Source organism: Acipenser ruthenus, chromosome 6, assembly GCF_902713425.1.
Source record: "Acipenser ruthenus chromosome 6, fAciRut3.2 maternal haplotype, whole genome shotgun sequence".
NCBI lineage: Eukaryota > Metazoa > Chordata > Actinopteri > Acipenseriformes > Acipenseridae > Acipenser > Acipenser ruthenus.
In genome coordinates this window covers 4,725,450-4,797,538 of record NC_081194.1, presented here as the reverse complement: position 1 = coordinate 4,797,538, position 72,089 = coordinate 4,725,450, and the positions used below count along the sequence as shown (strand labels likewise).

Genomic DNA, 72,089 nt, shown 5'->3' with positions numbered 1-72,089 from the left:
AAGTCTATTGAAATAAGATCAAAGTGTGAATTTCAAATTGTAGAAAAATTCCAGCTTTTATAGTGTTATAGTCCCTGTTGTTCATTTTAAGCATGTGGACTTGTGGCCAAATGATGGAGATATTTATGAGAAAAGGAACTTTGTGTTCCTAGAAAGATATTTTAATTTTAGAAAATTTTTACAAGACTTTCCAGGCATATGAACAAGCCCATTAGGGGGAGGAATAACAAACTAGGATCCCCAGAGGTTTCCTCCCTCCCACCAGAGACAGACATAGATCCAAGGAGTCTATTCCATTGAGCCAAATGATGCCATCTCTACCCTGGTGTTTTAACCATTCATTTTAACCTTTGCAGTCCTAAAAAAGGGCAGATCTGAGAAATACACATATTCCCAGCGCCACAGAGATAACAGGGACATAAACAAACAAGATAGAAGCTTATGCATCCAGCGCTCAAATAATATCACTGACATTTGCAGAGCTTTTTGAGATGTTATAGTAATAAAATAATGACTTGGATCACATTATTGAGGAGTTTGGTGATAAAACGAGTGATCAGGAGATGATTTATCGGTATGCACGACTATGAAGAGGTATGTGAAAAATACAGCGAAAAGGGGGTGGCACAGGGCTGGAGATGCAGTACTGAGTGTCCTGTTGATATGCAGTACCTTTTACACCTGTTTTACTGTGAAAAATACTTTAAAACAGCACGTCTAAAATAAACTGCAAGTGTGAAAATAAATTGGACCTGACGTGCCTGAGACGCACTGAATAAATGGACCGCAAAGGGTTAATGTAACAAGTTTCTTCAATATTATCCGCATGTTTGGGTATGCATTAGACAGGGTAGCAGAATGTCCAAAATCTTCGGGGCACAGACTACAAACACTGGGGGGTGGGCTGTGTGAACATTATTGTGGGTTGTAATGAGGATTTCTTAGACACAGCATTGTTTTAAAACAAAAAAATATATTTCTATAACATTTAAAATATGCCTCAACTTTTGAGTAATTATTTTTTTGCTTCAGTAAATTTGCTTTACTAATTTAGGGAAAAGTGCTTTTTCTTCTGCTTTTTTAAATCTTTTTTTCTTATAAATTTGGAATCTGTAATTATTTTTCTTATTTTCTCCCCAATTTGAAATGTCCAATTATTTTTATTTCATCCCGGCTCACAGCTGACACCCCCGTGCTGACTGGGGAGGGACGTAGACGGACACACGCGTCCTCCGAAAAGTGTGCCATCAGCTGTCCGCTTCTTTTCACTCTGTGTACCTGCCATGCAACCACCTCGGAGATACAGCTTGGGAAGACCACGCAACTCCGGGTAGCTTACAGGTAGGCCCACACATGCCCGGCAAGTCTACAGGAGTCGCTGGTGCGCGGTGAGCCGAGGACACCCTGGCTGACCTAGAACCTCCCCACGCTCCCCACCAATTGTGCGTTTGAGCTGAAAATATATTTTTCTGTAGTAATTTTTACACACTCCAAATGGAAATGTTTGATCATAAAATGGGACGTGATATATATATATATATATATATATATATATATATATATATATATATATATATATATATATATATATAAGCATGGTTACTTAACATATTATATAACATATTTTTGTAGATGATAGAATGTAAGCTTTACATTTTTTTGATTACAATCTATACAGGGTGATTCATAAATCGCACAACATTGTAGAAGCATTGCGAAATGTGGAGGACGACATGTAAAGAAAAAATGCCAGAGACTCTTTTGTGTAACTTCTCACTAACAGGGGTTTGTTCAATACAATCAACATTTTCTTAAAACTGAAATCTACGCTTCATAAAATGCTTAAAACTGAAGATGTCACTCCAGGTCATTTTGACCTCACACATGTTGTAGCATTAGATTACAAGGTATAGCAATTGTAACAGTAGTGAATGCAGGATTTGTTTTTTAAATATAAATGTAACCTCTTTTTACACTTATTATATTTGCCTTATTCTTCATACACACAAATCGCATTATAAATTCAAGGCTCATTTTTGAGTTTTATCTTTTGTTCTTCCAGGTAAGGAATTGTGCTGTATATTAAATGGAAAAAAAGAAAAAAAAGCAGGCTGATTTGCAGTTTTCCAAGAGTTTCACTCTTCACCAATTGGTGGATTTCAGGCATTAATAAAACTAAAAATGGAATTACCAGCAGATTTTTTTGTCCATCAATGACTGTTGATATTTAAAAATGGGTAATTATATATGTTTAATTCAATACAAATGTATATATAGTTCATCAATACATATAAACATTGACTTATATGACAATTTCACCTTTTATTTTAGATAAAACAGTGTGACCGCTGTCAGAAGGAACAACCAGCTCTACAGGTGGCATCCCCCATAAAGTGTATAAAGGGTCTTATTAAGATGTGGTATAAGAATGTTCACTGCATTTTTGTTGAGTTTTTTAATGACATGTGCAACTTCTGTTCTGTTCTTTTTCAGGTTTACTCCTAGGAATTAGTTGGAGTTGATCTAGTTGGGCCTTTGCCTAAAACACCAAATGGAAATGCTTACATTTGCACTGCCACTGGCTATTTTTCCAAGTGGATGGAAGCTTTTCCACTGCAGTCTATACGTGCTGAAGAAGTGTCCTCTAAAATCCTGCTACTCATCTATAGATTTGGGTGCCCAAAACAGATACTTAGTGATCAGGGAAGAGAGCCTGTAAGGTATGCAAACAATTTTAAATAACCAAATAATTGAAATACCCCTGCTGCTTATATGTGGGTAATGCGTAAACATTCCAGGATTAACCACCTCCCCTGGTTTACAAGTACACTGACTTTACAGTGAATAGTCTATGCTTAGCAGACATTCAACACTGGAATTAGTAACTTTATACTCACAACTGTGTATATCACAGTACCTATGATACCATAGAGATATAATACAAAAATAACATATTATTTCTGTATTCCCTTTTGTGTTATGGTTTATATTGATTTGGGTTTGTAGATTAATAAAGAGTTATGCAGGGTTTTGCAAATTGGAAGGTCTGTGACTGAATTCTATCACCCCCAGACTAATGGCTTTGATGAGAGAACAAACACCACCATTAAAAGGTAGTATACACTGTACAGCACATAGTATGTGGTGCTCGCTCAGCCAAAAAAAAAAAAAAACTGTACATATGTTATCAAGGGGATGTGAATTAGCAGGTTTCCAAAATAGAAATGCTCTTTCAGTACTACTGCTGTGTCTTTTCAGGGGTAATTTCTATATATATATATTTTATGTTTTTATATTAATGCCTCACGTCACCTCAATTCACCATCCGCTACTGAAGAAGAGATGGAAGTCTGTCAATGCAACCCCAAACAGAATGTTATTAAATGCAAGAATACACTGCACTTTAGAAATGTATTGATGTTGATCTGTTGCATATATCATTTTTGATGTGCTTTACCAAACAAGTAGATTGAAGGTAATTTTGTTTTAAAGATAACTGGTGCTTCTAATTGTATATCTTTTCTTCAGGCCATTGATTTTTCTTTGTGTTGTGCAAATAGTTCTTCAAAGCTAAGATAATATCTGAAGATTTTAAAATTACTTTTTTGCACAACATGAAAATTATAAATTTCAATCCTTGTTGTATCCCATAACATAGTATACAAATAAACAGCTACAGCCATAATTGATTCTTTTTATAGAGCTTTCTTACAACTGCTAAATGCATTATGCTTGTTTTACAGAACAGCACAACATTTATCTCTGCTTGCGTCAGTGCCAGCATTTTCAAAGGAATGTACAGATTGTCAAAAATAAAGTTTTGGAATTCAAATGCAATTTGTTAATGGGAAAATGACCAATGCACTTTTAAAATAATACTACAACTGTAATGACATATCTGTTTATGCAGCCTCCCATAGATGCCTTTGACTGTGTGTTGAAAAATTGCTGTAAAGAATTTTCAAAATATGTTTTTGCAATGGAGACTATGAAATCCCTGTTCTTAGCTGTTAATCATTTCAGTTTCAGTTTGAAACATCATTAACGCTAGCCCGGGCAAGTCTAGTTTTGTCCAACCCTTCAAAATCGATATTGGCCAATCTAGCTTTGCCTATGCTAATTATTTGGGTGAGTCTGGTTTTGCATTTCTACACTCTCCCCGGCCAGCTTCCAAGTGTGTACAGGTGTAGTACGCTCAAAACACTCACGCAAAAAAACACTCTGAGGAGTGTTTTCAACGGACATTCAAAACTACACACACTACGTACTTTCAAAACACTTTCACGCTCAAAACACTCTACAGTACATTAAGTTCAGGGGAGGGGAGTGTTTTCGGCATACGCAGTTATAGTGTTTTGGCACTTCCTGTAGCAGTGACCCGGCACTCTCAGCACTTCCTGTAGCAGTGACCCGGCACTTTCAGCACTTTGCACTTCCTGTAGCAGTGACCCAGCACTCTCAGCACTTCCTGTAGCAGTGACCCAGCACTCTCAGCACTTCCTGTAGCAGTGACCTGACACTCCCAGCACTCGGCACTTCCTGTAGCAGTGACCCAGCACTCTCAGCACTTCCTGTAGCAGTGACCCAGCACTCTCAGCACTTCCTGTAGCAGTGACCTGGCCCTCTCAGCACTCTCAGCACTTCCTGTAGCACTGACCCGGCACTCCCAGCTCTCGGCACTTCCGGTAGCAGTGACCCAGCACTCTCAGCACTTCCTGTAACAGTGACCTGGCCCTCTCAGCACTCGGCACTTCCTGTAGCAGTGACCCAGCACTCTCAGCACTTCCTGTAGCAGTGACCCGGCACTCCCAGCAGTCGGCACTTCCTGTAGCAGTGACCCAGCACTCTCAGCACTTCCTGTAGCAATGACCTGGCCCTCTCAGCACTCTCAGCACTTCCTGTAGCAGTGACCCGGCACTCTCAGCACTCTCAGCACTTCCTGTAGCAGTGACCCGGCACAAAATCAATTTGCTGCTTTAAGGAGCTGAACCGTTTTAAATTCACAGGGGTCAATTTTCAAGCAAATGAAAAGGCAATTTTGTTAAAAATAAATACATAAATAAAACAATTGTAACAGTATACAACTATAAAGGAACAGCATTGTTCAGATTAGTTTTATACTGGAAACTTTAGATAATATTTTACTTATCTAAAAAATGCCTTTGCCACTCTCAGAGTGGAGGCTGCCCTTCAGAGAGTGTGAGTGCAAACCAGTTCTCAATTTCGTATACATTTTTTCAACATAATGTCTTGATAGCTAATTTACATAAACCTGTTAATTGTCTAATCAGCTCCAGAACCACAGGTCATTGACTTTAACAGATGTAACTATCCTCACCGTCCAGCATACACAGGTACACAATGAAACGAGGAAACTATAAGATTGGGAACCTTTGTACATTTCAGAGGACATATTTAAAAGAGGAAAAGACTTAAACTTTGCATGCTTAACCTTCCACCGAGGAAACTTTGAAAAGAGGTAGCATGACTGATTTTTTTTTTCATAGTTCAAAGACACACAGTTTAAATAACAAGGGCTCTGGCACTCTCTTTGGAAATCTGTAGCAGGTTTTCCAGAGTTCTCTATAATAGGCTACACAAATGTTCGTATCTTTTGAAACCACTGCCATAACGATATATAATTCCATTACAACACAGTGTTACATTACTGCAAAATCCATCAGGAGGTAAAGGGATATGCTATGATCATATATTTCCATTGGCACCACACAGGAACATATAGTACTGTAGTTACACTTATAACAAAGGTCCCAGGAACTAGAATGCTTTTAATTTGATCACAACGCACTATATCATAAAATGAAATACGCCGCAATAAACAGTCAGGTAGATCTTAGCGAGACATATATCACAGTCATTCACTACCAAATTATTCCTAACATAAATCACCATTAAAACACACACCATGAAGTTAACCCACAACTTTATTGTAACAATTTTAATACTAGATTGTTCAAGATGCATAAATAGCCTTTTTACAAGGACCAAACATGTGGGCCCTAGTCTGAAACAATTTGTGAGATTAAACTGAAATATAAGATTAATACATATATCTCTAAAGGTTTCTTACCTAGTTATTAATGTTTTAGCGCACTAGACACTACATTTGGTACCCCCATCTACCCAGTTGCTTTAATTCCAAACAATAGTAGAAACAGCTTTTCTTTTGTTATAAATCCTTCCAAAGGTACGCAGCCTTTGATTTTTACAAGCTGTGATCTAACGCCTACACAGTAGGGAGTAAAGATGCTTGAGGTTTTCAGAGTTCATTACTTGCAAGTGTTACACAAGTATTCTAGTAACCGCTACAAACTGACAGGAAATACTGTGCATCAGATATCATTTTCTTGTTAATCCTTTAGTCACAGTAAAACAGACAGAAGAGTCTCCTGCACTCCATGTAGCTGAAGTTCAATACGATCCTTCCTTGACATCTCTGGAACTAGGTAACACTTTACATAAAGTGTCTCTCAATACTGTGTATTTATGTGGCACATAGGAAGTAAATGGTTAAGAAAAATGGGTCAGTGTAATAATCACTATGTTTTGAATATGCCAGTAGACTGATATAGAGTCTTGTATACCTTTCTGTCAGTAGGTGGCAGTGTAGGAGCTTGCAATCAGCAGTGGCAGTGACTTCACGGACCTCGGTAACCTTAGAGGTCTGAGTGCATGGAGTTAATGAAGGCGACTGATGTGTGTTCTGAAAGTTCAAGATAACTTTTTTTATGTTTTTACAGGCAGCTGTGAATAATAAAAACAACTCAATGTACTGCCCCTGAATGATGTCTACACCCCTCATTCTATATCTGTAACATTTACATAGTGATTACTTAATAAATGCATGTGTACTTACACATAATTACAATGTTATTATGCACAGTTACAGTGTAATCAATATGTAAATCATTTTGCACGCTATATGTAAGTACACAATTGTATCAGAAAATGGGTTAGGGTTAGAGTTATATCGTGCAAAATGATTGACACATTAAGTACTGTGTAACTGTGCATAATAACATTGTAATTATGTGTAATTAAACAGTAATTAGAGACACTTAATATAAAGTGTTACCTGATAGTTTTGCTCAGCTTGATTGAACATCTATTATATATGGATCCAATCACAATACAAAGAGGTGAAAAGAGGTGAGCGTCAGTCATATTAGTGCTTACATTAAGGAGACTGGAGGGGGAAGGTGTTGAAATAGATGCGGTGGCAATGTGTAATACAAAACAAAAATGAAACTCTTGTCAAGTTGAAACACTGGAAGGCTTATCAGAACGATGAGGCTTTTTTAATTTTCTTGATAACCTGTTTGTTGAGGAGGCTATTCTGAGACGTTACTGTATCTCTCCCTTGCTGGATTTTATAAACTAAATTGTCCACAGAATCTTTTGCTCTATAAACTCTGCAAGGAGAATGGGAGTGAGATAGTGTAGTAATAGTACATTGAGGCACATTTCGTTTTTTTTATTATTATTATTATTTTCACCCCAATTTGGAAATGGCCAATTATTTTTAGGCTCAGCTCACCGCTACCACCCCTGCGCAGACTCGGGAGGGCGAAGACGAACACACGCTGTCCTCCGAAGCATGTGCCGTCAGCCGACCGCATTTTTTCACACTGCGGACTCACCATGCAGCCACCCAAGAGCTACGGCGTCGGAGGACAACGCAGTTCTCGGGCAGCTTACAGGCAAGCCCGCAGGCTCCCGGCCAGACTACAGGGGTCGCTGGTGCGCGGTGAGTCGAGGGCACCCTGGCCGACCTAACCCTCCCTCCTCCGAGGCGGTGCTCCGCCATTTGAGCGCCGCCCCCTGGAAGCTCCCGTCCTCGGTCGGCAAAGGAATGGCCTGGACTCGAACTCGCGACGTCCAGACTATAGAGCGCATCCTGCACTCCACGTGGAGCGCCTTTACTGGATGCGCTACTCGGGAGCCCCCACATTTCGTTTTTTAATCGAGAAGCATTGGGTTATGGATTTCTAACCAAACAAATGACTTGTAAATTTGAAGTTATGAATCATGTAGTACCATAAAAATTGATCGATTACATTAATATGGTTTGACTTTTAAATATATTATTTTTACTCAGGGCAGCTATAATCATTTAACACGTGCTGGTATTGTAAGACAACTTTGGTCTTCAGATACCTTTAAGCAAAACCTCAGACTCTGAAAACTATTTGCTGAGAAGTTATTTATAACTTTCCTGAAAACAATGCTGACAAATCGATGTAAAAGTCATTCCAATTAACTTAAATGCTTCTATGCTTCAATAAAACTCCACTTGAACTGCAGTGTAGCTTTAATTTTGTTTATGGTATTTTTACAAAAAGGGAAGCTGTCCATATCCCATGCTGGCAGTAATAGGGCAAACATTGAATTGATAAGGTTAAGAATATTATATAATTTAATAATAATAATAAAAAAGTAATAATCATCATTATCATCATTTATAACAAGTTTATGGAGCGCCATAAAAAAAAGCTTCAGATTACCATAAATGCCATGCAATTAAAGCTGTTTTATAACTCGTCTTACAAAACATTTTCAAAAAAATGCATAACAACTCAATTTTCTAATGAAATACATATGCACGGCTTTGAATCTGAGTCACCCGAAATCGTTTGCACAACTATTTCAAAGTCCAGAAAACACCCGTAAGCAAGATTTTAAGTTTATGGGCTCCTGAGTGGCACATCTGTTAAAGCCACTCTGCGTGGAGTGCAGGATACGCCCTATAACCTGGAGGTCGTTGGTTCAAGTCCAGGCCATTCCACTGTCGATCGTGGATGAGAGTTCCCAAGAGATGGCACACAATTGGCTCAGCGTTGCCTGGGTGGGGAGGGCTTAGGTCAGCCAGGGTCAGAGCCGTACCAATCATTGATGGCGCCCTGTATGAGATATAAATCCAGCGCCCCCCATGCCACCCCTGGAAGATGCAGTCAGCAAATAAAAAATTAAATAAATAAAGGGTTCAAAATCTTTGTAAATGTCCAGTGGAATGCACCAATAGAAACGAAACCTAGAGCCTACAAATGTACTTTTCTTGCCTTCAGCGATGCAAAGTCATTGATGCCATGGTCATAGTTCAGAGAGTTGGCTAATGTAAATTCAATGGATATAACAGCTAGATTAGACAAGTGTTCAATTTCTACTTTCTGAAACTATGTTGGATTGTTGGTGAATTTGCAAATAAATGACCTACCTGCTTGAAAAATCATACTGTTAGTTGGATGGGAAAATGTTTATTTGCATGTAAAGAATTATATTATGTGAAGATTGGAACTAAGTTTTAGGCTACCAATAATCAGTATAATTGGCTCTTGTAATGCTGAAATTTGCATATCCTGATTACCTATAATTCTATAGTTGCTGCTTTCTCCCACCTTAACTCGAAAGCTATGTGTCTTTTTTTTTGTGGAATCAGTATAACATAATTACAATATAGAATTAAGAAGAATACCAAATGTGTCTTTCTCCAGTTTATTAGGCTTCTGATTTCATTAAGTCTTGCATAAAACAAAATTGTATACATCAAAAATCTCTTAAGCAACAAGCATTACGGTTTCTCAAATCTCAGGAGTTCCTAGGCAACTGGAGCTGCACATATTTTCCATGCAATTAATCATTTGGAACATACTTTCTTAATCCCAAAAAGAAACATTTCCAGTTTGGCAAACCCCAGTTTTAACCAAAAAAAGGGAGTCAATATTGATTTGAAGAGGGGTGACAGGCATTTGTATTGAAGCACGCAGTGCAATCCCTGCTGTCTTGTGGGATTCTTTATGAGGTGCAGGAAATCGTATTTTTTGTAACAGTTAAAAAGAGGACATCGCAGAGTCCGGCCAGGTTTTACTGCTGACAGGCATATGTTATCAGTTTCTTCATATCTACAGCATTTCACAAGTTTGGAAAGACTTGCCAAGCCAACAAGCTATGACCAATACTTTCTGTCACAATTTCATATTTTATTGCATTTTTGTTGGGCTGGTTTCATGGAGCTTGATTAGCACTAACCTTGTATTTTCCTTATGTAGTCAAATATAAGTGCTAATTAGACACGTAAGTCCAACTTAGTTTTTTTTTTTAATTAAATGTTAAATGTTATCCAACAAGGTCTGGTTTCTAACGAAGAAGAATTCCATTGTTGAATTAATTCTGATATTTTTAAAAAAGAGAGAGTTTTTTGTTACGAAATGAGAACCAAACATTCTGAGGGCTCTTAAGAGGCCTTGTATTATATTACGCTGTTGTTTGGGTCCAGTTTTGTAAAATGTGTTTTTTACTTTCAGTTAATTAAAGAGGTAAACCATTTGAAAAATGCTCCACTGTAACAAAAAAAATATATAAAATAAAGCATTGTAGTATGCCATAAAAAAAGCTAAGTATTCTGTTAGTGGGGGATAGTATTTATTATCCGAATATCAGTGTGGCAGGGTAGAAGCCCTGCCTGGATAAAGTGTGTGTAGGAAGGTAAGGTTGGCAGGTATGGGGTTAAATCTGTCCCTGCCAGCAATTTGTTTGTTGGAGGAGTTTTGTGGGTGAGTGAGTGAGTGAGATAGCGAGCAAGCTGTAATATTTGTATTGAAGTAGTATTTGTATTAGTAGTGAAGGCTAATGCCCAGCCTACAAGTGTGTTATTCTTTTGTTTGAACCTTTATTTTGACCCTTGTGTCGTGTTTTGTTTGTTCCTGTGTTTTGCGTCATTTTGTTTAATAAAGTGTGCAACAGGGCTTTAAAACTGCAGCTTTCTGTCTAACATTGCCTGCCGGTAGCCAGCCTGGGCTGTGATGCCACCCTGTCACAATCAGATGTTAGTTTAATTCTTAAAGGCATTGACATTTTGAGAATGAAGTGAAAACCCTGGAATTTGTATACATACAATTTAGTCTTCAATTTGCAAACTAGTGTATATGTAGATTTTGGAGTCAAAGAGTGATCCAAAAAAGTAGTCCAAATTTTCAAATAAAAAAAATGATCAAATCAAACCCAAATGTTTCAAAATATGAAATGATAGTATTGAGGAGGATTATTTTGTGTGGAACAAGTGTTGATGGTCCTAAGGAATTTATAAGACATATAATAGCATGTTTTCCAGGTCCTATACTGAAATATGACAGCTGGTTAGGGACCAAAGGTAAATTATTAGTGTGCTCCATGGATCTTTTGTCCATTACTGATACACAACCTGGCTGAATTTAAAATGAAGAAAATTCCACAAATTACAGAATTACAGCATCTGAGTAAAATGTACAATGTTGCATAACCTCTCAATTGAGGTTATATAATACAGCCCAACAGAACAGAACGTGCAGAATTACAAAGTATCTATCTCATAACAACAGTATAATCAGGGCTTCTGATTTTCAGTTTTAACAGATACAAACCAATAAAATGCCCCTGATACAAAACAAAAAATGAAAACACTGGAAATGGTTACTCAATTCACATTGACTTGACCCCTGTGAAAAAAAAAACATGTACATTGTTAAATTGGAATTATAAGAAGATGTAAACAAAGAACCTGAGTGTAGTTATGGAATCATAAAAATAACACCTGCTAGGAGTGGGGTCTCATGCCATTACATCATAACCTCTCCTGATTCTAAGCAGTCCTACATCACATAGCACTTTGGTGCATTAGACACCTCTCTGCTCTAATTATTTCCAGTGTCTCACCACAGACCCTAGGAAACAAAACCTTTAAATATGAAATTAAGGGCTCCCTTGCTATTTTGACTTGAGGGACTTCACTTTTGCAACATAACACTTCTTACTGGAGACCTGAATGTCATCAAGACTCATTAATCAGCAAGTGATCTGAAGTATAACTATAAGAAACTCACAGATGAAGGTATAAGCCCTAACTACTTGTCTGGTTGACTTGGTTTCTCATAGTTTTAATCATATGTATGATTGAGTATTGAAGTTATGGCTGAATCAGCAAAAGACTGATCTCTAAGAAATTAAACCAGTACACCAGTATTTTGTTACTACAGGGGGAAAATACACTAAAAAAAAACAGCAACTAATTAAATATCTGGAATTTTAAATCAGTTTGAGACTAAAATGAATAGGTTTTATATTACACTGTCTCAGGAATGAGTAAATGCAATATTTCTGCTTTTGAAAACAAAAAACAGACTGTTCCCATCGGTCCCTTAGGATATGGTTGGACAGATGGATTTGCATGTGTACAGTATAATCCTGAACAACGGCAACAGAGAACCAAGGCTAGTTTTATTTATGTGCTATGTTGTACAGTAGTTCTTTGAATAGTCTGTCGTTTGTCTTCAGACAACTTTAATTTAGTGCTGATGAGCTGGAAGATGAAACAGACGAGGCTGCTAGTATTGGAGAACAAGGACTGTCCCTGAGAGTCTGAGCTGTGGGTGGAGTGGTGTTACAAGCTTGGAAAAGGAGGAACATTTGCTGCATTTCACATAGGCTACACAGCACATGCCAGAGCACTGTCCATTTTACTTGCTGGTGTTGGAATAGGAGAAACTCTTCAGTCAATCAACACTACCAGTCCGGTGTTTGTTTGGAGAGTAACCCAAACTTTAGCATCCAAATTTTGATCTTCAGCTATGACATCACCTGTTTTCTTTTAACACATCCAGAGCTAAATGTGTAGTCATTTTTGATTTTTCATCCCCAAAGCCAATTTACTTGGAAATGATCAAGCATTACCTAAAAGATTTCCACAAATAATATTCTCAATAATAGTAGAGTGCAGACGTTGATGATAAATTCAAGGTGGAATTTTCTTGCTTATTCCGAACTTTGCTGAATTTTGATTGTAGCCAGCCCAACTTAAACTTCAACTCCAGTTGCCTGTAAATTTCAGTGGCAAGAGATACAAATATATAAAAGCAGGCTGTGGCGGAGTGTCCCGCCCCTTTGTTTATTATTTATTTATATTATGATTTTTATATGTTTTATATTACGGCGAAGCGCAGTGTATTTGTTATTGTTTTTGATTATTAAACCTCGTGAGGATGCGTGACTGATCAGCTACTGATTTAACTAGCTGACAGTCACGCATCCTTACTAAACTCGTGCAGACTGTGGCCGACGGGTAATAAGATAATTAACAGCTTGGCCAGAATATAAAAACCTGCAGGTATACGCGCTCAGGAGGAGCGTGTCAGAGGCGAGACGTGTTTTAGAGAGAGAGAGAGAGAGAGAGAGAGAGAGAGAGAGAGAGAGAGAGAGAGAGAGAGAGAGAGAGAGAGAGAGAGAGAGTTGTTTCTGTTATTGTTTGTTTATTTGTTTGGTGTTTGGGTGTTTGTTTTGTTTAAACCTTTTGTTTTGTTTATTTAATAAAATAGCTGAGCGCTGTAGCGCTGCAGTTTTACCACCGCCATTCCTTGTTTTGGTTTCTGTTCCTGGTCCGTGACGTCACCACCCACACGCCACTCAACAGCTCGGTCACACAGGCTCATTTTGTTTTTTTCCATAAAGATCCTAATTTAATTACTCATGGTGTGGATAAATCATTTGTAAACAGTCACATGTTTTTTTTTTGTTTGTTTGTTGGAGTGTGGAGTCAGCAGTGTGGAGTAGTGGTTAGGGCCCTGGACTCTTGCCTGGAGGGTTATGGGTTCAATCCCCGGTGGGGGACACTGCTGCTGTACCCTTGAGCAAGGTACTTTACCTTGATTGTTCCAGTAAAAAACCAACTGTATAAATGGGTAGTTATATGTAAAAAAAATAATGTAATTGTATGTAAAAATAATGTGATATCTTGTAACAATTGTAAGTCGCCCTGGATAAGGGCATCTGCTAAGAAATAAATAATAATGTTTGTTTGTTTAGACATGCTCATTTTACATATTTGGAAGAGAAGGGATCAGAAAGTTATGGAAACATATGACATTTTAATGTTCTAAAACAGAATGTTAAAATGTCTTTCCGAAGGGGCTGAGAATGTATTAAAAAACGTAGCAGCTTGTGCTGTATTTTTGGTGGAATTTGGGGGTAAAGAACACAGGATTAGCTGTGAATGTTTTACAAAAGATTTGATGTCAAGAGATCCTAAACAACCGAAAGAGTGGCAGAGATACATCAATCATGTGACATCTCCCTTTTTGATAAATGATGCTTACTGAATTTCTTGGAACAGTACAGTCCTTCTTAAAGACTTGATTTTTATGGATGGAACAAAACCTGTATATAAGACATATAAAGAAATTTGGAAGTGTTCCTGCTTCCAGCATTTATTTAATTTGACAGGTGTCTGTAAATGTCAGCAATTTTGACCTATTAGTTGTGAATAATTTAATATTGACTTATTTTTTCATGCATGTGTCTGGTACGTGTGTGTCCAGGCACAGATGTCTGGTACAGGTAGAAGCACATTTAGTTTGCTTGTCCAATGCGTCAGTCTATAGTCTAGTTCCACACCCTCATTCTATGACATGTACAGTACTTGACCCTCTAAGTAAACACACTTTGGAGTCTCACACACTTGATCCCACATAGTTAGTTTATTTCAGTATTATGTAAAAGAGTTTTAACATGGTTATGGATACATATGTATTACTCATTAGCTAAATAATCAACTGGGGCTTCATCCAGATTTCTCTCAGCACATTAATCTACCTTTCTTGACGCATACAATTTTGTTGGGCAATTCACACAGGATTTAACATCAATTACCAGCCAAACCACATCTTTAACAAAACTATTTAAAAAATCAGTATGGCCCTTCAGCTACGGCCCATCTGTCTCAGTGTAACCAAATGTAGGTTTCCAGCAATGCCACATCTGCCACAAGACATGTAGTCTGGGCCTCCCGCCATACTTTAACTGCCTCCTGACAACCGGCCTAGGCCTCTAGCCACGTGTCCCCTCTACCACTGCACAACCTGCCAGTGCCTGCAGCCAAGCCACATTTCCAACAACACAACTGCTACGGGCCTCCATCAATGCCACATCTACAGCCTCACAACCCATGTGGACCTCAACCCATAGACCAGTGGCTGCAGAACAACTGTCTAGTGGTGTACAGCACTGGTTTCAATGGGAGAAAGCGGCAGCCTCTGGCCAAATCCACTTGTTTGAAATCACTGGGTAGCTTGGGCTGAGGAGGCTCAATATTTATGAATATTGTGTGGGAGTTTCTGAACCATCTTTTTTATCTATTGTGTCAATACAACAACATCTACTTTGAGATGTATATCCACTGTGCATTGTTGCATTATGTCCATTCCAGCAATCGGGACTGCTACAATAAAAATGTATCAATACTGTAATGTCCCATGCCCTTGAATATGAAGATGAATATGGAGACGTTGCCAGGTACAATTAATAATCAATGTATTAACTGAAATCACTGATTTTGGTAATTCTTAGAGGGTACAGTACCAGTCAAATTATTATTATCAAGATCATATCATAAACTTATACAAATGTAATGATGCCAGCTGAGAAGAACAAAAATTTGGTTTGAGCCGTGTGATAACTTGCTAAATTGGTTCAATATTATCTAGCATACACACCAACAGCTATCTTGTGTTTCCAAAATTACAGCATGCTAGAAAGAAAAACCCACTTTTTTCCACTAGTGATTTAAAATGTCACCTAAAACAGCATTCTGAATATAAATCAGTGCTAGCTGTGCCTTCAGGTCAGAAGTTCTAGAACTATGTATGTCTTAACTATTGCATTGCAGCATCTGCACATTGAATGAATTATGTCCTTCTTAACTGCATTATAGTGTGACTAAAGGTATTTTCCCCACTGCTATTATAGGTTCTATCTCTGGTTAAGTGATCTGCAGTCACCATTGTGTTAATGGAAGTTTATTCATTGTGTCAATGATGCTTTTTTTGGTATTTGAAATTATGTAAAATGGCGTGTAGATTTCTTTGTTGCAGTAGTGGAAGGGAAATGGACTGTCACATGTTCCTTTGCTAAAGTGTATAAATCAATTTTATCAAGGTTATTTATTTTTATTTTTTTGGGGGGGCGGCACATTATGGAAAAGGTAACCCAAATAAAATAACTCATGTTCACCACTATTAAATGTTACATTTCACTATGACCACAAATAAATAAGTACATACTTTTACCGTGTGATACTGTGAATACATTTGTAAAACATCTACCACAATCATACTATTAAAATAACATATTCAAACAGTATCATATATATATATATATATATATATATATATATATATATATATATATATATATATATATATATATATATATATGCATACATAATAATAATAGTAATAATAATGCAGCAATTTAAAGATACATTAAAACCCACTAAGACAAGAAAGCCATGTTATAAAAGTAAGTTTTCAGTCTTGATTTAAAACTGTAACTGTCCCAGCTTCCCTGACAGACTGAATGCAGAGCATTCCACAACTTAGGAGCTTTACAATAGCTTTATTAACAACCTTTACTACTGAACTAGTAGTCGAAGTTGAAATAAATACAGTGTTAATGCCCAAAGGAAGTGCAATAAATAAACATTGACACAGTAAATAAATAAACAAACAACCTGTAGGGGAAATTACACTAAACAATTTGCGCTGCAATATGATTCTGCCCTTGAAATGCGCAGATTGGAAGACGTCACATACTGTGAGAAAGGGGGTTGCTAATGGGGGGTAATACGCATATTATAGTTTGATTTTTGTGTTTAACTGTACTTTTGTTGTAGATGTTTTATCTCAGTGTGGGATCTGAACTGGGAAGAACACTGTCCCCTAAGGCCCATCCACCTTGGCGCCGGCCCTGATCCAATTACATGTCCTCCTCAGTATTTCTGCTGATTTGAACTTACGTATCAGTCTTTCATGTGGGACTTTGTCAAAGGCTTTTTGAAAATCAAGATAAATTGTATCATAAACGTTGCCAACTTCTACATTAGCTGTAACATCCTCAAAAAAGTCAAGTAGGTTAATTAAGCATGACCTCCCTCTTCTGAACTTGTGCTGGCATTTGTTAATCATTAATACGTTCCTTAAAAACCAAGCACTAAAGAGAAAAATACCCAGTCATGAGAAGGCTTAATTCTACTCGTTGAATCTTGGAAAAATAAATCTAATTTAAATCAAATATGTTTTCTTTATAAAAATAATATACAAAAACATTTGACAATGAAGCACAATGCTAATCAGAACTGAAGACCATTATAGTCTTTTAGCGTTGCCAGTCATTCTGTGTGGTTCATGGCAGACAGCATGATTTGCTGGGGGTGGTCTACATGTGGTTGCCTTGACTGTAGCACTTTTATATAACACCAAAAACAAATAAACAAATCAAACGGATAAACAAAACACTATAAACACAATACAGCATCCAAATAATGGCTGTCACGGTGCTTCTTTTTAATTATTATTTATCTTTCTTTCTCTCACTCTCCACACTCCTGCACAATCTCACCACAAACATTCCTTTGTCTTTTACAGTATGTGGCTAGGGGTTGATTGACAATTCCAATCACCACCTGAGCACATGCCACACTTTTCCAATTAGGAAATCAAACATTCAACACTTTCCACTGAAACAATCAAACAATGAGGCTGACTCCCGGCTGCTCCTTCACTCCTGAGCCAAGATGGCCTCCAGCCACAGCACACACACACAGACACACATGTGTGTGCAGAGCCTACCAAACAGTTTTTGTGTAAGTGTATACAGGGAGCTTAGCAAGCCAGTAGGTCTGACTGATAGAGGGTGTGACTAAGAGTCATTATAGAGACTTTGCTACAGATCTCTGGATTCAAATGTGTTATGCAATCCCTGTACCGGTATAGTTGGCATGGCTTTATACAGTGTTGTCTCACACACCCACTCCCAAAACAACTAATGCAACAGAATAAGGGCAGGCATTACATTAAAGAGACGTAGACTCCAGATTGCGAGCATCTGTGCAGCTTGCATTAGGGCTACTCTCACACATCACTATCACCCTTCATGTAAATGTGCTTTATTTTGCTCTTATCTGCCCCCTATTTTACTGCATTTAATCCTGTACTTCAGAATACTGTAATCTGCCAAGTGTTTAACCTGTAGTACTTTGTATTTAATCATATCCTGATGTAACTATCACTATTTAATCATATCCTGATGTCACTATCACTATTATCTGCTGTATTATTGAATTGTGGTTTGTCACACTTGTACTTTGCTTGAACAAAAGTTATTGTATTTCTTGCTCTTATTGTATTACTTGTATTGTAACACTTGAAATGTATTTGCTTACGATTGTAAGTCGCCCTGGATAAGGGCGTCTGCTAAGAAATAAATAATAATAAAATAATAATAATCCAACCCATGCCACATTGAGTGGGAAGTCGTCTACTATTACCGTATTTATTATTGATAATGGAAACCATATGGCAAGGTCGTTTAAATGTGAAATTTCTACTAATTTCTACAAAGAAATAAAATGTTTAATTAATCAAAACAAAATAGCTTGCAGATACTAGAATAAAACATATGTTTTAAATAAAAATCTAAAAGTGAGACAAGACCAGTTTTTTTGATGTGGCAAGTTAGTGTAAGACTTAATGTATGAAATCCTATAATACTGATATATTGTGCCGTATTGTCGTCATTACACTTGTTATGACAGCGTCAGAAAACATGCAATTCACGAAAGTCTTTGACTTCGCATGTCTGTCAATACAACAAAACAGTCAACATCAGCCTTTAGAAAGACCATAAAAATGTAATAAGAAACAAAAGTCAAGTAACAAAAGTACCCTGAAAAAGGCACTAGAGGAAACATTTGTCCATTTGGAGGTCAAAGATCACGTTTTGCCCCAGTCCTTGTGAGTCACAGTTTATCTGTGTGACAACAACATGAACATGACAGTCAGAGAGTCAGCAGAGCTTGTGATGGGTGAAAACAGGAGCACACTATGTTTAAAGTATGTATAGATTGTAATTATAATTAGCATAGCCCCCGCTTCAGTATGGATAATCATCACAGCTTCCTTTGGTAAGTGCCGTTTGTTCTTTAGTTCCGTTATGCACTTAGTCCTCAACAACTCAACACGAAGTAAGCAAAGTTTGAAATATCGTTTTATCAAACAAGATGATCTGTTTTATTGGTGAATTGAAAATAACGTTTTAAAAAAATCTTTAAAGGTGAATACATGAACATGTACATTTTGTGTATCACATACTGTATGTATCTAACAGGAAAATAAAAAGAATGTGCCACCTAATTAGCATATTCTAAAACATACTAGGTTATACTGAAGAGAGAAGTCTCTCTCTTATAAGATCTACAAAGTGTATGTGAATGCTGTGATCTGTCCAGATACCTTATTGTTGGTACATCTGGCCATTGATTAGCAGGATTATTTTTTATGGATTAATAATAGATTACCAGGGCTATAAACCAATTTGAAATTTCATATTGCAACTATTTATTTATTTATTTTCTGCAAAAAGACATACAGAGGTCTATTCAATGTATGTAATAACCAGTGGCTTATCTTACCACTGTTTAAATATTAAACAAGAACACACCTGGCATGCTACTTACTTTAAAAGGCAAAAATAGTCTAAAGTGACTCACACATGCTGCTAGAGAGGTTGGTTTTCGTGAAATACCTTTCTTTTAATGATATAACCACCATTAAGCTGGTTGAATATACCCTATTATATATAGTTAGGGTTATTAAGTTATTTATTCCTCCACATTACACCGTGTAACAAAATTATTTATTTATTTTGTTCCTGGGTAGTAAGTGTTATTTCCTAATTGCTTATGCCTCAAAAGTATAGAAAATGGCTATTATTCCCCACAAACTTTGCTTTTGTGACCAGGACAGTGATATTTTGAAATTTACCTGTTTTCCAGAACATTCCAGATAGATTCAGTGCTGAGAAAACTTGGAGTAACTTCTAGAACTTTCTAGAACTTTCCAGTAATATAAATAGTAGTATAAATACAGGGGCCTTAAGCCCACCAGTTCAGTTTAGTTGCAGCTGCCTAAGTGGATACATATCTGCATTTTTCTGAGATGGCATCAAGGTCATAGGAGACTTAAAAATGGTGGCATTCCTGATGGGTCTCCAAGGCAGTTTTACCAAGTTTCCCTGCTATCTTTGCCTTTGGGACAGCAGGGACACCAAGGCGCACTACCACAGGCGGGACTGGCCACAGCGGACCGAGTTCTCTGTGGGGAGGAACAACGTCAAGTGGGAGCCACTGGTGGACCCCCGGAAAGTGCTGATGCCACCACTGCACATCAAATTGGGCCTTATGAAACAATTTGTCAGAGCTCTAGCTAAGGAGTCGGCAGCCTTCAAGTACCTTCAAGACTTCTTCCCTAAGCTGTCTGAGGCAAAGGTCAAAGCCGGTGTCTTCGTCGGACCACAGATAAAGAAGATCCTGGAGTGCAATGAATTCCCCAAGTAGCTCACTAGTAAGGAGAAAGCGGCTTGGAACAGCTTTGTCGCAGTGGTTCGGGCTTCCTGGGCAATCACAAGGCCGAAAACTATGTGGAGCTGGTTGAGACTCTGGTGAAGAACTACGGCACAATGGGCTGTAGGATGTCCCTCAAAGTCTATATCCTTGATGCTCATCTTGATAAATTCAAAGAGAACATGGGAGCGTACTCGGAGGAGCAAGGCGAGCACTTCCACCAGGATATACTGGACTTTGAACGCCGCTACCAAGGACAGTATAACGAGAACATGATGGGAGACTACATTTGGGGGCTGATTCGTGAAAGTGATTTACAGAATAATCGTAAATCTCGAAAAACTACTCACTTCTAAATCTTTTGTAGTCATTTTTGCATTACTTTAGTATAAATACATGTTAATTTGGATTCATATGTTGTTTTTTTCTGACTTTATGTGAACGAAAAGACACAAATTCGCCAGTTTTCTCATTGGAAATAGGTAAATTTCAAAATATCAATGTCCTCACAAAAGCAAAGTTTGTGGGGAATAATAGCCATTTTCTATACTTTTGAGGCATAAGCAATTAGGAAATAACTTACTAACCAGGAACAAAAATTGTGTTACATAGTGTTATTGAATACTGATATGTTTAATATAATATCTTTTGTTAATTGTAATGAAATTAATGAATTCATTATGATGAAGCAGTTTCTAAGGAGGAGAGTGTTATAATTGCATGATAAATAACTGCCAAAAGTTCTCACAAGACAAGATATAGCAAATTACATCTTCTGAATAACAATCCCTGTTTGAACTGTTCCTTTGCATTGTACATTTATCATCCCCACCCTGCAACCATCAAGATGCCTTTCCCTTCAATAGCTTCTTCACAGCAGACCGCAGTCAGAGCACTGCGTGGGATAACTGGTTGGACTGCAGTTGTAGCATTGTTCTGAGATCTCTGCATTTTCTTTTGCCAATTATGACCAGTTATTTATTTTGTCTCATTTACAGATGATTGTCAGCCTGTAAAGAATCCTTAGCTGTTAAGATAAGTTTGTGTATCGGGTGTCTCTTATGTAATCTCCAGGTGTCCGGCAAGAAGACTGCAAGACACAAAGCATCCTGTTATAAGAGACACAACGTATTCACTTCTTATAAAATCAACGGAAATAAATATTGTACTCAGGAACACCTATTAAACATTAAAAAGTGTTCTCGTTTTTTCTAATCAAGTCTTATATTCTAAGACAAATCCTAAACAATGATGGGTTGGTATCGCATACGTGATGTATAATAATAATTAGTTAATTAATAATAATAATAATAAAAGGACTGTTTAAAAAATCTTCGACATATTTAACATGTTCATAACCAATACAAGCAGTGACGTAAAGAAACAGCCCCTTGCTAATTATTTTGTTGTTTTTTTCTTTCACGCCTTTAACAGTTGTTGCAGTTGTTGCCAGAAAGTTAGCAGTCAGACCAGAAAATAAAACAAAGTGACGTAATTGATAGTTTATTATCCTATTGTTGTAGCCCAACTTATAGAAAAAAAACGAGGGTCTTGTACTAAAGTGTTTTTTTTTTTTTTTTTCTTCAATTGTAAAATTTCGTCAGTGTAAACAAATAAATAATTATTTACAATCTTTGGCAACAAAAAAAAAACTTCACTGCTTCCCACAAAACAAAAAAGGAAAGAAAACATACATCATTTACATAGAAAAACAATATTATACAGTCTAAATATTAACATCTTCATCCCCCATACTTATTTTTTACCTTGAAAAAAACTTCACTTCCATTATAACTGGTACATTTAATGAAATCCATCCCTGTTGATTTAGGGGTACAAAAAAAATCAGGTTTACAAGACAAGATTCAAGATGGCAGGAGAGAAAAAAAAACTGCTGGTAACAATGAAAAGCTATATAATGTGCAATAAAGCTGGAGCAATGTGATGTGGTTATGGAATACAATAGATTCTATTAAAATGAGCCAAAGTCCCTCGCTTTACCAGACAGCAAATCAGAGGTCCTTTAGCAGATGAAGTCAGATGCAAAACCCTCTAACTGCATGTGTATCCTCACAACACATACATAAATCTCAATAACATAATCATACTAGCTGTGGTATCTGAGTTTAACAGATGCTAGTACCCCTTTAGAAATCAGGCTTATATACAGCCCTTAAAGGCAAAAACTCAATAAAATAACATAAAAAAGAAAGATAAAAAGTGGTTGTAGCACTCTTGAACAATCCCTTTTACAATGACAGCTGTCTCTTCTTAAATAAAGGATAAGTACATTTAGTTTTAAGGTGTGGTGTTTAGTACAATATGACAATTGGAATAATGCTAGTGTATCTACAGAAGAGAAACCTTCTACAAATCAGTCCACTCCTTTGGGTTGAAGCTCAAGCTCAGGGCCAGTTGCCCCACATTGGAAGACGCAGTTTCTGAGCATGGAATTCACCGTGGAGACTCTTCAGCCAAGAGAAAGAGGAAAGTCTGTCTCGAGGGCAGAGCAGGAGGAAGGCAGGAGATAGAAGGGCTTGAACAGGATCTTACTGAGGTGACTAGGTTGCACAGCCTGTACAGTACTTCACCACTTCTGCAGCAAGCAAAGCTCATTTATCTAGAGGAACAAAGTTGAAAGTTCAGTGATATTTACTGTAGGCACAATCTTGGTGTGAAGCCTGTGGGTGAATGATTTACAGCCAAACAGCAAAAAAACATAAGCTTGCTGTGGCAATACAATACACCCTGTGCTACTATCTGTGTGGAATTATCAGTGAAACTGGCAATTATTATTATTATTATTATTAATTTCTTAGCAGACGCCCTTATCCAGGGCGACTTACAATTGTTACAAGATATCACATTATACAGATATCACATTATTTTACATACAATTACCCATTTATACAGTTGGGTTTTTACTGGAGCAATCTAGGTAAAGTATCTTGCTCAAGGGTACAACAGCAGTGTCCCCCACTGGGGATTGAACCCACAACCCTCCGGTCAAGAGTCCAGAGCCCTAACCACTACTCCACACTGCTGCCCAGAGAACTTGTACTAATCTGGTACACAGTTAGGCCCTGTTCACACACCTTTATGAGAGACTCTTTAAGGGTGTTTGTAAAGATTCTTTAATAGGCAAATAAGTTCCAAACCATCTTTAAATGAGCCAAAGAAGAATTCAGATCATACTCATAACAAACAGGTGTTAAAACAGTCTTTACATGAGGAGCATGTTAAAGTGTTGTGAATAGAGCACATAACATTGCATCTGTAGATTTTTATGGCCCTGTGCCTGTACAGCTATGACCAAAAGTTTTGTATCACGTAAAATTTTAGGATTGAGATATAATGAAAAGCAAAACTACAATAACATAATTTAGGTAATCAAAATAACTACACAATTATATCACAAAAAAGTCTACCGGAAGCCATAACAGTAGTACAGTATTTCATGTTAGATTTCGAAATGTCTCAATTTTAAAATGTGTGTCAGTTTTTCGTTAAGTTATATGGAAAACTACAAAGCAGTGTGTAATTCAGTATGTTCACGTAACATTATTCAGCAGGTTTCATTCTACTTTATTAAGCAAAATGAGTTAATTCTATAAGGTGATGCAAAACTTTTGGCCATAGCTGTAGGTGTTCATCAAAAGCCTTGCCTTTAAAGACTTTTGATGAGATTATAAAAACTGGTTATAATCGAAAAGACAAATAAGCGTACAAGCAGATAAAGCGTGGCCTCATAATTGCATTGTTTGTTCGCTGTACAATGAAAAGTCCCTATAGTGACAGACACCGATTTACAGCCAAAACAAATTGTGAAAATCCTTCGTTTTATTTTACCTGATGAATACTGTGGGAAACTCTGGCATATCTAGATATTGAAACAAAGTGGAAATGGTATTCAAAATTCATAATTTCATTTTACACATTTCAGGCTATACAGTCATGTACATGTCAAATTAGAATTAGCTGTTTGAAATTGAAAGTTTTAGTTTTTTGATCCAACATATAAATTGACTTTTGAGTTATAACTTTATACAAAATAGATCTGCAAGAGCAGTGTAACAACAATTCAAGTTGAATAGTACAAATACCCATCATCAAAATTCAATGAATTTAAACATGATCAGCTTTCTTTTAGAATGACACCTAGTACTGCCCTTGCTTGTTGTAATGTGCACAATATATGTGCCTGGTATATTCATTAAAAAAAATAATAATAAATAAAAAATATAAGTAAATAACTCATCTTGGGAACTTACCTCTGCACTCGTATTTGAGGTCTGAGAAGAATACCAGCTCTTGAGAGAAGACAAACAGCCCTAACCTTCCACCTGCAAACGTCTTGTCATAGATGGGGCCTGAGTCAGCCATGATCTGCTTGCCTTCGTACACCACCACCCTGGGAAGGTGGAATATTAATATTATTCAAATAGCTAAAGCTAAAGTCAATTGAAAGATGAAGCCACTATGATATTTATTGATGCACCACAAGCACCTGTCTGGCTCCCCTGAAGAGTACAACATCACGAAGAGCGGCTAGGTACTGCATATTATGTATAAGAAAGAACCATACAGCAAATGTGTTCTTCAAAGCAACAAAGGTGTGTGAGATCATTTACGCTTTGGTTTGCCAATGACTGAAATTTCTAACTGTGTCTAATGGCCTTAGAGTGTGTGGATGAAGTATATAACGAGCACCCTTTTACAAATATTGAGATCATTTGTGTGTGTTATATATGGGGCTGCACTTTATATATTCAGTGCGCAGTATACTTAGATAATAGTATTCTATAACGTTTACCACGATATTCTTTCCAGGATAGTATACAAGGGATGTTACCCAAGGCTGCTCAGTAATGTGTATTATACAGGAGGATGTGTTGTATATGACAAATTACTGTATCAAATGATCTAACTTTAGATGCAACATGTTCCGTATATTCCTAGAACTATATTCTTATCTTGGATTTACACATCATTGTAAAGTAATCCCAATCGTTCTTACCTGATGAAGCCAGTCTTAGGTCTGTGGATCAGGTGCCACCTGTAAGCAGTATAATCCTTCCAACCAATATTCTTGGGGTCGTGCCACAGGGTGCGAACCTGGAAGCAATTAAAACAGTCGCCATTTCATTTCAGAATTAAAAGAAATGCCGAATTTGTTTTATAAATAGAATGGTTTATAGCAGGATAAAAGCCATAGCTTTAGGAATCAGTGTTATTTCACTTGTACAGGGGAATCTATTATGACCACCAAAGGGATTGTGTAAAATTGTTTTAATAGAGAGCTTGTGTTAATAGAGGGAGAGTAGATCTTCCAATGGCACACTGTGGCTTCCACTGATGGGCTGTTTTTTTATATGGAGATGGGCACAGCAGGTAGGTTTAGTGTATGTTTAAATTTCCCAAACAAAGTTTGCTGTCTTTAGGAATATGCAACTCTTAGTGTAAACACTGTATTAAGAGAAAAGAATATATAATAATACTGGAATATAACAACAGATGGCGCTGTTTTCTGAAATCAGCACACATTAGAATCAGGTGTCGTTTTAACACGTATTGCAAATTGACGATGTTGGGATCTGTTAGGAATGTGAAAGTTCAAAAAAAAAATCTCAGAAATGTTAAATGGCCTGAGGCAATCATTTTTGCCCTGACTTAAAATAGGTCAAGCTGAAAAAGTTTGGTCTATTAGCTTGCTAGGGCAGGAGGGTATTGGAAAATTATCTTTTCCACAGGCAAAATTTCTCAGAGCCAGCTGTTAATTATAACTTGGTATTCCAAATGTTACAAGTAATACATTTTGTAATAATACAATTTGTAATATTGTCATTTAAATACTCATATCAATAAAAAGTGCATTAAATGCATTATCCATATGTGCATAACTTTGTATTAATAAATATCATCACCATCATAGTCAGCATAATAACATCTGTAACTTTACAGAATATAAATACATTAGAAGTTGTCCTTCAGAAACAAGATGCACATATTGAACTAATTAAAACCATCAGGATAGTTTGCAGTTATTCTAAACCTCATGTTGTATACAGCATACTGGTTATTTAACTAGGTGGCCTTTCAACACGTAAGCAATCAATTTTCTATCCAGTATATTGGGCAGTATATTGGGCAAAGATGATTCTGTTGAACTTTCATTCATATATACAGACGTGCTCAAATTTGTTGGTACCCTTACAGCTCATTGAAATAATGCTTCATTCCTCCTGAAAAGTGATGAAATTAAAAGCTATTTTATCATGTATACTTGCATGCCTTTGGTACTGTATGTCATAGAATAAAGCAAAGAAGCTGTGAAAAGAGATGAATTACACCATGTAAAAAAATTTTTTTTTTTTTTTGGTTCCTGGGTAGTAAGTGTTATTTCCTAATTGCTTATGCCTCAAAAGTATAGAAAATGGCTATTATTCCCCACAAACTTTGCTTTTGTGAACAGGACAGTGATATTTTGAAATTTACCTGTTTTCCAGAACATTCCAGATAGATTCAGTGCTGTGTGAAATAAATGTATTTTTGTAGGATGGTACAGAGGGCAAAAGAGAGCCATGCTGTTCGCTATCCCAAGAATTTGGCGGGAACCCACTGACCACTCAAGCAACTGCTACTTCTGCATGGTGGACCCTTCCAAACGTCGGACTGGCAAGAATGCACCTGCTATCACATATCCGGACCTTCCTTCATCCATCGCCCCGGTGCCACACTGCTATGAGCTCCCCGTACCCACTCCTCCGGAGAGAGAGCAGCCGTCTTTAGAAGAGAGCAGCAAGTCAGAGAGCGAGGAAGACGTTGTAGATCCAGATGACAATTTCAGAGGTGGAGCTGAGGAGAGAAACCCATACTACCCCAACCAAAAAGACCTCAACGACTTGATTAGAAATCTTGGTCTCACCAAGTCCAATGCCGAGCTTTTGACGTCTAGGCTCAAGCAGTGGAACTTGTTGGATGAAAGTGTGCAAGTCGCAGATCAGAGGAAGCGTCACCAACCTTTTTCCAGCTTCTTCACCCGTCAAGATGGGCTCTGCTTCTGCCACAATGTGACCAGTCTGTTCGAGGCAATCGGAATCGCCTGTAACCAGAATGAGTCGCGCCTCTTCATTGACAGCTCATCCAGGAGCCTCAAAGCCGTGCTGCTCCATAATGGTAACATGTACCCGTCTCTTCCCCTGGCTCACTCGGTGCACCTCAAAGAGGATTACAACAACATCAAGACCTTGCTGGACGCCTTGAAGTATGATGAGTACAGCTGGGAGGTCATAGGAGACTTCAAAATGGTGGCATTCCCGATGGGTCTCCAAGGCGGTTTCACCAAGTTTCTCTGCTATCTTTGCCTTTGGGACAGCAGGGACACCAAGGCGCACTACCACAGGCGGGACTGGCCACAGTGGACCGAGTTCTCTGTGGGGAGGAATAACGTCAAGTGGGAGCCACTGGTGGACCCCCGGAAGGTGCTGATGCCACCACTGCACATCAAATTGGGCCTTATGAAACAATTTGTCAGAGCTCTAGATAAGGAGTCGGCAGCCATCAAGTACCTTCAAGACTTCTTCCCTAAGCTGTCTAAGGCAAAGGTCAAAGCCGATGTCTTCGTCGGACCACAGATAAAGAAGATGCTGGAGTGCAATGAATTCCCCAAGAAGCTCACTAGTAAGGACAAAGCGGCTTGGAACAGCTTTGTCGCAGTGGTTCGGGGCTCCCTGGGCAATCACAAGGCTGAAAACTATGTGGAGTTGGTTGAGACTCTGGTGAAGAACTACGGCACAATGGGCTGTAGGATGTCCCTCAAAGTCCATATCCTTGATTCTCATCTTGATAAATTCAAGGAGAACATGGGAGCGTACTCGGAGGAGCAAGGCGAGCGCTTCCACCAGGATATACTGGACTTTGAAAGCCGCTACCAAGGACAGTATAACGAGAAGATGAAGGGAGACTACATTTGGGGGCTGATTCGTGAAAGTGATTTACAGTATAATCGTAAATCTCGAAAAACTACTCACTTCTAAATCTTTTGTAGTCATTTTTATGTTACTTTAGTATAAATACATGTTAATTTGGATTCATATGTTGTTTTTTCCTGACTATGTGAACGAAAAGACACAAATTCGCCCGTTTTCTCATTGGAAATAGGTAAATATCAAAATATCACTGTCCTGGTCACAAAAGCAAAGTTTGTGAGGAATAATAGCCATTTTCTATACTTTTGAGGCATAAGCAATTAGGAAATAACACTTACTACCCAGGAACAAAAATTGTGTTACATTATTGCTTATTCTACAAAGATATTCTAAAATGGCCTGGACACATTTGTTGGTACCCCTTAGAAAAGATAATAAATAATTGGATTATAGAGATATTTCAAACTAATTAGTTTATTTAATTAGTATCATACATGTCTCCAATCTTGTAATCAGTCATTCAGCCTATTTAAATGGAGAAAAGTAGTCACTGTGCTGTTTGGTATCATTGTGTGCACCACACTGAACATGGACCAGAGAAAGCAAAGGAGAGAGTTGTCTGAGGAGATCAGAAAGAAAATAATAGACAAGCATGGTTAAGGTAAAGGCCTCAAGACCATCTCCAAGCAGCTTGATGTTCCTATTATTAAGAAGTTTAAGGTCCATGGAACTGTAGCCAACCTCCCTGGGCGCGGCCGCAAGAGGAAAATCGACCCCAGAGTTAACAGAAGGATACTGTGAATGGTAGAAAAAGAACCAAGGATAACTGCCAAAGAGATACAAGCTGAACTCCAAGGTGAAGGTACGTCAGTTTCTGATCGCACCATCCGTTGCTTTTTGAGCGAAAGTGGGCTCCATGGAAGAAGACCCAGGAGGACTCCACTTTTGACAGAAAAACATAAAAAATCCAGACTGGAATTTGCTAAAATGCATATTGACAGGCCACAATCCTTCTGGGAGAATGTCCTTTCGACAGATGAGTCGAAACTGGAGCTTTTTGGCAAGTCACATCAGCTCTATGTTCACAGACGAAAAAATGAAGCTTTCAAAGAAAAGAACATCATACCTACAGTGAAACATGGAGGAGGCTCGGTTATGTTTTGGGGCTGCTTTGCTACGCCTGGCACAGGGTGCCTTGAATCTGTGCAGGGCACAATGTAATCTCAAAACTATCAAGGCATTCTGGAGTGAAACGTACTGCCCAGTGTCAGAAAGCTCTGTCTCAGTCACAGGTCATGGGTCCTCCAACAGGATAATGACCCAAAACACACAGCTAAAAGCACCCAAGAATGGATAAGAACAAAACATTGGACTTTTCTGAAGTGGCCTTCTATGAGTCCTGATCTGAATCCTATCGAACATCTATGGAAAGAGCTGAAACTTGCAGTCTGGAGAAGGCACCCATCAAACCTGAGACAGCTGGAGCAGTTTTCTCAGGAAGAGTGGGCCAAACTACCTGTTAACAGATGCAGAAGTCTCATTGAGAGCTACAGAAAATGTTTGATTGCAGTGATTGCCTCTAAAGGTTGTGCAACAAAATATTAGGTTAGCGGTCCCATCATTTTTGTCCATGCCATTTTCATTTGTTTTCTTATTTACAATATTATGTTGAATAAAAAAATCAAAAGCAAAGTCTGATTTCTATTAAATATGGAATAAACAATGGTGGATGCCAATTACTTTTGTCAGTTTCAAGTTATTTCAGAGAAAATTGTGCATTCTTCGTTTTTTGTGGAGGGGTACCAACAGATTTGAGCATGTCTGTATATATTAGGTCAAATGGAGGAAGGAGGGTGACAACACTAAAATATTTACAATGGCATTTCTTAGTATGCATAATTGAAAAGAAGGTTGCACGTTTTTGCATGAAAGGGACAATTACTTTTTTAAAAAAACAAAAAACCTACATGATTGACATGATGAATTTGCATGATACATTTATGTTACTCTTACACCAACATGAACATGTTCCTGCCTGCAAGCCACACACCTTGAAGGAGACTCACCTGTCCAGGGGTATTTCCTGTGTGCCACAGAGCGTTTCTCAAGTTCTCTCCGGTGCCGGTGGTAGAGTTCACCACTTTAAGGGAGACTCCTGAGTAGCCGTAGGCCCGGGATGGTTTATCTTCCCAGTAGGTCTGTGTGATCTGCTTCCACATGACCACATAAAAGCGGCCACTGGACTGGTAGCCAAACACAAAACCTGCGTAGTCGTCATCACGGTCTGTGTTCACATAGAATGTGCCACTGAAGTCTACGGCATTGAACTCATCAAAACCTGGGAGGGTTAAAGCACAAAACATGAGCCATAAGCTTTAGCTTGATACTGTACATTGCACAGACTTGCCAGGTCTCCTTAACTTCCAGAAAAAAAAGAAAGAAAGAAAAGCAAACTTGATTTCAGCACTGAGAATCCGCAATGAATGAATGGCAATGAATGAATGATGATTACATTTGCAGATGATTTATGAACTGTGAAGGGCGCTCAGGGACGGATGACTGTGGTGGACACTCAGGGTGCCCGACGGCTACCTGCGTGAGGCCGGCTGGAAAAACATGAACAGTTACATGCATCCCAGTGCCGCAGATAGGAAGTCACTATGAGCCACCTCCCCCTGAAAAGATGAGGCCGCCAAAACATGAATGAATAATAATAAAAAATTAACACGCTCCACAGTGGCGCCCTGCCACCTATCCCCCAAATATCGAATTTAATGAAAATCAGCAGCTGAGACACGGTCCCCAGAGCATGACTGCGCTGGAGGAGAGAGCCCAGCCTCTCCAACCCGACCACACATCCCGCAGAACTAAATACAAACCGCTCAGCACTCATGTAAGGAAAAACCCCCTACTCACATATTTTTTATTTTTTAGGGGGAAACCTCAGGGAATCCGTTGCTGAGGGTAGCCCTTCCTCCAGGCTCTATAAGCGGTCAACTCCCGTTTCGGATTACCAGCGCTTGACTGAGCAGCCGAAACAAAAAGAAGCGACATGGAAGAATAACACACTGAGCTTTTATACGATTGCTGATGACGTATTGGTTAGGGGTGGATTCTCCTTTGCAGAAAAGCAACCAAGTTTACAAAAATTAAACCAAATTATTTTCAAAAAAGCTAATGGAAAACTAGTAATTTCTTCTTTAAGGGCTATAAAAACCTACATATCTGCATAGACTCAAATTGATCAGGTTTGTTTGGATTTGTCAATGCAATGAGCCTTGGAACACTTGGTCATTGAACTTGTGCCTTCTGAAACCAAGATGTACTGAATATTCTCCTGTATATATATCTTGTTTTTCATAGTTTTCTAACACTTACCAACGGCAATGCCAGGGTCGGAGTTGGCTGTCTGGACCAATTCTTTGCCCTGGTGGCGAACCACCCAGTTAGGATCGATCTGTGTGGTGCCCTTTGGATCAAGGTGCACCATCTGGAACTTCCTGAAGTCAGTTACACTGATTGCATCGTTCTCAGGGCAAATGTCAAAGATATCAGGAATGCTGTCGTTGTCAAAGTCATCCTTGCAGGCATCCCCTCGGCCATCCCCTGGAGTAGAAAAATCAATCAGTTTAAATAGAATGATAGTACTCTCATTGCAAGTTTGCATCAAGTCATAGTATTAATGTAACATCACATGAAAAGTGCTTGCTGTAATACAGGCCATTCCAGATCAAGGTCTTCTATTCAATTGATTGTTGGCAGATCTAAATACTGCCACCATTTAAATAATTAAAAAGTGTTGGGTTTCCATATCCCTGAGACACAGAATCTTATCTTAATGATAGAAATGTCTGTAACAGACCCGATAAACTTATGTTAGCCAATTATATATCAAATGCCATTGGCTTCACATTTAACCACAATTATGCTTCAAAACTCTGGTTGGTTACCACTTGTAAATGTGTCATTATGTAACCTACAGCAATGTTACATTCAACTTGTGTTCCAGTCTGACCAAATTAGTGATATGGGAAAGAAGATCCAAATAAGAAAAAAACAATTGCTCCCAGACTAAATTTCCTTTGTGGATAACAGGTTCACTCACACGTTAACAATTTGGCGCTGAGCCTAGTAATTCAATTATTAAATTTAAAAGAAAAGCTGTGGTGTCTCAACTTCCAGATGTAGTAACTGTGAAGCGCAGAGCAGAGTGAAACTTGAGAAATATTTCCACATTTCTAATTTTTGGATAAATCATCTTTTACTTTTCCAACTCTTAGGTTGCCAAGAGCCCAAAGGAACATGTCATAATTTGGTTTCCAGTATTTACCGCTCTCCTGCTGTATCAGTTCGATAGGAATACCACACCAGTCACAAATCATTCCAATAGCTACTCATTCCTAGCTGACAGATAAATATAGTCTGAACATGGTTGTGTTTTTTGTAATCCTTGCGGAGAAAGGAAAGGACATAGAAAATGGAATGTCTTAAATTATTAGAACGCCTTCCAAAAAAAAAATACAGAAAGACTTATTGCACCAAAGTAAAATGCATGCCAAGTTCAACACATGAAAAATCAGTGACTCACAAGATGATCAATGTGTCTTCAGAATATTACTAATTTTATTACTGACAGACTTCATGCTACAGTACTTCTGAATAACAGTGGACATGAATTGTTGGACACGGTACAGTGGCAAATAATCTACTGCACAGGGAGAAATATTACAAGCAATAACCTTCCCCATAAAGACACGGTACTGTATAGTCATGATAATACTACTAAGCATTAGAAACCTTATAACTTTCATCCACCAATCAGTAAGCTCCATTAAAAGACACTACCAGTAACACTACAAGTTTCTAATCCCAATAGCACACTCCAAAAACTGCACTTCTCTCCACCACTAACTCTCTTCTCTCAGCCCGTGCCACCTCCCTCTCCTCTGTCCTAATTCTCCTCGACATCTCTCTGCAGCCTTTGACACAGTCTACCACTCTATTCTCCTGTCCTCCCTCGCTAACCTGGGACTCTTGCCTGGTTCTCCTCCTACCTTGCTGATTGCATGTACCAGGTGTCCTGGCGTGGCTCACCCTCTGCCTCTTGCTCTCTTTCGACAGGTGTCCCCCAAGGCTAAGTCCTAAAACCCCTCCTGTTTTCTTTCTACACCCGCTCCCTGGATCCCCTCATCTCCTCCCATGGCTTCTCTTATCATTTCTATGATGATGATGCCCAGATCTTCCTCTCATTTCCACCCTCTGACTCCAACATTTCCTCCCGTATCTCTACCTGCCTCTCGGCCATCTCCTCCAGGATGCACTCGCATCATCTTAAACAACCTCTCCAAATCAGACCTCCTTTTCTTACCCCCTTCCTCCCCCACTGCTGATCTCTCTATTCCTCTTGAATCCACCAAACTGTCTCCCACCTCATCCACCAAGAACCTCAGGGTCACCCTTCCTCACAGACTGCTCCACACAGTTCCTAATTCAGGCTCTGGTACTATCCTGCCTTGACTACTGCAACTCCCTCCTGGCCGGCCTCCCTGCCTCTGCTGCCCGTCCACTCCAGCTCATCTAAGACTCTGCTGTTCGCCTTGTCTTCCCCCTTCCCCGTTTCTCCCATGTTGCACCACTGCTCCGCTCTCTGCACTGGCTCCCTATCGCTGCTCGTATCCAATTCAAAACTATTGTACGCCTATCGCTGTCTTGATCTTTCTGCCCCCTCCTATCTCCAGACTATAATTTCTCCCTACACCCCATCTCGCCCACTCCTCTCCTCCACCACCAGAAGATTAGCTGTACCTCCCTGCTGCTCCCCCGCTTCCAGAGCCCGCACCTTCTTCACCCTTCCCCCAGTGATGGAACGACCTACCCACGGATATCAGGACTGCTCAGTCCCTGACCACCTTCCAGCGCCTCCTCAAGACACACCTGTTCAGACAGCATCTGTAAACCTCACAACTCTCGACTATACTGGACTATATGGCATCCAGTTGTACCAGGACTTGCATCAGCTTGCACTTGCACTTAACTGACCTTGCTGTACTCTACTACTGCTCTTAATTATAACTACTTCCTGTATCTTATACTTGATTTTACTCTTATAGGTGTCTGTATTGAGGTTTTTTTTTTTTTTTGCAATTGCTTATTTGAAATCATTCTCATTCATTTATTCTACTTACTACGTGCTTTTACTGGACTTTACTCAAATGTAATTATTTACTGCATTCTTTATTTTGCTCTTATTTGATTTATCTGCTACTGACTATTGTACTTTATAACTGCTCTTAATCTGTAATGTGATATTCTCTAATGTGATATTTTATAATATGATACTTTGTAATGTGATACTTTGTACTGTGATATTTTGTAAGTACTGTAAGTCACCCTGGATAAGGGTGTCCGCTAATAAATAAATAAATAAATAAATAAATAAATAAATAAATAAATAAATAAAACCCTGTGTATCAGGCATTACTTTGGAAGTTGACCAAAGTAATGCCTGGTAGCGCGGTTCTTACCTTCCCATGGCAGTAAACTAGCAGATGTTAATGCCCTCTCAGCAGTTTCTATTGCTTAATTGTAATAAACTATCAAACAAACATTAAAATGCATTGGAATCCATGAGGAATGCTCTCATTCTCAAGGTATAGGTATGGGTCAAGAGTCTCACCATCAGTGTCCACCTGCTCAGCGTTAGGCACGAGTCGACAGTTATCTCTGTCGTCGGGGATCCCGTCATTGTCATCATCGTGATCACAGGCATCACCTTTGCCGTCTTTGTCGTGGTCGGCCTGGTTGGCGTTAGGAATGTAGGGACAGTTGTCCAGGTTGTTCTGATGACCGTCTTCATCTATGTCCTGGTTGTTGTCACACTTGTCGCCCACAAGGTCATTGTCTACATCCATCTGAAGAGAAAAGAGGTGCTTTATTCTACCGGTGCTTTATTATACTGGTAGACAGAAATGGATATTATATTCTTGAGAACTGTCTCAAACTGACAAACTCTATAAAAACTTACAAAACATTGTAACGACACTACAATAAAAAGTATAATAAGTACTACAATATTGTACTGTTCTTTCATTTAAATACATTTAAATACATGTGTTAATATCTTCAATTTTTAAACAAGCACAAGAATACAAGTAGTGGATAACTTGAAACTGATGCAGGGTGTACAGAAATATCTCCTGTTAAGCTATTGTGTTGTGCATGGACCATGAATGAATGAGCAGGTTGTAAGAAACTACAGTGCATTCAAATGTAAGTCAATGTAAGTCAGTCAAAGAATCTCGTAGTGTACTGTATCTGTTCTGTTTTTCCAAAACATTATTGATAATTAATGTATAGAGAGAGACACCAGAAGCTTTCTGCTTTGTTAACTTAAGTGGATGTGTATTGAACTGGATTTTTTCCCAATTCAGTTGTGCAACAAAGCCAGCATTGGCCAGCGTGATTTTTATCAGTGTTTCACTAATTTCAAGCTGCCCTGCTGGTTTTACTGTACCTGATCAGGGTTGTGCAACAGTGGGCAGTTGTCACACTGGTCACCAACTCCATCCAGGTCAGTGTCCTTCTGGTCGGTGTTGTACACATAAGGACAGTTATCCTGTTCGTTCAGAATCTCTGGAAAGAAACATAAAACAATTAACACATACCGGAAACTAGACAGAGAAAGGGATCTGGAAGCGTTAATGGAACCGAGTAAGTAAGGTACATTTGTTCCAGATCTGATTGGATCGTTGTTAACCCTTTCATTCCTGGAGGCTCCCTGTGTGAGGTAGTGTAGAAATAAATGTACAAAAAAATAAATGTTGTCCTGGAAATAATTCCGGACTGAAAAGATAAAAAAAAAACTACTCTATGTAAAGCTGCTCCCTCTGTCCCAGTTAGTTAATTTTGGACTCCATGGCTGGCTTTTTAAAAAAAAAAAAAAAAAAAACAGGCCATATTTATGAATATTGCATCCTAAGTAATCATTTCATTTTTTTTGTTTGTTTACCTATTCGCAGATGAGACAATGTATAGAGAACGAGTAGCCTAATAATATTAAACAACTGCCCAGCTCTACCTGAACATTATGGTAATTATTAATATTCATCGTTTAGGTACTTACATATCTATCCCTTATACAGTTGTCTTGCAGTTGTATCCCTTATTGAAATTACAGTTTGATCTCAATGTAACAAGAACATTCTACGTACCATCTCCATCAATATCGACGGCACAGGCATCGCCCTCTCCATTATTGTCTGTGTCAATCTGGGCAGGGTTATGCTCGTAAGGACAGTTATCACAACGGTCACCAACATCGTCCTTATCGTAATCAAACTGACGAGGGTTGTACAGGAGGGGGCAGTTGTCCTAGAAAAGACACAGCACAGGTTATACATATCGGATCACCTAGGTATTGTGTATGTTGATGGGTGACCGATTTTTGTGAAATCAAAAGTAAATGAAGGAGTAAACTCACTCTCTCATCATCAATGTTGTCATTGTCATCGTCTTTGTCACAAGCATCACCCTGGCCATCATTATCAAAGTCTTCTTGGCCAGAATTGGGCAGGTTGGGGCAGTTATCCTGTGCAGAGCAAAAGGTGGTTTGTTTAACTTGCCATTCATATTGCTTAACATGCTTCATTTGGCTTCTTCAATTTCTAAAAACATAATTTTCTCCTAATGTACTGTAGCCTGGAAATCCTTAAGTGAGTAAAATGTTACTGCATCAGTTTATCCATTATGTAACGAAGTAGTCCAGATTTCACAATAAGTCGATGTTGTTTCACATGCCCCCCTTTATAAATACATTCAAATACTTCACTGACTGCAATAGTGCCATTGTATAAAATTCAGATTGATACAGCAACTCACAGCACAGCCCAGCAAACAACTGAATTATGTACCTGTGGGATTAGAACCCAACATGAAAACCCTGATAGCTTTCCCTGGCCAACTCTACTGGCCTTAGAAACACAAAAACAGTGTAGCAGCTACAAAAGCTGTTATTCTTAACAAATCAGATGGAACCTTCACTTCCTGACTCTTCTGAAATATTAAATATCTCCTTCTTAGCCATTAGCTAATCTCTAAAACGAGCGCTCTGCTTCTAAAGAACAATGGGAATTTGGGTAGGTTACTTCTGAACTCTATCCCACTGATAACTGTATTTCCTTTCTTCCATGCACTGGGTGAGGCTGGTTGGAGAGTTTAAAAATGAAACTGATACCATTGGGAAGGGTTCCATTCTGAAGTCTTCAATGACATATTTTCCCTTTGAATAACTAGCACATGGTTCCCTGTCTTTTTAATCACCTGCATAGGGCTGACCCTGCAGTTCTTCGTAGGCGAGTAATCTTGGAGATGGGCTTGACCTTGGACTCATTAGCACTGGTCAATGTGTCTGTTTTCTGTCAATTTTTATTTGCTTGCTGTGTGTTTTTTGCAGACACTTTTTACAGAGTTTTTCCTAGTAATAAACAACTCATAGAGCCATTTAGTGAAGCAAGTGCAAAGGGAACATTTCTGAAAGGTAAAACCATTTAAAAAGAAAAAGTATAAAACTAGCAAGAAATTGCTCAGAACAATTATTTACAGCTCCTACCCATAACTAAGTTGCTTTGTACTAGTATTAATCTGCTGCAATTGCGTTATTCCTCTCTGAAAATGTAGCCTTTGCACTTGCATACATTTTTCAAAAATAAATCCACATGCAATTTGCAGGATATGTGCTACTAGATTTCAAATGATGTTCCTCCTGTTAAAGATGTCAGAGTTTGTTTTCTCACATCTGTACTCTCCTATATCTAATCATGTATTATTCCTGCTGACCTCATTGTTCCACATTTACTCTGAAGACAGTGGTGTCAGGCCCCAGGTGCAAAAGGATCCACTCAACAACATTCCTTTTACTAAAACCACCTGCATAAACAATCCACAATCAGGACTGGTGACAGGTATCATCTCTCAGGTCACATGAACCCACAATTTTAAAGAATGGTGTCACCCAATCACTAACAGCGTCTCTCTCATATTATAATTCACTTAGAATTATGTTTGCCATTTGAATGTTGGAGTTTGTCATCCTTTTACTGTGCATTTACCGAGTTTATAATACTTGTTTACCATGCTTTTTCATGCTTAGCACACACCTTGCTTTGTGGATAGAATACTTTTTTTTTTTTTTTTTAATGGGGTGGCACATCTGCTTCTTACCTTTTTACAGTGGTAGGTGGCATTAGCACCACAAACCAGGTTCTGATTGGGCCAGCCATCCAAGTCAGAGTCCTCTCCACAGATGATTCCATCTCCTGCATACCCAATCTTACAGTCACACTTGTACATGGGTTCGCCAAAGTGGCCAAGGTAGATGCACTCTGCAGACTTGTGGCAGCTGTGAGTCTTGTCCTTGCAGGGGTTCTCTGGTTCACATACCTGCAGAGACAAAGAGCTTTGTTTGAGTTTCAACAATAATTGTACCTCTTACCTATTACTCATTATCTGCAGAAAGGGTGCTTTTCAAATGAGATCTGAGCCCTAGACCCTACAGCAATGTCGTTAGCCAACTTCATCTTCGGGTAATTAATGATCGTCAGAAGACCAAGCAATACTTTGTCATAAAACAACAGGTCCTCTATGGTGTATGCCCAACATTTTTAATTATATAGGGTTTAGAAATATAAGATTATAAAATACTTTTTTTATGTCTCAAAAGAAATGTGAAACTCCTATGTGTACATATATTGTTTCTGCCTAGACTGTTTTATAATTTACTGCTGTCTTTGAATACCAATGTAATAGTATAGGATAGTTTGATTCCAGACATCAAAATCATTTATTATACCACTGAATATATAAAGAACAAACGACTTTGCACCAGATTGCACAGATAACGTGAGAAATAAATCAAGTGTACTTTTAAGTGTTCAACGGAAAACAAAAAAAAGTGTATAACTCAAAGTAACTGGACTAAGAACTTGTCCAAAAAGATGCATATAAAAGCAATTATGTTGCGGTTGAAACTATACAGGAGTCACAGAGTTTGCTGGAGTTCCAAACTGCATAGTGCACTCTGAATTATATATGCTCAAGCTTTCTTTAAGGATCACCCAATAAATTAGTCAACTAATGTTTCCTCGGTTGTAACTGAAGTTCTCCAGAGATTTTATTAAACACAGGATACTTGATATTATCTCAGTCTCAAACGTAGAGGCTAAATTGGTATTAGTGCTCATCCAAATAAGCAAAGCCAATGAACCTGATCTGCCCTGAACCTTGACAACAGGATTAAATGGGGATCTGCAGCAACCTTTTTGCCTTTAGAAATACTGTTCCTGTAAACATCACATGGCTATTTCAAAGTATTTCATTATGCATTGATGTGGCAATAGCTGCTTCCCACAAATCAGCAGGAAAGGGAGGCTGCAAGGCTAGATGCATTAGACACAGCACGAGCTTGGACTTGATGATGCCTGGGTCCTGCTCCTTGAGTTACGCCCAGGTCACTTCCGGCTACAGCTTCGTCTAGAAATTACGTTTTGAAAAAAAATGTGAACTACTGCCATCGCTTACAAGTAAAACACAATGTAACACTGTCAACTGTGCAGTAATCAGATGACCTACAGCTTTGTTTTAGGTTTAATAAGAACACAAAACCTTCCTGGCAGTAGGGGTACATAAAACTATGCACTTTTTCTGCTTTATCAACCTTTTTCATTAGATGGTTTCAATTATGTCACGGTGATGTTATCTCCCAAGAATAAAGACTGTCAGTACCAAATGGGGGATGGGGTTGGGTAAGAATGTAGATGTTATCATTTTTAATTAAATAAACAGTCGCTTAATGGTCCAAGTGGAGTCAGCTTGAGGTCTGATGGCTGATCAATGGGTTTCTCAAACTTGCAAGATGTTAAGGTCATATTTACATGTCTGCTGGACATGTAATAACAGCTACATCAATGGGGGAGTCTAAACCTACTGCTTACGGCTGATGAGCAGGAGGTCATTCAGGGGAACATCAATCTGACAGGACACAAGGGTTCCTTTGTCTCAAAGTTGACTTAAGTGAGTTTGCAGGGTGTGCTTTTAAAATGAAACAGTCTATGTTTCCTTATAACTGCCATTCTGTTTTCGTTTGCAGAGTGAATTTCATTAAGCCTTACTTACTTGCTTGCTTTTCTTGGCTGCCTCCACTCCCATGCCAAACGGCTGGGTTCCTTTGTATCGTGGAGGGCAAGGCAAGCAGTGGAATCCCGGATTGGTGTTTATACAGCGTTGAGCCCCGTGCACCTTGTAGCACACATCAGACACCAGATCACACTGTAGGGTTGGGAAAAGGAAAAGTATAGTTAGCTGTGCTCAATTATCTTGGCATGAGTTACATGTTTTATGAATGATGCTGCTAAATGTTTCAATTGCTCCTCCTACCTCATTGAGATCTTCGCAGAATGTTCCGTTGCCGCGGAAACCGAGAGGGCAGGGTCCACACTCCCAGGAGCCATCAGGAGAGCTGTTGCACTCTGTACCGGCAAAGCAAGGGTTGGAGAGGCACCCGTCTGTGGAAGTGTCAATTAAAAACCCATTCAGAACTTTATGAACATCCCATCTTCACAAATGTTTCAGTACTCCATCAGTGTCATTGTAACTGTATACACACGTACAGCATTAGATATATTCACTTACAGTTAAGTCGTTAACTCAAGGCTCTCAGATCTCTGTTACCCTAAAGCCTGAAACCCATATGAAAAGCCTTTTTTATTTATTATAAGAGCAATTCTGCTCTTTCTGGAGGCTTTTAAATGACCCCTTCTGTACAGGAAGACTAGAGACAGTGGCCAAAAACATGTCAACTAGGAAAGATTACAGTAAAACTAGAGTTAAAACAGATGTGTAGTCTGCTGACATTCTAGCCTGAAGTTCAAGCAGTTCTCAATACTCAAATACTGTACCAAAGTGGCCACAAATAGATTTTGCACGTTTTTCACGTTGTATCTTTTACATTATTGTTCTGCCCAACCTTGTAAACTGGACAGCTATTAATGGCTACAGATGTACTGTATTTGCTGCACCACAACACAATGCAACCCGCACAGACTAGAAAAATTATATTGTACTGGAAATATGATATATTGATGTGAAAGCATGGCTACAGATGCTGTTATTTAGTAGTGAGATACGTGTCTGTACATACCAACTGGGCAGTCATGTTTATTACAGAGTTCATTCTCTTTGGACTCTCCCAAACACTTCTTGCCCCCATACTGAGGCATGGGGCTGTTGCAGATTCGGGACCTTCCTTGCAGGCCTCCTCCACAAGTATTAGAGCAGGTGGCCCATGGGGACCAGGGACCCCAGCCACCATCAACTGCAAAGCGACAGAAAAAAAACAACTATATGAATAAATGTGTATTGAAATGCCTTGGGCATCACCTGCTAGATCATTGAACACAGCAACAGTTCGGTGTCCCAGGCCAAAGGGGAGGGCAGTTAACGAGAGACAAGGTCAATTATCTTCAGGTAATGACTTTTGCAGAAGATATTAATGCTATTATAAATCTGTTTTTTTGTGTATGAATGTGAATGTGCTTTTAGGTTACATTTTGGTCTGGAGAACTTAGGCTGCTTGAAATGTACAGTATATTTTAAGAAACAATAGTAACACAATGCAATGGGTCTAATGCACAATGGTAGAACAGAGACAGCAACAATGTTATTAGCCAATAATGTTATATTTTAATATAATATACAGTTATGGAAATGGTTTGTCCCAACTCATCGTTCCTAGGTCCAAATCCATTTTATAAAAAAATATATTTTATTTGCTTTCTTATGATTTCTCTGCACCACAATTAATATGGGTTAAACTTATCCAGAAAATAATAAAACAAGTTAAAGGATTGCTACGAAGCTAAAAAAAAAAGGGGGGGGGGGGCTATTTGACATATGTATTTAAAAAGGCTATGAATGATTAAAATAAATATGTTTGTTTGGTGAAATAACATGGCTTTCTGCATATTATTTATACAGCAGAAAGAATGTTTAGAAAAAGGAAACATATCACATATCTCAAAATAATTACATTTTCTTTAGATCAAAATGCTAGAAACAAATGATATCACGGTCTAACATTAACAAAGCAATTGGTGTCTAGCCACTGTTATTAAGCAAAAGAAAATAAACCCACATTCTACAACAATGCCAGGATTGTATTAAATACAAATGGAAAATTGTATAAAGAAAGCAAATGTTTGAAAAAAGCCTGGAACAGTTTGTTTATTTATTTTTGAATTGTTAACAGTTTCATAAGTCATATATATTTTTATGTAATACAAATGCCAGATGGATCAGGTAAGTAGAACATTAACAATAATAATACCAAAAGCAGGTTATAAATAAGGTGTGCCCTGGAACAACTTGATAAACCGCAGTCGAATCCTCTTTAGATATCCATGTGTTGTGTTCTTTTACCAATCGAATACACTTCTCTGAAAATGGAAATGCTCTTGATTTTAATAACAGGTTTTTTATAGATACTTGAGGGGCAAAATGAAAACCGAATACAATTAAGAAAGTGCTGTGCTTTCTGGCTGTTGTGTGTCTCATGCTGAAGGAGTGAAAACGCTCCATGTGATCCTCATGAACTCTCCTATCACTCTATTGCAATGGGTCTGCATAAACCGAAGAAACATTGAGTGTCAATTTCTGACATGTATAGTAAACGCTCCTACAGTCCTATCTTCAAATTGGCCATTCTGTAAAATGTGGCAACGTGGCTCTGGGAATAAGATGTAAAATAACAATTCCAGTGACTTCTTGCTCTTCCCTCCCTCTTGATTTTGAGAAGCACTTACTAGGACAAGGGTCAGCATCACAGCGTTGGGTCTCCCGCCCACTGCCTTTGCAGTCCTTGCCACCAAGCTGTGGTACCGGAGAGTTGCAGAGACGGATGCGGGTGATGATGCCATCTCCACAGGTGGCAGAGCATGGGGACCAAGGGGACCAATGGCTCCAACCGCCATCCTGACGAACTGAATATCAATACAAAACACTGTTAAAGGAGCAAGGGCATAGACAGCATATTCTCTCTCTCTCTATCTATATATCTGTCTATCTATGCAAAATGTATGAAAAAGTTATAACCTGGAATAACAAACACTTACAAATGCTTTATAAATACTTACAAGGACATAGCCTTCTGGTATCTAAGAACTATTTAAAGAAGTGTGTGGCTGTAAAGAACACATTTGAGTGATGGAAGGTCTATTCCATCAGTTCTGGGACTTTTTTTATTATAGAGAGGCACAGTTGTCCATTTGAAATATAAACCATGAGTGTGGAAAGTAGAAAGGAACTCTGTTATGAAACATATTTTGCATTAAACTTCACCAGCTTTTTTATCCTATTGTAAACACTTATGCTGCAGAATCCCCAGGAGTTAAGAAAATATGCCTCAAGAAGGCATATGGTGTAAACTGTGTAATATTACCCTTACTAAGACTACTGGGGATTTTTCTGTGCCAATCTGTAATGAGAAGCCATATGCGAGGCACAGCAGAAACTACTGGTAATGTATTGTTATTTTAATCATTATTCTCAGTAGGATCTTCACTAAAAAGAAACAAACAAGAACTGGCAACTCAGCAGTTTGCTTGCAATGTTTTTTGTACGCTGTTAATATAGCCCAAAAATACCCATAAAACTTTGGGTTTGCTACCAGCAGTCACTATGGAACATTGTTACTTTTAACAAAACCTTTTTGTTCTCAGTCCAACTGGCTGGGTTGAATGTTTATTTTCCCTATAGGTTTAGTTGCATTAAACATGGTTAAGGATTGGGGTATCATTCCAAACTTTCCTTCTGAAAAAGTACTGAACGGTCCCACTGTATCACATTGCATTTAAACAGGAATTGCTTCTAATTGAACTCTTATGCTGCTAAGACTTTATGTAATGATTTAGCCCCTGGGCATCTGGTTCAGGATATTTTTTTTATTTTAAGCCGTTTTCTTTCTGCTTTGATTGCTATAAACTAAAAAAATCAATATTTATCAAGCCATTTGGCACATAGCACAAATGCATTGCTCATGTTAAAGGTTGAAAAACACAGATCAGATCAAGTACTTTCCTTTAGACTTTTAGCAAAACTCAGACTCTTTACTTCACATCTCATTACAAGCAAAGAATGCACAGTCTCCCAAATAATGGAGTCTGATATGGGCAGCAGTCCAGGAACAACCGTGTCTCTGTAATCAGCACTGAAGATGTTAATGATTTTCATTGCAGCAATGTCACTATAATGGTAATGCAATGTTTTTTGTACAAAGGGGCAACAGAAGCACAAGTGAAGCTAGAATGTTTGGTTTACCACAGAGGTAAAATTTGCATTTTGACATTACAAAATGTATTGCCATTGCTGATAATGCTGTGGTCTGATAATGGTTCTTCTGGAGCAGGTGGTGTCCAATCAGAGTCCTGGAGGGCCATTCCACTCCAGGTTTAACAGGTAAAATGTGATAATTACTTACTTCAGGGTCTGGACGGAGGTTTAATTCGTTCAGTTAAACAATTTAGAACAAAGACCAGGAGTGTAAGGGTCAACTTTGGCCGCCCCTGTTCTCAAGTTTCATTAGGGTAATACACTGATATTAAGATGGTATCACAATGGTGCTCCTGTTGTACTTACTACGGCTGTCGCACTTCCCAAGGCTGCATTTCCTTGTTTGGATAGATGGTCCTCCACAGGGATTGCTCGTGGCATCACAAGACCTTCCTCTCTGTTGAGTTCCAGTGCCACAGGTCACAGTACATTCAGTCCATTCAGACCATGGTGACCAGCCATCTTCGCTGTCCTTGGCTGTTAAAAAAAAATGAAATATATAATAAAATCTTTATATGCAAAATGTTTTTTTTTTTCATTATTTTAAGCTGAGGAATATAATTTTCCACAAGGGAGTAATAAACTTTAAAAACAGTATGTGGTATTCAACAAAATAAAAAAAGGCTGAAAGTTTGACATCAGCGCTCAAAAACCATAAACCACATCAAACTCTAGGAGCTGTGGTTCATCTTCAAATGGTGAATCATAAAAGTATGGCTTATCCTTGAAGGAGAAAATACTTTAACCACCCTATGTTATTCAAACTCCTAATATGAAGCTGGGTTGTATTTCGATTTTGATGGAGTTGAGTCTGCATATGGGTTGTATACAATTAGGGCTACTCAAATTTAAAACATGGTAGACTGTTTTAAAACTGTGAAATCTGCATTTCATCTTCAGTTTCTTGACATCACTGTCGCACCATATTTTCTCATGCTCACAACCATATTAACCAATCAATATTACCAGCAGGGACTGGTACGGTTATTAATATGCTAGATCTGTTTTCAAACATCTTCGTATGAGACTCCTGGTTATGCCTTCCATGTATACCATATTGTAATGGATTGAATGTACCGTGTCCTCTGACACTACAATACGGTGAGATCAGGTCTGATCATATCATTTCAAGCCTCTGATATTTCTCCGTCTGAAGTTATTCAACCTTCACGGATGGACGCCAAAACAGAATCTAACTGAAACCTCTCAAATGTTCTGCTTAGGTTATGAAAATAAAAAAAACTAATTTTGGTGGCCACTATAAATGGTTAGGCATTAAGAATAACAATACAATGACACATCTGATTGTACTTACGCAGGCACACTGGGCAGCATTCACCTTCGATGAAGGATGGACTTGCACAAGACACAGCTGGGCAGGTGATCTGGCGACAAACTATTTTGGATGCCTGTTCAAAGAAAACATGCATATTTATAGTACCATTTAATTGTCATGCCATTTTAATTGTATAACCTATAAAACAAAACATTCCATATGTATGCTCATGCTAATATATTTTGTTGAGTTTGACATACAGATTAACGTAACCAGTAAAGGATCTCAAGAACCTAATGTCATTATCCAATGGGAAACAGTAATCCATCGCGTATCCAACTGCAATGGGACCAGAGTAAGGGCGGATATGTAAAAAGGCAGATAAATGAATCCTGTTTTAAATGCCATTATACACAGCTATAACAATTACTATATTCACACAATTATTGTTTTTAGATTCAGCTTTTATTAGGGCGCTCCCCTAAATCCCTTGTTTAGAAAGATACAGGGTATTAATGCTTGTGACAAGGTAGCTGTCTGTATCTGCTGCTGAGTGACAGGCAGCAGATCGAGACAGGGGTTGAAGTTGATACATCCTGCAGACGAGACACTACCAGCAATGACAGCGCATGGAGCACATACAACACAGTGTACAAAAACCTTGGTAAGATCTACAATTTCTGAACTAATCTTCTCTGTTCAATAAACAACTAATGTTGCTGAAGAGATTGATCATGGCGGGTAAACATTGAGGGTGGATATGTGGGAGGCTGTGTGGTCCAGTGGTTAAAGAAAAGGGATTGTAACCAGAAGGTCCCTGGTTCAAATCCCACCTCAGCCACTGACTCATTGCGTGACCCTGAGCAAGTCACTTAACCTCCTTGTGCTCCGTATTTCGGGTGAGACGTAGTTGTAAGTGACTCTGCAGCTGATGCATAGTTCACACACCCTAGTCTCTGTAAGTCGCCTTGGATAAAGGTGTCTGCTAAATAAACAAATAATATGTGACAGGTGGATACATGACAGAATACTGTATATGAATCAGTGATTGGAAACAGGTGGGATATAAACTGGATTATGCAGCAGTCGGCAAACCAGACGGAGACAGAGAAAAACTTTGCTAACTATATGGTGTGAGCTTCAAAAACATTTTCTGTTATTTATTTATTTACTTATGCTGTATCAGCTATATTTAAACAAAATATATAAAGTTGTATTTACTATCCAACCTTGCCTTGCTTATTTTCTTGACTGATTCATATATTAAATATGTACTGCAGACTCATAGCCATAGTGGAAAATTAAATGCCCCTCAGGAAAACTATTGTTACCTGTAGCTTCTGGCATTATAGCCACCTGTCAGTAATGTTCTATTACAGCCCTCCTCTCCAGTCCATATATATATATATATATATATATATATATATACAAATTTCAGCATTCCAAGAGCCAATCAAATTGTGTGAAAGTCACCTAAGGGCTTCTACATTCACAGTGTTTTAAAAGTCAAATCACAGTATCTGCAGACGTTTTGCCCTGTTTGGGGCTCATCAGTGCAGCGCAACTGTACTTTGACTTCAGAAAAGCTCAGGAGAGTAAGTAAAAACAAGTAGCTTTCGAGTTAAGGGGAATGAAAGCAATTAATAAAGAACATGGGTAATCGGAAAATATGCAAATAAATACATAAAAAATATGCAAATAAAGCTACTTGTTTAAAGACGTCACTGCCCAAATACACAAGCAGCAACGTGACTTACTGCCGAGAAATGACGAACCAAAACGTTACTGTCTGATCTCGAATCATCCATGACATACAGGCAGCCATTTTCAAAGAAGCGTCATTAGCTTCCTGAGGAATTCAAAGTGAAGCTTTTACAATTTCTAACAAACAGTACGCGGACAGATTGGAAATGCTGATCAGACCCCTGTATTTTTGGACATGCATTACCACAGTTCACAGGTTGTCAGTAAAATAGGTACGAGTAATTACGACTGGAAATAAGAAGCAGCACATTTATTTTTTCCTCAAATTGAGGGTGGGAAATTTGGGCTGTGTCTTAAATTCGAAGGAATATGGTACATACAGCCACTCTGTGACATATATATATAGCCCCATGAAAATATTTTTATTTATTTTTTATCATTTTTTGTTTTATTTTTCACAAATTTATTTTTATTTCGTTTCATAGATACACATTAATTTTAAAAAAATTGCACCACTTGAAATAAAACAAAGAATTAGCATACTAATACAAAATATAAGCAAACAAGCCAACACACACACACACACACACACACACACACACACAGAGATACAGGTCTTTACTAGGCTACAACAACAACAGTATGCATCTGAAGACTTGTCAAAGAACTTTCCATTCAAGTTATAAAGGGCATGATCACCAAAACACCAAGAGGTATAGAGTGGGTGGTAATACTACTATGTTTCAATGAAGACTGTTACTTCTAAAACATGTGAGTGTCAAGATACTGTTTGGATTGGAACAGAGAAAAGGAAATGGCAACTTTGTCAAAATTAAATGTGGGATATGAGGAGGGCAATCTTCACCAAATTTACTGCCCAATATTGAAAGTGGAAAGTAATTTTAAAAAATGCATTCTACACCACTTGTGCAGTCATGAACACTGCTGTGAGATATCTGTGGTCATTTGAGCAGATCACATTCAACTACAGTGATGCCAGAGCAATGCAAGGGAGGAAACCAACAAAGGCTAACATCATGTAAGGAATACCAGCATGGTAATGACTGGCACATCAACAGTCAACATCCATGTAGCTGTGAAGGCTTCCATCGGTTGTCTTTCAAATTTGAACACACTTATTCACTTGGGAGTGGTCATCCCTCCAGAATTGTAAAAGCTTCACTTTGAATTCCTCATTCAGTAGGCTGGAGGTATGACATGAAACCACGAGGAAATCTCAAAAATCACTCTTTGCATACCTACTGCATTAACTTTGGTATGGAGAACAGTGTCTCACATCCATTGATGCACTTCCTTGACTGGATGGAAGTCATGAACACTGGCTACATAACTTCTTGTGCACTGATGGGTCAAATGTCATGGCCAGCAAGCTAACACGCAAACAATTATTTGGACAGAAAAAAAATCCATGTGTATTTGTTCAGCGACCACCCTGTGGCACCAAGATTATTGGTTACTGGTTTACATTTCTTTGATTAAATTTTGTTGACTTGAGTTGACACCCTGAGTTTGCTTGACTGGGGTGATCTTACACAGACTTTTCAGAAACATAGAAGACACTACTGACAGCTGACAGCTACTTTTGCAGACAATATGATCAGCTGACAATGTTCCCATGTCACATCACCTCATCATATCCTTGCAATAATCAGATTTTGGAGTTTTTCATCTGTGACCTGTTGTCATTGATCAACATTATACCAACTTCAGTGTGTCTTTGGAAATGCAGTGTTTTCAAGGTTATCTTAAAAACAGAAGTCCTCCGTTAGCAATATTGGGTCCATTAATGCAGTAACATTTGGAGGCATCTGTTACAACATCCTTCATAACCTTCGGGGCATGTACGTGCCTGGATTCATTGATCTGTGGTGGATATTTTGAATTGCCAGTGGTGATTTATCACATAAAAGGTACTGCCATGCATAAATGAATAAACCTAGTTTTGGTCAACATTCTGTAACGCTGTGTACCCTGCAAGTGAAATAGAGGCTTAACCAAGACTGCTGAAGACCTATTACCTTTAATGTACAGTTTAGTATTCACTTAATAAAATGAATGTAAACATATGTATGTATTGTGTGCCCTAAAGACCTGATAAATGAATGCTGGCTCACCGTGCAGGTACATTTCGTACAGCTGTCCACAATCCAGTCCTCACTGTCTTCAAACGAGCGGCCATCTTGCCAGCACATGCCTTTCTCACTGAGGTTTTTGTTTGTTTCCAGCATAACGCGCAATATCTCATTCTCCTCTGACTGAAAGAGAAATAACAGGAGTCAGCCCATAAAATCCAAATAAAGGATTTCTGAAGCCCAACCAATCGACAGATTACACCTTTAAACCATCATATAATTCAAGAATATTTTTTCCAAAGGACTGAATTTTTTACACTGTTTTGCTTTATAATGGACCTAGATTAAGTATTTCAATATGTATGCTATTGGCTCAGTCAGGAACTCATTCTTCGCCATTAAGACCATTAACATAAAAGCTATAAAAGACCTTCTCACAGGCTAATATAACTTATTTACTACTTACTTACCTATTAAATGTAAATCTACACACTTCCTGGATCTTATATACTCACCACTTTCTGTAGCCCATCAATGAGGTTGCTAACAACAACACGCAGTCCTTGAAGTTCCTGAAACATGCTTCCAAACTCTTCACATGAGTGGTCACAGAAATCATTAACCTTATCCGTCTTATGACCAATGATGTTGGTGGTTATTGCTGGACTGACGTCAACCATCTCTGTGCTTTCACTGACTGTATTCATTTCATCTGAAAAAAACAAAAAAAAGAAGCCTGCTTTTGAAAACGTTTATGGTACCGGGTTTGTTTTTTTGCATGTCTTGATAGAGGATTAACACATGGTACTAGAGAAGTTAGTCAAAGACAAGTCACGCCAACTGGGGTCTTTACCAGAGGTCACTTTTGCACTGATTCCAAAGCCTAGTCAAAAAAGATGTCCTTCATGTTTCATAACTGCTCTGCAGAGTGAAAGATGGCAGCCAAACCTGGCAAAAAAAGTTTCAAAAGCCGCCAACTGGAAGCAAAGCTCTGGGACCTCTGAAGTCTACTTTACTGAAATTTCTCCACAAGCTGCTGGACTCCAAACTAGCTCCCTGACAGCAACGAGAAACAAACTGCAGCAATAAATCTTCAGCTCCCCTGGTAAAGCTGTTACTTCAAGTTTTCATGCAAAGATGCAATTGCTCGTTCACCCACAATTTAAATATCATGGGAGAAGCAATGTTTTTTTTTTTTAATGCGCTGTTCTTGAAAATAAAATGTAGAATGTTTCAGCAGGGGTAGAAGTTTACAGATTATTACTTAGATTTTTTGTTTAAACCATCTGAGCAAGCAGACACTATAAATGAATACTATCATTATACCAGTAATTTATGTCAGATCTGGAAAAATATTGCACATAATATTGGTGATGTAAACCTTTAGGTAACGTTACAACTTTGATGAAAAATCCTCCATTACATTTGGGGTAGGAATGCAACGCCTTTAAATATTTCATATTTAAAGGCGTTAATGGGAGTGTAGCAGACCATACATAAAGAAACGATTGTACTTGAATTGTTACAAAGTCCTAGTGCCAACTAAAGGCTTTGGTGCATATGAATGTCTAGACTTTTTTTACTTTTATTGTCCATTTTACAGCACTAGATTAGGAGTAATTCTATTTTGGGGCTTTATGCCATCAATGTAGTATTCTACTGTTGCTTAAAGACAAAGAAACCACAGTACAGTTGACTGGTATAAATCAGAGCTACTGTGGAGAGGAGATATACTTCTTTACCCCCCAAGAGGGCATTTTTAATGTGTTAACCCCAGTAAGAACTTACTAGCACCGTGTCAAAGAATCGGATCCAAAACCTATGACCTTCTGGCAAGCAACCAGGCAAGATGGCTTGACTCCAAAGGCAGCACTGTTTGCTGGGGCATCTGTGCAGGCGTACTGGTTTCTTATTGTTACACACGAGACTGCACAACCCCACCCCTCTGAGAGAAAGGAGGACTGCCAGGGCTATTGCTTCGCTTCCCAGACTCTCTGCTTACTTATGAGCTAATTGTTGATTTGTATGTCAATTAAGATTTCAGCCATGCCAAAAAAAAAAAAAAACCTAAAAAAGTGCCAAATTCCCAGAGGAAAGAAATCCTGTGTTTGCGTAGTTACAGCTGAGAAGAGATATGAGGTTTATAATTCCACTTACTTATCTCTTAAAAGTACAGTTACTATATTCAACCTGCAGTTACGTATAAGTTACAGTTACAATTAAAAGTAGCCAACGAGTGCTTTAACTACAACTTCAAAGTGTCATTACCAACTGCCAAAGTTGAAGTTTGTCCTAATAAGAACTAGACCATTTTCAATGCACAATCATATAGATTAATGTCTTGCAATCTGCCCATATTTCAGGGAGCTTCTGTAGTGAGCAAACTGTAAACCACATACATTTCATCTGTGTCAATCAACTACCATCTAGTAACCACCATCATTTCTCAGCATCAGATGCCACTAATGTGTTTGCTATGATCAGAGTTCAGCTAGCAAGGAGGAAGACAGTCTTCAGACTGTTCCACAAAGGGCTTTTTACAAGGAGCTAGGGTTCACATTCCTTGAGCATAGCTCTTGACATCTGGAATGGTTGGTTACCCATGAAATACTCATAGCCAGACCATCTTTCAGTGTGCTCTTAAAAAAAAAAGACAAATATTTTTAGCAGGAAAGTAGCAAATGCTTAATTTAAACATTTGAACAAGGAATGGAAACAGACCTCAAACCTCTGAGATTACTCCAGTTTGTCTGGATATAATTTAAAATAAAATTCTAAAGTGATCTATTGGTCAGTGTGATGATCACACCTATTAATAAATACCAGTCTCAGAAACATGGATATTGTTGCTGAAGGCGTTTCCCTTTTAACCAATACTTTAAAATCTGTTTTCTTATGAAACAGCACTTGCAAAATAGGGAGCAGGAAAGTCTGTGTTTGATAATAAACTACGGTGAGCCCTCTGGAAAAATTATTCAAAGCAAAAATTTTCTGGTAAATTAAGAGATCTACTATAAAACATAAGAGACACAAACCTGGTTTAAAGTATTGGTTACCACTCATTTGAGGTGTTATTATTGTTATTATTTATTTATTAGCAGACGCCCTTATCCAGGGCAACTTACAATTGTTACAAGATATCACATTATTTTTTATATTCAATTACGTTATTTTTTACATACAATTACCCATTTATACAGTTGGGTTTTTACTGGAGCAATCTAGGTAAAGTACCTTGCTTAAGGGTACAGCTTCAGTGTCCTCCACCTGGGATTGAACCCACGACCCTCCGGTCAAGAGTCCAGAGCCCTAACCACTACACTAATGGTTATCTTTTATTCGGACAGGATTTTTAGTTTGATTATTTGATTTCAATGTAATTTTTACTTTTTCTACCTGTTGGTCAAATGCAGGTACATTTTTTTTGTATAATTTGTTTGTTAACACCACCACTTGAAACAGCAAGGAAACATCCTATCATTTAAAAACCTTCAGGATAACTGGTGTCATTGCAACTTCTTGATGTTTTACTGTTCTGTAGTGGAAGTGATATCTTACCTGGCTTGCTCAGCTGGCAGCCTTTGTTGCGAAGAATGTCATCAACTGAAGTGTCAAAAATGAAACGCACATTCTGCAGCAAACCCTGTTGAGTATTTTTAAAAATAAGTTCACCAAATGAATGTGCATGGTCATTTTGCAGTTTACTGTGCTTTTTATTATTATTAGACTACAGATACTGTGCTTTTACCAAGATTAGACCATATGTGCTGTGCTTCTACCATGATTAGACAATATAACTGGAAGCCTTGGTTTTTAAACATGTTTCTTACCCTGAAGTGATTTTCACGAATTGCTCCCTTAGCAACATACATTTTGCTTCGGTCTGACCTCAGGTGCTCATAAAAGGGCTCATCCAATATGAAGCCGTCGATGTGGTTGCAGCCAATGTAGAGGTTAGCGCTCTCTCCGTGGATGTGCAGAGTGATGTTCTTCCACTGAGAGTCTGACAGGTCTACATCCTCAAAAGATACAACGTTCTGGGAGCCATCCACCCAGTAAACCAGATCCAAGGTGTTCGCCCTGCCATTGGACACTAACTCAAACTGGCGCTCAGTGGTGCCAGGTCCTTCAAGAGCTATTAGGGTACCCCGAGAGCCCCTATCTTGGCGCATGGTGGCTGTGAAGATGAAGCCCTCATTGTTCTGTATTAGCCGGAGTATCTGGTTGAGAATGTCTGGCTGGACTGGAGGTAAGTGGTCGAAGCGAATGAAGCGGTAAGCTGGGGAGTCCGGGTCTGGGCCACGAAACAGCTTTGCCCCCAAAGTCTTGCGGTGAATTTTACTGATTTCAAACAGGTCAAAAACGGTCTCATCTTCTAATTCACCATCTAGAAGCAACAATAATGTATTGAAATAAATACAGTTTTACTCGTGCTTCCCACCAACATAGCAATCTAGGAAAATTGAACGTCTGACAATATTTACATTTTTGTATCAAAATATAATCACGTATTTGTGACAGCTATTGTTTTAGCAGAATTTCCAAACAGCTGGTATTTTTTTTTTTTAACGGAGACAAGAGGTTTTCCAGCTTCAGGTGGAAATCTGTGTTAAATTATTAAACTGCCATCGCATTAAATCCTCTGGTGGCTCATGAAACTCTGCTTTGGTTTAGGTTATTGTGATAATTGCTATTTCAGGTTTTTCACTCCATCTTATTCGTATGATTCTGTATGACACACGCATCCACAATGTTTAGAATTCACATCCTAGCCTTGTATTTAATGTGCAATTTTAATATTTGCATTTTTTTTTTTTTTTACTGTTTGTATGCATTGTTCCTCACTGTCTTGTAAAGCGTTTGTGATGGTGGTCCACTATGAAAGGTGCTATATAAAATAAATATTGATTGATTGATTGACACTTGGTAATCACCACATAGCACAGTAGCCATACTACTTTAAGACTATGTATAACACATCGCATACTTACTATGCAACTGTTCAGAGGGACTGTTGGCTTATCAGAGCCCACTGTACAATAATGCAAAAACGAAACATTTTTCAACAGCATTTGAAAAAGACTTATACAACCGTAAATTTCAATCTTCATCAGATAACACAGCAAGTAGATTAAAACAATGAGACCATTTAAAACCATTAAATGTGTGTATTTTGAGGAATTGTTTTACCTTGAGCCTTTGCAGAAGCACAAAGAATAAATAAAACTGACAGCAGCAGCAGCAGTCTCCTCCTTTGGACCATAACTCCTACAAACAGAAAATGACATGTTTTCAGAAACTAATACTTTTGTTCTTGTTGAGAAAATGATAAATTTGCATTCGTTTTATTTCTTTGGTTATTAAGTACACATTTCCTGCATTTTAACACATTAAGAGTTAGCTTTGTTTTTTAAATAATAATAATAATAATAAACATTTTAGAGTAACTGGAAAATACAACTGATCATTAGTTTACAGATTTGTTTTTATTCAATATGATCTTTGAAATAATATCTATCCACTGTAACAGAAATTCATAACAAAAATAATATATAACCCTGGGATTCAATTACACCAACCATTGCAGTTGATTTGAGGAAAACTATTGACTTTAATGTAAATGGTTCAATGACTAGTTTGAAAATAATGAGATACAAATGCAAAATAATTAACCTCATGAATAAACTCACCTGGTAAAAAACAAAGTCCAGCCCTGGAAGCTTCCTAAACGTTTCTTTAATAGTCCAGTGATGAAAGATAAAAGGAGAAAATTGCTGGGAAAAAGTAAAATTCCAAATAGAACTTCAATTATAAAAACGTGGGGTACACAGTATAGGCTTCAAGGCCACTTGTTAGAGGCGCATTAAGGCTTTATGGTGTAAGTGGATCTTGAGATGCGTTCTCTCTCTCTCTCTCTCTGTCTCTGTCTCTCTCTTTTATACTTTCTCGGGAGCTGTCAGTCACTTTAAGTGGAAGATGTCTGGGTCCATTCCTCCAGCGGAATTACATAATTCCCCTGATCAAGTAATTTGCTCTCATATACCTGACGGCAATCCCAAATCCAGCCCCTTTGTACTTCCAGACCGATCCCACTCATTTAAACTAGACAGTCCCGATTCTGTTCAAGGGAGGAGTCACAGAGAGAGAGAGAGAGAGAGAGAGAGAGAGAGAGAGAGAGAGAGAGAGAGAGAGAGAGAGAGAGAGAGAGAGAGAGAGAGAGAGAGAGAGAGAGAGAGAGAGAGAGAGAGAGAGAGAGAGAGAGAGAGAGAGAGAGAGAGAGAGAGAGAGAGAGAGAGAGAGAGAGAGAGTAACTTTCACTAAGTGCAAAAATGCAGAATTAAACGGTAATCAAGACAAGAGCAGACTGGTAGAGCCACATGACTATTTGACAGTGAACAACTCCGTTTGTGTTACATCATGTAACACACATCAGAGTAAGAATGTTACGTCCAATAATATTACCATGGCCGTAACTAGCTATGAGGACACCGAGGTCGTGTTCTCGGTTGTTTTTTATTTGCATCATCAATGATAATGCTCATGTAAAAATTCTGGTAAAGTACAAAATACTCCTTAATTTTCTCTGTTGGTTTGCCGTGTACATTGGATTTGGAGGTTGAATAGTAAATACCAAGCAGTCATGTACTGCCAGCTATAGCTTGAAACCTAAGTTTGACCTCGGTAGAATGTCAGCTGTGGTTACGACGCTGAATATTATGGAAGGTATGTCACCCATGTCAACCAATCTTAAAAATTATTATTATTTTTTTTGTTTGTTTTAAAGTTTGAATTTGGAGAGCCAGGTGTGACTGTATAGAAAGTGGCTTAGAAATAACGCATATAAAAATAACTGATCCCCAGAACAGTAGCGTACATACATTTAGTTTCAAGACGTATTGGGCTACCCTTTTGAAGGGTATAATAGGGAATTCATGATAAGGAATTCATTGTTTAATGATTACAGGTATTTCAAACTGGGGGGGGGGGTAAAAAGTAATCCAAATAGATGTGAGTCATTGAGATTCAAAGGAAGAACGGCTCTGTTTTCTATTCAAGGGTTAAAACATAAAACTGTCTGACGTGGACTTTGAAATTTTGGATTGCTTTTCATTGCTGGCAGCATTGTCTGTATGTATCTGGAAGAAATTAGTTTTTATTGCGCTCAGACTGCAGCCTCCCAAGTCAGTGTTAGAACAGGAGAGTTTGTATATTTCACTCGCTCCGCTAAAATCAAACATTCCTGGAGATTTTAGGATCAGCCGTTCCGAATAATGACACATACGTAGATGATAAGTACCATTAAAAGAAGACATTAAGCAAAACAATTTCTAGGTAAATGACCAAGTATGGTAGTTGTGAAACCTGAACTGCCGTCAAAAAACAGTGACTCAGAAGAGATATAGTGATGGAAAAAAACAAATGTGATAATCACATTACCGTTAGTTTTAGGGCATTAGTATTTGGTGCAGTTTTAGTAACATTTAGATTTATCTACTGACTGAGTCATGAAAAACAAAAGCAATGGTGTGGTAACTGGTAACATCTTTAGATAATGATTTCACAACACAAACCTATACAGAACAGTTTAGTTAATTTAACTGATGAAGACCAACAAAATGCATGTACAATTGATATCAGCACATTCTACATTGTAGGATGTATGCTGTTGGGCTCAGGCTACATTACAGGATGCATGAGCCTATTTGAGAGATCAGAGCTTTAACATCCTTGATGGAATCGACCTGCTGGTTTAAATTATTCCACTTACCAGCCTTTAGTCAACTGTAACATTATGTTTGTGGCTCCTGGTCATCCAGAATACATTGCTACAGTTCACGCTTCCTTGTTAGATATTAGCACCATATAAGCAGTGTGCCAAATAATACTAGAAGCATTGCCCACAACTTACTTATTCATGAACAATAAATAAATAAAACGAGTCATACACTAATTTTCCTGTTGGAAATGTCTCATATTTAATGCAAATTGCAGATTCTTAAATTCTGCTTTCTGCTCCCAGAAAATCCAAGAGGAATTGGATAAAGAAGCAACTACAGTACAGCACACACTTTGTGCAAATTAACTGCACATGACATGATTGGTTAATTTGTTAAGCAAAACAGGTCACATGCTGTACTATAAATCATACAAAAGCTGTACACTCATCACATCTGACCAGTGCTTGCTTCCTATGGTCTAACTACTCTATTATAGCAAGGGCTTTTATATTTTCTGTACGTTTAAATTGTATTCACTTTAGGTTCCTGTACGAATTCAGCAAACAATCAGTACACTAATCGGGACCTCAACTACAGATACCAACAGCAACAGTTCTTCACATTTTTTGAGCTATTTTAAAACATGCCTATCGAAGCTATCTCTGTATCTCACGTTCAAAGCTCACAAGAGGTTGGTATCATGATAGATGTCTATGGTTTAAACCACTTGGAAGACTTGTTGACTTCCATTACTGTTGTTGCCCAATGGTGTGTTTTGATTGGTTGAGTCATCTTTCTTATTACTCATGGATGGTGGAATAAACTTTTTACTCATTGGTTTGAAGTCAGACATCTGTCCATGACTACCAACACTTGTTTGAATATATAGGTACCTCAGGAATCCACTAGCAAGTGAGGCTGTCTCCTAATCAGTTTCACCGTCTTCTTCAGGATCAGGTGAATCTTCAGCACTTGAGTCTTTCAACCTCATGTCCAGGTAGTCTTCAGAGAATTCATCACCTAAACTGAACTTAGAATTGGGAGTTCTGATTAATTGGGAGAGACATTGAGTAAATTCACATCCTGTTTTACCATGTACTTAACAAATAAAATATATTTAGTATAATTAGTATACTTCCTTTTAATACACTTATTAAAAACAGAAAAAAAACATTTGTTCTTACAAACAGCATTATGAGCATGGTTTAAGAAAGCATTGCTTTATAATAGCTACACAACAGTACTGAAGGAATCTGTCAGATTAAATTATCTTTACAGGTGAAATCAGTTGAATGCATATACCTTGCTAATAATTGGCAAATGGCTGCCTTAAATACCTTTGGCTGAATTGTAGACTGATGTGAAGTTGTTTTGTACATTTAAAAGATGTCGTGCTCCATTTGGTTTTTAAATGATCTTTACATGTTTAAATTGCATGTGCCCATTATGCTATAAAAGCATTGCCAGTATAATTAATTTATTCTGTTTTGCTTCCAAGAGCTTTGTAGATGCCATTCATAGCCAGCTTGTTTGGTTGATAAGTGTCAAGTAGCAAGTAGGTTCCAAGGGTCAAGAGGAAGCAGGTGTTTCTGCAGCATTTGGGGAATGTAATTAAAGTCAGTTGGGTGCACAGAAGGCTGGGAAGAATGTGGCAAACACTTAAATACTCTGGAGAGTGCTCGCAGTGAGGTAAAGTCATTGCAAAGACCACCAAAGCATTAGAAAGCATTGTAAAACCCATGTACAGTGTAATATATGCATGGGCAGCTGAAACAAATACCAGGCACGTTTACTGTGGTAAGCTTATATAATCAGAAAATAAAGAGCAAATGGATTGTATTACATTTTGCAGTTCCCTTATCTTTTCATGTTGTTTCCAATCATTCTTCACGGGTTCTTGTAGCATTTTTTTTCAGGTCCTAGTTTCTGCCAAACGACATATGTAATGTTGGCTAGATCAGCCATTGTCTTTATATTAGTCAGCCACAGCACCATCTAGTGCACAGGAAGTGTATTGCCAGCAAAACAAAAGGGAATGCACTTGGTGGCTCTGGCTCTTATTGCTATAAAGACACTTTGGCAGATCTAGTCCAGGTTACATATAGATATATGGCAGGCAACTACACCTGAAGAGCTCCTGAACTCCTGATTTTATTAACATAAATGTTTACAAAACACACAGTATTTGAGTGTATTAGAACCACTACGATTGATTGTGAACATCATAAAACGATAAATGGACAGTGAACAAAACTAAAAAACTTTCATTTGAAGCTACTTGCTATTTGACTACAAATGGAAAGTAAATAAAGAAGCACACAACTGCTCAGTGATTTACAGTAAACCCAGTTATTTTACATATCGTAAGACTTTCAAATGAGTCATGTGCACACATATATCTACAATGTAAGTCTGTTATGTGTTTTGGCAAGGGGATTCAAAGTCTAGGTATATCTGTACATACTACAATTACAATTTGGTGGGGTTTCTTGCACTTAGAAATTGATGACTGTAATGAAATTACAGCTGAAACTCTCATCCTTGTAACCACATGTTTACACTGGAAACAGTCCCAAAACATTGAATGCATAATTTATATTTTATAAAAGGCAACACCCAAATTGCCATATGTTGTTTATTTGACCTACAAATACACGAGCGATTGTATCTTTGCTGTTGGAAACAGTCAGTCTGTGATTGTAAAGTAGCTGTTTTATTTATACATATTTAATTTTTCAAGATGAGGAAAGTGATAATTTTGCAGACAGAAATGTGAAGTATTAATTATGATGAGTAAAGCTATGATGATAAGGGCTTAATGTGAAGTTACAGTTTAATTGCCAATTATTTTTTAAAACATGTAGGACAATATGACTGCACAAATTAGGGTTGAGTCATGCATCAATGAATGTCTGGTTTGAATCCCAGTTGCCCAGGATTAGTGAACTTGACTGGGGATATGTTGGGTGCCCTGCATTGGCCTTTGTGCTCACAGGGGCCAGGGGAGGAACATTGGCAGTAATGGCTCTCTTCACAGCACCACTGCAACCTCTACTGATCAGACAGTATCCACCCCAGCTGAGTTCTCTACTTCTGGGTTCTGTAGATATGTACTGCTAGGCTTCACTGCGCCACTGGCTGTTATTGAGGTTTTTGCCTCTTAAGGGATAATTTGTATTACGTGTCTTTAACTATCTAATAGCTTATATAGAGGGGGAATTATAAATGGTAGGCAGTGTATGCTGTATAATTGCATTGAGGGGATCTGATGGAAAAAGCCTATTCTCCATCTGTTTCTCTTGAAATTAGTTTCCTAATGATGATGGTGATAATGGTTGCTGGGTTTCCCTACATAGTACTCAAGACTAGTGGTTTTCATTAGTTCTTTCCTTAGTTTCCTTGGAAACTTGTTGTTTTTCTGAAAAAGAGAATCCACCCATTAATCAATAACATAATCATCAGCCCTATAAAAGTCCTGTTTGTTTACTCCCTCTTGTCATTGTGTTTGTTTGGGTTTCAGTGTTAGGTAACTTCAGAATCAAAGCCTCCCACATACCAGGTATAAAGAATGTTATCGGCGACTCATTATCTTGCTTTAATTTTCAGAAATTTCATTTGCTGTTTCCAGAAGGGGACCCCGTACCTGTTCCATGCCCTCAATTCAAGTATCTCATTCTGTACTGGTTCAACCTCCCAATTCTGCGACACACATTTCTGATCCTGCATTCAAACTAATGGCTAACTCAGTTTCCCACGGTTCAGGATGGCAACTGTTCATTAGATTCTGTGCTCAATCTTAATTCAACTTGATGTTACCTACAGAAAACTATAATAGAATTCATTACTTTTTGTTTTAACCAACACAAACTGTCTTCACAATATGCCACTACTTATCAAGCTTACAGTATAACTTTTGTCTACTTGCAGTTAACTTTCCCCCTTTAACTTCTCTACCCTGGGTACAGATGTTACTGCGAGGCATTTAAAAAATCTGCTCCCAATCTGTCAGCTACCAAACTGCCCATCACTAAGGAAATCCTGGAGTTCCTCACCAATACTGCACACAGGATGTTTCTCCCCTACAAGGATGTCCTTTTAGAAGCAATGTTCGTTTCTGCCTTCTGCGGGTTCCTTCGGTGTGGCGAGCTTACCTCCTGGAATCAGTCCTTCGATCCATCTGTGAATCTCTGCATCAGTGATCTCAAACTCCAATCTCAGGTCATGTATTCTTTATTTTTTAAATATTCAAAAGCCAATCAAGAAAGAACCGCTCCAGACGAACCCATCTTCTGCACTCCAGAAGGAACGATTGCCTTGAGGATTTGTTTTATTAAATCCCTATGTCTGTCTCTGGACATTCCTTTGTAATCGGTGCCACTACTTCTGCTGCTTCAAGTAATATTCCTCCACATCTAATCAAAGCTATGGGGAGATGGACATCAGGAACATACAAACTATACATTAAAAAATATGACAATGTGTGACAGAGATCGAATGGTGCTTGGTGCTAGATCTCCCTCTCGACCTGTGAGGGCACTGTGTAATGGGAACAGAGTACCCATAACTAAATGGCACAGCAATTTATTCCGTAGGGTAGGTGGAAGTTGGTCATTTAGAAAAGGGGCGCAGCTACGGTATCCAAACTCAATGACCCAGACGGTAAAAGGTGTGGCATCTGAGGATTGGAGGAGCGGATGCGCTCGTTAACCTAGGGGTCATGAGCGAGGATATAAATAGGGGTCATAGCGGACGTGATCTGTGCCTTGGTAAATGATTAGTGTTGAAAACCTACAAGGAGTCTGTGTGCTGTATCGTGAACTGTGAGTTTTGTCTTGTGTTTGTTAGTGTTTTGTTAACTGTCATCGGTTTTCTTAATAGACTACTAGTTGTGCGATCCGGAGCTGTAGTAAAAGCCAGCATAAACCCGGACATCACTTTCACCCCTGCATTTCACGGAGAACTGTATTACACCACTTGCACGTATTCACTATCACTAAGAACTGTGTTTGTGTTTTGTGTTTAGTGTTGGTGTGTAAAACTGGACTTTTGGTTACGGGTCAAACCTGGGGAATTACAAATACCGAGTGATACACACCGCTGTATCACTCCAACATTATTATTTACAGGTGTTTGCCATAAGGCTCTGGACATTGTTAATTAAATCAATAAACACCCTTGCACCTGGAAATCATTGTCTGTCTGTTTTGTATCCGCTCTGCACTGCACTCACCTGTATTCACTTACCACTTTGTCACACAATGGCATTTGATCTGCGCAAAAAACATGAGGTTAATGAAATTTTTGCCTTAAGTTTTTTTTTCCTCTTTTGGAGCCTAGAGGAAGGAGTACCCTTGGCCATGGATTCCCTGAGGTTTCCTGCTACCCCTTTTATGAGTAGGCATTTTTTCCTTATCTGAGTGCCGGGCGGTTTATTCTGAGAGGTGGTGGGGTTTGAGGTGGCCTTGTCCTTTTTGGGGTAAGGTGGCCCGAGGCTACCTGTCCTGCCCGTCGACATTAGTTAGTAGTTCAATTCTTGTTTTAGGTATCACATATTCTGCCAGCATAGGGATGGCTAATGAGCTCCTATGGACAAGGCCATGGACCAAAGGTTTTCATATTGCATGGGCATGTTTTCTTTCTGAAAATCAATAAATGGTCATTCAGCATCAATTATAGATTCTCCTTTCTGAATTTGTATTTATTTAATAAGTGGTGTACTTGTGTACAGAAGGCATTGGTGAAGACCGATGGATCAATGTTATCAATAGAATTCACTTACTGTAGTTGATGGATCACAAAACTTCCTCTTTCTGGAAGTAGTGGCCACCACTGTGTTAAATGATGAGAATATAGTTTTTCAAGTTTACTTGTCACTGTTTTCATGAAATGTCTCTTCACAAAGACATTCAGTGTTGGGAACACACACAATGACAGAGGTAACTGCTGTTTTATTCATTCAGCTCCTTTGACACACAGTACATGTTAGCGTTGTCAGCTTTTGAGTTTACGTCACCATAAATTGCATTTATTTAAACCTCTGAATGAAACATGATAAACATTTTATCAATCTGAAAACAATTACCTTTGTGTTTTTAGACATAAAACAGTATGTTAAAAGCTCAAATTGTGTCTCAGTACAGAAGTTCAAACAATATTGTTTCTTTTGAATAAAACAAATGGATACATTTACCGTACTGTAAATGGCAGTATATATTCATAAACTGTAGTTCATTCCTTATTAATTAATTCAAAAATGTATATGAAATAATATGAAATCACGTCTCAGTGAAAACAATGGTATACATTAGAATAACTGATATAAGGTAATGCTACAGTCCAGTAGGGATGACAGATGAAGTCCTGGGTCATGTCTGACAGAAATCCATACCCTATCTGGTAGCAATTATGGCCACACATTTATATGAATTCCTAATAATGAATCTTATTTTGTGAAGTTATCTGTAAAATTAGATCGTACTAGAAAATGTGTTGACTAAGTGGAAAACGGAGTTGGAATGGCGAGAAATTCCTCCCCTTACTCATGGAAAATAGCTTTGCAATTCTATTTTGCTCCATTGATATGCTAATAATTTAAAATGTTTTTAATAGCGTCCCTTGTTGTTTTTTACAGTTTAGTCACTGGTTTTACAAGAAGTTTTTAGCAACTAGTAATGAGAGGTTTTTTTTTTTGACAGCTCAAAGGGAAAAGGCTGAATTATGAAACGCTGATGGCTTGTTATGGATTTTTTGTCAATACTGCAGGAAAATTAGGAGGTGTAAAAAAGTTATTTTAATAAGGGGCACTTGTTATTGAGGATGTAGAAGGAAAACTGAGGTCTAACCCATATGCTAGTTCTTGTTGACATTATCTAAAGAGCAAAGCTACCAAATGCAACCTCAGAAAGAGGCAACTGTCAGAATGTATCAGGATTGCTTTAAATGTTGACATTCAGAATAGGATCACTTACATCTATGCATGGAAAGTTCAGAGAAATATGACTGTGCTTCTTGGAAGGATACTGCAACTGTGTAAGTGTATATTCCCTGGCTGCCAAATCAAGTAGGAATGAATTAATTTTAAGTGGGGAAAAATATGAGGATAAAACAGTCTAGGGGACATATAAGGTAATGGGATTTACAGAAATAATACAGGAAAATGTCCATTGTGTTAAAGAAAATAATGGTTTTAAAGCCCAGTACAACGTGAAAGAAACCAACTTCGCATAAAAATTTCAATGGTCTACCTGAATGGAATATTTTTGCACAGGGACCTGCCTGATGTTTGTCAGGGGAAACAACAACAGTGTTATGACGTTTCAATGGGACGAAGCTTAATCCATTCACAGTCTGAGACAGCTAGAAATAACAGCAACTGTTTTTACCATTACATAATGTTTAATAAATACCACTGAGATAGCACTAAAAAAAAACAACTTAAAATGTAGAGCAGATGTTGAAAGTGGTCCTCATACACTGCAATGAATTATCAGTGTGCGATAAATTGGTAGGTCAAACCATAACAAAAGAGAACTGTCTGATTATTTGGTAAGAACATTAGGTGCAGCCAGCATTATATCTGAAATAATTATTTGTGACCTAGACTTATCCTAGTTGAATTGAATCATCTTTTAAAAAATTAAGATCTCTATGTTTTTTATACTTCCTCTCTCCCCTACTAGTTTCATAGTGGTTACCCAACTGGTTTAGCACACACCAGCTAAACTCATTAAACAATTCTAATTGATTAACTGTTCAGTTACCTCAAAGTTCAGATAGTGAGTCTGATTTCCTGGGCTTGGTTATGGAATCTGAGATGATTATTAACAAATTAGATGGACTGAGATCGGAATGGATATTCCTGGATGGTACATGATGGATCAAACAGTTCATATCAAGTACATACAGTACAGTCAAGTGTTTCGTCTTTTGAAGGCATCATAGATGCTTGATGACTCAACTATAAGTAAGATGATACATCTCCTACCTTGAGTAATGGATAACAAACGTCCATAATATTTATATAAAAACAACACTAAAGTGTTCTTTGTGAGTGTTACACATTTTTTTACAGTACATGATCTCTTTAATTACCTCATTTGAGACATGGTTGTAATATAAATAGTGGATGATTTCTGATCAAAAGTGTGGTTGTTAGGTGTATGTACACTATAGAGAAGCCCACAACTCTGTGTTGGTATTATCCTGTCACATAGTTTCAGTAGAGATGTGTTAACAGTTCCAGCGGAAGGAGGTGATCATAAGAGGTGCAGACCAACTTGGAGGTAAGGGTTACACATGCAGATATTTTTGCAGATACGTAATATAGATAGATAGATAGATAGATAGATAGATAGATAGATAGATAGATTAGAAATAAAAAGTTAAATTGCATATTTATAATGCAAACGGAAACAGAGCTAATAAAGATAAGGGGAATGGATTTACTATGGGCAGTTCTCTGTAACTTTCTTCTTAGGGGGCCGCGACAGGGAGGACTCTGTCGATGTGTGCAGCTGGGACGCGTAACAGGAGATGTGTTGCTAGGCAACCAATTGAGCAGGTAGACTTGCCCGGCACTGAGCTGATCGGGAGGTCCAGATTGGCTGGGGGGCATGCCCGGGGAGGCGACTGCACTGCAATGCTACACAGACGGGCACTTTTCATCAAGGAGGAGAGTCTCCGTGCCAAAGGATAACTACTACAGAGCCCTTCAACTGCAAGATGGTGCCTGTGAAGGCTCTCCCCAGCCAGGACTGTTGTAAAGACCCAGCGTCGCTGGGAAGCTAAGATTTCGGGAGCAACAGCAGTAGGTTAGTTTAGGGGATGTTGATCCCAACTTGTAAAGAGAAAGTTTCATTACCCTAGTGGCAGCACCTGTGTGGTTATTAAATCTGTGCGCCTGTGCAGCGTGTCAACACCCAATCCTCTGTAATTGACTCAATATTATTCAGTGATGACACACAGGGGTGTTACTAAACAAAAGAACAGTAACAAATCTTGTGGTCATGGATTGCAGTTAATGGGTTGAGTTAATGGATAGGCCTACAGAGACCAAGCATTGGTGAAATCAGCCCAGATTTGTTTTCAATATATTTGCACTAGTTGTGATGGCGCAAATGTTAAATACGAGCCGCTCTGAATGAATCTATTAAGCTCAATATAAAGTAATGTAGTGGGATAATAACCAAAGTATATGCTACGCCTGTGACCTGATACTGGCCAGTGAGTTATACTGCAAGTTATTATGAGTTTGGAACTTCCAGACAAGAGGTTTTTTATTTTGCTTTTTTTGTCAGGCCATTTGTTTATGGAACACGTGTCATTTGAATTTATGGAATCTTATTAATAAATTAAAGTAGTTGAAAAGTTTATAGTTGTTGTTGTTTTTTATTCTGACATAGCAATGCTCCCCTTGCACCATTACCTTTTGTAATATAAAACTGGGCAAAAGAGAGTCTTCAAATAGTTTTGTCTTTCATGGATTAATTTGTTAATTTGTAGTGTCTTTATTTAACTTTTATTTCATTTTTATATTTTATTGATAATAGATTTACTCCCTGTTGGAAATTCCTGCAAAGTTGCAACAATTTTCGTGTTAATTAAAAAAAAATCAAGCCATTTATAGAAGCGGGTCAACAATATTGAATGTTGACCATGGCCAGAATGCCAGAATGTTGTTACAGTAAGCTCCTTTGACTGCTCTCCATGGCTAAGTTTTTTTTTTTTTGCTGGACTACTTAGTAAGCATGGCAAATAAGTGTGAACAGAGACAACAAGAGATAATTACACATAACTCACTTAATAGGATATTAAACTGCAAGACGTTAAGTATTTTAATAAAACTTATCTTGAGCCATTTTGCACATAAAAATGCTTACACAGCTGTAGCACACATTCTGAACCAGTAAAAAGGCTTGAAAATTAGGCACAGGGCTTTCAGTAGTCCAAGATCGCAATGCGGGAAACCTTAGTTCTGGCCTTGTAACCTTTGATACTTTGACTTAAACAAAACCCCACTCGTAGTCACTAAATGTCTAACAGGTATATGCAAAATGTAGTTAAGGGGTATGTTCTCAGCCTAAAGAAATAATATTTGTCTATACTGCTTTACTGTGTGTTATTGGGGGATAAAATCATAAGCTAAGTGAAAATAAAATCTAAATTATTTGGGGTTAACCAATTAAAAGGACATTTCTATCATCTACACTTTCCAAAATCATGTATTACCTGTTTCATGTCATATAATGTGTTTTCTGTTTGATTCCCCAAGCTCTCTTCTGCGTAAGCATATAAGCAAATAATGATTTAAGCAGATAGAACACTAGTGCTGAATTGTGATTAATAGTTATTTTAATAGCATGAAAGAGTGAGCAGCTGGGTTCATTGTTAACATCCTGACAACTTCTTACAATTATAACTTTAACCCTTTGCAGTCCATTTATTAAGTGTGTGTCAAACGGGTTTAAAAGGCCCTGCATATCAACAAAGCACTCACTAGGCATCTCCAGCCCCGCCCCACCCTTTCGTTCGCTATACTTTCACATATGCTAATAAATAAATAATAATAATAATAATAGTCATACATACCGATCAATCATCTCCTGATCACTCGTTTTATCACGAAAAGCCTCAATAATGCGATCCAAGTCATTATTTTATTACTATAACATCTCAAAAAAGCTCTGCAAATGTCCGTGATATTCTCTGAGCGCTGATGCAGTAGCAGCCAGCTTGTTTCCTAATGGCCGCCGTTATCTGATGCCAGGGGCAAGTATGACTATTCATGAGATACGCCCTTTTTTTCGGCTTATCTCGGCTCCTGTCGCTCCCATTTGGCCATTGAATGGTTTTCTCGGCTTTTTCCGGATAAAAAACGACTAGAAACCCGTTTTTTGCATCTTTTTGATGATTTCGGACAGGGTCCGACATTGGACCGGATAGGAATAATTGCAATGTCGGACCAGGTCCGACATAGGACCGCAAAGAGTTAAAGTCTGTTTCAAAGCTCTTTTCAAAATGTCCACTCTAGTGCACTGATAATGTAAGGATTATTGTCCACATTGTCAAACAGGTAGCACAGCAGTAACGACCCATGATGTGGTACGGAACAGAAAAGCCAGAGCACTTGTTGTTATGGTTTTTTTTAATTATTTTTTATATCGCTCTTCCTCCAGTGATTTAGAGGACTGATCTCAAACCCCAGTGCACTGGAGCGGGCATTTTGAAAAGAGCTTTGAAACAGACTTATAAGTTAGAAGTGTAAAAAGTTGTCAGGATGTTAACAATGAAAAGAAATTACAGGCACTTATTTAAACAGTTGTAGCAACACGTGGGGACGTATAACACTATTTTTCGGAACCTCGTTACTTACTCGTTAACTTTATACAGTATTCAGACAAAAACTATATTTTGCAATGTCTACAAACTAATAGGATTCACATGTACATTTGAGGATAGTTAAAGAAAAAGCACACTAGTTTGTTCACATTTGCATGACCTTTTTACTTGTGAAAGTGCCAAAGAAGTGAAATCATCAGGAATAACTTAATTCCATCACTGTCTAACACTTTATTAGTTAGGTTAAAATGGCATTTAAGGAGTTAGAATGAATAGACTGATAAATAAATACGAAGGTGTGGTTTGCTCAGATCTGTTGTTACTATTAGTCTTTCAATAGTCTGCAGACTAATGTAGACATGAACCAGAAACCATGCATTCTCCAACTGAGCATCTTTACCAATGCACAAAAACCAAACTATGATACCTCATTTAGGTCATTTGATTCCTCTGGACAGCTGAGTAACACCCTGTGTGTACCTAAACATTACAGCTGACCAAGTCCACCCCCCAATGGTGAATGTCAACCCAAACGGGCAGGTTACCTTTCAATATGATACCACCCACAGTGCTTACTAATAAAAAGACACATGGGCTGATCTAGTCTACATTGCAAATTTGGATACTTGCAATAAGAAGCACTCAGAATGATTGCAAACATTATATGAATGTAAAAGTGCTTTGAAGCTACTTACTCTTTAAGAAATGCAGTTCTGATAAGTATGTGATTGGGGAGACTATAGCTTGGTTAAAAATGTTTGCAAATGGGAAAATTACTTGGCTTCTTATCAGACATTGCAACAATGGTGGCATCTAGTTTAAACCCTTAAGTGGCAACACATGTTTTTCCATTAAGAAAATGCCACTAGATTATTTTTATGGTTTGAAACCATATGCTTAAAAACAACTATTATGCAACAGGGGATTTTGTTATTGTTGTTGAAATATTTCTAGCATTATTAACTTTATATTTAGAAGTTCAATCTGGTTTTCAGGAAAGAGAAAGATTGCACTAGTGAAGCATCTCACAGATGATCAGGAACACATTCTAGCGCATACTCCAAGCAATAAATAATATTTATGACTTAACCTTTTATGGCATCCACTCATTATTGTTCATATTATCAAACAGGACAAACTGGAATGAGAAAGTGGTATGTCACAATCATCAGACACTTAATCCTATCGCCTGTCTGCAGGCATCCAGATGGTTATAACTATTTGCGTAATAAATTAAACTGGTTATATCAGCCAGGATTGGGAGTATTTGAACTAAAAAATATGAGTAGTTGATCTGAAAATCTAACTTTAACTTAGATACATGCCTTTTTTATTTACCGTTTTCACTTTGCTGTGTGGTAATGCAACAATAAAAGAATACACTGAAGCATTTTGTATTCTTTTTGTTGAAATCTGCTTTTAACTTCTAAAGTAATTTTAAAAAGACCATCAAATAGAAAATCAGAGGAAACTAAGAAGAACATGCCGTCCTGGTGGGCTACCAGTTTAAACAAAGACATCCCTATCTAACATTCTCTTATAAGAAAATCTGTCTGTAGCTATAGTAAGGAAACAAAGCTGTAGTTTCCCTACACTGCTTAGAAAATGATATAGATTTCTAAAATGTCTTCCGATTGCTTTAGGATTTTTTAAAGGGATGTAGCAGGGTGGTAGCGAGCCCTGTACATTTATTTGTTTATTTACTTTTAGATCAAGGTCTCCCCGTCCGCCCCTGTGCAGTGTATTTTGCGCATCTGTTTTGTTTGATTTTATTATGATTTAGTTAGTGTATTTATACGACGGCGAAGCACCGCGTATTTTGTTATGGTTTTGTTTGTAAGTGTCGGCGTAGCCGTTTGTTTGTTATTATTTAGTAGCGTGGATGGGACGCCCCATCCACACAGTATTTAGTAAACTCGTGCAGAAGGTGGCCATCTCCCGAATTAATTAAGTCATTAATTTTGTTGATAATTGGGAGAGGGTCACCTGAATATAAAAAGCCTGCAGCTCTCCAGCTCGTGGTGGGGTGTTTGAGAGGAGGAACGAGAGCGGAGAGAACGTGAGAAAACGAGACTTAAACATTGAAGTATACTATTACAGGAACAGTGACAGCGACTGCCCAGCCTGACCTGTATAGTGTATTTATACTTTGTGTTTGTGACTTGTTTTTGTTTAAACCTTTTATTTTGCTCTGCGAGCACAGTTTCTTTTTGTTTAAACTTTTGATTTATTTTTGTTGCTTAATAAATAAACAGCAAACGCCGCCTTGAACTGCAGTACTTGCCTGGTGTCAGTATTTTTCCCTTCCTGCTTCTGCCTGACGTCACCGCCCAGTCATTCCTGTCACAAGGGATAATAAAGATTTTTTTTTTTTAAATGGTAATCTGGACAATGATAATGGGAGCAGCAATGTTGGTACAAAAAATAATAAGTAAGAAAATTGGAAGGCTGACCAGCAGTATACAGTACCTGGACATGCACCAACTGCAATATAATGAGAGGATTCCATTATTTTTTTTAAAAAATGGTTCTGAAATCTTCCTTGGCAGGGTTTCACTAAACTAGCTTACTCAGCAAGAGTAAGTCCAAGGAAAGCAAACCTCAAGCTTCCATTTTCAGACTTAGCAACATTTTACACGTTCATCCAAAACAGTAAAACACAACCCTCCAGGGAAAAGACCATTTGCAGTGTGAATCGTCTCTTTGTTGTTGCTATCACCAGAATCTTGTAAAACCCTTTAAGCTCTGTAATTAAAACTCAAAGCTGGAATATCCCTGCATGCACATGTGATATTTCTAGCTATACCTACGCCTTGTACAACTGATATATGTTGCACATTATGATGCATTCATTGACCAAATAAAAGATAAGAAAGAATGCTACTTCAAGAAGAAAGCAAAGAGGGGTTTTACAATCCTATCAAATGGGGGCTACAGTACTTTGAACTGACATTGTTATGTCAGCAGCCACACACTCAGTGAGGACAACAGTGGTGACCATTAAACTTGAATTAACAAGCTAACAATATAATGCAATACAGCATACGGCATCTCAGGACACAAATACACAGGGTTGCTTCACATTGCCCGACTCGGTTGAACAGCAGACATGGAGAGGCTGTTCAATTCCCATTCCACTCCTGGTGGCCAATTAGTGAGTTTGAGTCGAGTACTCTAGTCTGAAATTGAACTTGAAAGTTTGTGGAAAAAAATACT

At 38.2% G+C, this 72,089-nt stretch overlaps 1 protein-coding gene across 2 annotated transcripts; it reads right to left on the bottom strand.

Annotated features, from left to right (window-relative positions):
* Positions 1-21,927: 21,927 nt before the first annotated feature.
* On the bottom strand, positions 21,928-55,897 carry LOC117410377 (thrombospondin-2-like). 2 transcript variants are annotated; one of them, XM_034016830.3, is made up of 23 exons: positions 55,509-55,897; positions 55,009-55,086; positions 53,649-54,205; positions 53,377-53,461; positions 50,334-50,530; positions 49,861-50,001; positions 46,061-46,154; positions 45,052-45,222; positions 43,221-43,397; positions 41,561-41,734; positions 40,798-40,925; positions 40,537-40,689; positions 38,587-38,805; positions 36,848-36,955; positions 36,579-36,738; positions 35,882-36,000; positions 35,045-35,279; positions 31,747-31,974; positions 30,435-30,706; positions 25,458-25,555; positions 24,712-24,851; positions 24,290-24,320; positions 21,928-23,060 (listed from the first exon to the last, which is right to left on the bottom strand). In XM_034016830.3, the coding sequence occupies exons 2-23, from the start codon at positions 55,079-55,081 to the stop codon at positions 23,057-23,059; spliced, it is 3,564 nt and encodes a 1,187-aa protein (XP_033872721.2). In that variant the 5' UTR covers positions 55,082-55,086; positions 55,509-55,897; the 3' UTR covers positions 21,928-23,056. The 2 variants fall into 2 exon arrangements, with proteins under 2 accessions (XP_033872721.2, XP_033872722.2); XM_034016831.3 differs by lacking the exon at positions 24,290-24,320.
* Between the last annotated feature and the right edge of the window lie 16,192 nt (positions 55,898-72,089).

Excerpts from the sequence above, each read along its gene's own strand:
- LOC117410377 (XM_034016830.3), bottom strand. The coding sequence starts at position 55,081 with ATGGTCCAAAGGAGGAGACTGCTGCTGCTGCTGTCAGTTTTATTTATT. Across the intron at positions 41,735-43,220 it reads TGATGCTGACCCTTGTCCTA|TTGATGGTGGCTGGGGTCCC; the intron begins GTAAGTGCTTCT and ends GTCGCTTTGCAG. Across the intron at positions 24,321-24,711 it reads CCTCAAATACGAGTGCAGAG|ATATGCCAGAGTTTCCCACA; the intron begins GTAAGTTCCCAA and ends TTCAATATCTAG.